General features: G+C 40.2%; 2 protein-coding genes across 3 annotated transcripts; both read right to left on the bottom strand.

Annotated features, from left to right (window-relative positions):
- Nucleotides 1-1,290: 1,290 nt before the first annotated feature.
- LOC148294177 (uncharacterized) lies at nt 1,291-1,821 on the bottom strand. Its single transcript, XM_088254848.1, has 2 exons — nt 1,741-1,821; nt 1,291-1,665 (listed from the first exon to the last, which is right to left on the bottom strand). Exons 1-2 carry the CDS (start codon nt 1,819-1,821, stop codon nt 1,291-1,293), a joined length of 456 nt encoding a protein of 151 aa, XP_088110974.1.
- Nucleotides 1,822-39,625: 37,804 nt separating this feature from the next.
- On the bottom strand, nt 39,626-69,585 carry RGD3 (ROOT GROWTH DEFECTIVE 3). Of its 2 annotated transcripts, none has more exons than XM_021961059.2 (29): nt 69,427-69,585; nt 69,045-69,287; nt 68,757-68,851; nt 64,979-65,193; nt 64,798-64,852; nt 63,884-63,965; nt 62,080-62,399; nt 60,802-60,910; nt 60,032-60,641; nt 59,749-59,881; nt 59,569-59,637; nt 54,148-54,359; nt 52,416-52,656; nt 51,389-51,562; nt 49,569-49,994; nt 49,031-49,474; nt 48,686-48,805; nt 48,126-48,608; nt 45,881-46,419; nt 44,589-45,078; nt 44,436-44,504; nt 42,781-42,885; nt 41,949-42,176; nt 41,593-41,856; nt 41,459-41,508; nt 40,891-41,000; nt 40,733-40,815; nt 40,283-40,495; nt 39,626-40,083 (listed from the first exon to the last, which is right to left on the bottom strand). In XM_021961059.2, exons 2-29 carry the CDS (start codon nt 69,091-69,093, stop codon nt 39,916-39,918), a joined length of 6,156 nt encoding a protein of 2,051 aa, XP_021816751.1. In that variant the 5' UTR covers nt 69,094-69,287; nt 69,427-69,585; the 3' UTR covers nt 39,626-39,915. The 2 variants fall into 2 exon arrangements, with proteins under 2 accessions (XP_021816751.1, XP_021816753.1); XM_021961061.2 differs by having other exon boundaries at nt 69,045-69,140; nt 69,427-69,582.
- Between the last annotated feature and the right edge of the window lie 2,504 nt (nt 69,586-72,089).

Genomic DNA, 72,089 nt, shown 5'->3' with positions numbered 1-72,089 from the left:
CTAAACCCTCCTAAACCCTAAACCCTAAACCCTTCGGTACCGAACGCAATCATCACCGACAACGGCAAACAATTCGACTCCTCTCAGCTCCGGCACCTATGCCACCGATTCGGCATCAACTTGTTCTTCGCATCTCCAGCACATCCACAATCAAACGGCCAGGTAGAAGCCATCAATAAGATCATCAAGAAGACGCTGAAGAAGAAGCTTGGGGCGGCTAAAGGAGCATGGCCCGATCTCCTTCCGGAAGTACTATGGGCCATCAACACCTCCTACCGACGGTCGACAGGAGAAACACCATTTTCCCTTGCTTTCGGTACCGAAGCTGTCGTCCCAGTCGAGATCAACGCACCCTCGTGCCGAACGGCATCTTACAAACCAGAGCAAAACGAAGCCCTGCTCACTCTCAACCTGGACCTCATTGATGAACACCGTTCCCAGGCTCAGCTTCGGAACGCTGCCTACAAACAGAGGACCTCTCGCTACTACGACTCGCGCGTCAGACGCCGATCGTTCAAAATGGGAGACTGGGTTTTACGCAAAGTTTCTCTCGCCACCAAAGACTCGAACGACGGCACCCTTGGTCCATCCTGGGAAGGTCCTTATGAGGTCATCACTGTCTGCCGACCAGGAACTTACCGACTGCGTGGTACCGATGGTCAGACCCTCGGCCATCCTTAGAATATAGAGCACCTCAAATATTACTACAAGTAACGTGACCTTCGGTCCTCACCCTTTGTACAAGTGCTCACACCTTAGGTTGTCACCTTCGGTCGTCACCTTTGTAATCGGTTTATTTCAACACAATCCCCATTCCATACATATGGCGTTACGATACAGCAATATTATATCAACAATATTCTACATACGGCATGCACACTTACAGAATTACGGACATCAGCAAATTAAACCAAAACAAAGTTAACATAGATATAAAAGGCCACAGAAGGGCCATCTGTCTTTACAACATGTCATTCGGCATGTTTAAAAATGTTATACAACTCCAAAAATGAGGTTTGAATTAACTAAGTCTAAGAGGAGGGTGGATCGGCTTCGGTCGTTACAATATCGGCATCAGCTGACGCAGGCTCAGGACCAGTCGACGGCTCGATAGTAGACACATTGGCAGCCCTCGGCCTGGGATGACCTTCTTCCTCCCCACTGCTTGAATCGGTGTCATCAGCTTCCTCGGGCTCGGCATCTCTTGAATCGGTACAGCAGGTCATCACACTGCGGCAGTTCCTGGAGGAAGTTCATATTCAGCTTCTTATCTGCGTTGTACCGCTTGAATCAGTACAGCAGGTCATCACACTGCTCCATGACCTCTTTGTCCAGCATCAGCGTGAACTCCTCTGTGGAACGGTATTCAGCAACGGCTTTCGCCTTAGCCTCTTCCAGCTCCCTGGCATGCGACCGTTCAGCCGCATCCATGGCCACCTCCACCGCTACCTTGGCCTCGTGAGCAGCAACGACCTCCAGCTCGGTCGCCGCCAGCTTCGAGGCAAGCTCCGCAATTTTTGCCGCGTTTTCCTCGGCACGCCGATCTGCCTCCTGGAGCATCTTCCCAGCATCGGCAATCTTCGAACGGCCCTCCTCGAATTTCTTCTGGTACCGTTCGGCAGCATTCACAGCCCGCTTGACACAGAGCCACATTTTCATATCAGCCTGCAACAACAACGGACAGATTAGTACATACCGAATCAACAGATACTTGACAACAAATCAACTCTACAAACTTACTGCAGCCTGAAGCCGGAAGGCGCGTCCGGTCTGCTCACGCAACGTCTTCATCGACAGTTGCTCGATCTCAGATAATTCCATTTGGGCGCCATCGATCATGCTGTTGATGAACGGCACGGCCTTCTGAGGGCATGCAACGTTCACTGGCCCCTCCCCCTCCACCTCATCATCCGGGATGAGCACGGAAGTCCCCTCGTTCGGCCCTCTTGGTTTCTTCGGCAACGGCGTCACATCGAGGGGACCCTCGATCTGCCTCTTGCCTGTCACCTGGAGGTGGACCTCCCTCACAACCTCAGCTTCGGCCACCCTCTTCTCCCGGCGACGATCAGCCACCGTCTGCTCATCCGCCGAAGCCCCCTCAGAAGCTCCTGCTGTCTTTTTCTTCTTCGGCCTTGGGGACTGAACCTTCTTCTGCCTCGACGCCCCTTGCCCGTCCAAACGGCGCCTTGTTGCCTCACTCATTGGCCTCCCACCTGCCACTGGAAAACAAAACACACGAAGTCAGGAATGAAACGGTAGCTTTACAAAACAGACACGAAAAGACCTGCCGAACGGCATCTCTTACTCTGCCTTTTTTCTTCCTCCTCTTCCTCCTTTACTCTTCGGTCGTATTCGGCCCTACCGATCAGACCAGCCTTGAACAAGTTTTTGAAGTAGAGCAGCTCCTTAAAGAACCGATCTTCTTCGGCAATCTTCGTCCTCACCCTCTCGATTGCTTCAACCTCTCTGATCGGTGCAGAAGGCCGTTTCAAGGACACTGAAACATAAACACCCAACGGTCAAAAAAAAAAAAAAAAAAAAAATGCCGAACGGCAGATTCTACCCTACCAACTGTCTGGAAATACGTAGGAATCCTCCTCTCCACGATAACCCCCGGTGCCGATTCCCAATCACCGGAGACAATCACCCGACGCTTGCGCCAGGTCTTTTGAGAGCTCGGCACCCCAACCACAAAGTGTCCACGCTGCCCTGCCGATAGACAGTTGGACTGAACTCACCCCCCATTATCAGCACTCTTCACCCTCGTCACACTATACAGTTGGGCAAACTGTTGTCTGCCGCGCAAATCTCACGACCTGGAGTTCCGGGCCGAGGGGATGTGCGTTAACACGCGGTTTCCTGCTTTTGGGTGCGGTGCGATTGTGCGCGGGCGTGCCAGCACGGTCTACCGTGCGTCGATGTGTTGATGAATGTTGGATGGATAAGTGGTGCGCCTGTTTGAACTCGTCTTCCTAATCAAACGATTGTAGCCAAGAGAGGAACTGATCTCGGCTGTTAGGTTCACGGCCTGAACTACAAGGCCGTTGAGTGATGGTGTTGGTGGTGGGTTTTGGGCGGTGCTCCGGCGCGCTGCTCAGGGAGCGACGGTCGTGTGATATATGGGGTGAGTGAACGAACAACAAGGATGGTGCTCCGGCGCCTTGAAAATCAAGGGTCGTATGATATATTGATGAATGGATTTTCCTTACAATCTAACACTACTCCTAGGAAAGCAAGTAAAGATATTGAAAGTGCATTACAGGAAAAAATAAGTTGCTCCGTGGGAGGCTTTGTTTTGGTGTTGAACCATTTGAATGTAGCTCGAGCCTTGTATTTATAGGAAGAGTCCCTGGATGAGTAATCGAGGCTGAATTTACGCATAGTGGAGTCTGATTAGCGCAAGTGGGTGTCCAATCGACATTTGGGATCGTGAAGTATGGTGGTGTGACCCCAGAAATCCCGGTGAATCTCGGCCGCCGCTCCTGATCGTGGGTTCTGAGCTTCTGGCCGTGGAGACGCATTTATGGCCTGGATAGCTGGTGAACCAATATCTCAGGCTGTTAGAATTTGTGAGAATATCCACGTCTAATCACTCTGATCCTCATCACCAAATCCTAACTTCAGTCACTTTCCACCTTCCCTCATGCATTAAATGCTTCTTTGTGGCCAATGGGTTTGCTGCATTAAACAGGCACTACTTCATTAAATGAAGCCTGGGACCCTGCTGTCACGTGATGATTTGCCTTTAATGCCTTAGCCGCGATTTTGTTCGGCCTCGGCCTCGGTCTGCGCTTGAGGCCGAGATGATCATGCCTTAGCATTTCTTCTTTTGTCTTTAGGAAGGCGAAGTACCCTGGCGAAACACTGCGTTTCAGTTTTTACGAACTAGTGTCAGGGCCGAGAGAAGGGGCTCCTTCGGCCAGCCTATGGCCGTGATTTATCAGGCACAAACAACTATTCGTAGCTCGGCTCCCCCTCACCAGCCAAGCTGAACGCCGTGATCGTCCCGAGCAATGTAATCCAAAAGTTTGAATTATACTGCCCTGGTGCATACCCGATCGCAGCCAAAATCTTCTGCACCGAATGTCTCAACGGTAGCCGAAGCCCATGCTTAAACATGTTGGTGAAGAAGACTACGCCCTTGTCATTGTCACTGAGCGACTCTAAGGGCCCCGAAATTCGCATCCCTACCGATTCCGGAATATTGAACTCCGCCCGAATCTTCGCCAACTCAGCCTCAGTCAGTGTGTTCGGCTCTAAGTCATCTACTCCGAACAAAGGTTCTGTGGGCTTCGCCATCGGAATCCGTTGCCTCCCCCTGACAACCCTCAACACCCGTTCCCCTGGGGCGGCAACGGACACGCCACCCCCATCGGCCTCACGACCCGAAGTCGAAGGCTCACCATCTTCAGGCACTCTCGTCGAAGTGCCCCCAGCCTCGGCACGCACCCTTGCCCCCTCCACTATCTCACAACTTGAAGAGCTCCCAGAATCGGTACTCTCACTCCCCTGGGACGAACTCCCCAAGGACGATTCGTCCTCATAGGCCCTCGGACTACGCCTACCCTCGGATTCGATATCTGACATCTACAAACACAAATGACGGGAAACTAAGTGCTATGCTAGAATCAAAATCCTATTCTACCTCCTAAACACTTATGTTCATGCTCATTCATGCTCGTTCATACATTGTTCAAACAAAAAATCAACAAATTCAACACTTTGAGTCATAAAAATGCAACAACACGGCAACATACCTTGTTTGCACGGTGGTTCAAGATCGCCGGAAATCGCCTCCGCCTAGTTCACGCTCGCCGGAAATCGCCTGCTCAGCCTCACACGGTCGTAGAAAATCGCTTCTCACAAGCTCTGATCGCTCTCAAAAATTCCAAGTATTCGAACTCTCTGTTGGCACTAAAACTGAACAGATAGAGATGAGTGCAACTTACAAGTGGTGAGGACGATCTAGCATCGGGAAGCGAAGCGACACATCGGGATACGAAACGACGCGACCCTTCACAGCCATGCCGACACGTGTCACGCATGCACAGGAGAACCCAAGCGTTGTCAGTTGAAACGTTTCCAATCCTCAGCGACACTTCAACTTCCCGAACGTTGCACCCCTAGCCACCTTCAAGCACAACTCCATTAGCGAACGGCAGGCGCACATTGATGAGTTCTCACTCACCTCTCGTGCCGAACGGCAGGCGCACATTGATGAGTTCTCACTCACCTCTCGTGCCGAACGGCAGGCGCACATTGATGAGTTTCCACTCACCTCTCGTGCCGAACGGCAGGTGTTCCTAAACCTTGCCCTACACTATCCTCTTAGGCCATTCAGTACCGAATGCCATCTCTTTTCCAAGCTCACCCGCTCGGGCACTTGGGGGACTACATGCCACCATCGGCAACAATGAGACCATCGAATCCGGATCAGAATGCCGAAGACAGATTCAAGTCCCCAACCGAGAAAGCTTCTCAATCGGTATCCCTTACCGATTCTGCAGAATCAACCTCGAAGCACCCGCCCGAAATATCTAAGGACCCGTGTCAACCTCATAGGGCCCTCCCACGAGTCCCACATCAAAATTAAGTACTAAGAGCATACGAAATGCCCTCTACAAATAGGCCCCTCCACTACAATACAGGGTAAGACTTTTCAGCTTGATTTTTATACTTTTATATGGTCAACAGCAAGAGCTCTTAGAAACAAACTTACTTTGGCATCGGAGGGTCTTAGGCTGGTTCCACACCGGTTCCATAGACCTCACGAGTCTCAACTCTCTTCTATTCATGATCTGCATCCAAGGACAAGAAGAATCTGCATCTATCATTCAATCGATCTGCTAGATCGTCCTCACCACTTGTAAGTTGCACTCATCTCTATCTGTTCAATTTTAGTGCCAACAGATACAAAAGATCTGCATAAACAAAACTTAACCGGTTCAGCTATACCACTCCGTACAGTGAGCTAAGGTTGGCTGATACAAGCGCAAGGAGTGGTCAATTTGATTTGAAAAAATACCACAATTCAAATTAGAGATTGAAGATTCCAGAGGATGGAAAAGATCTGCTGAGAGTTAAATGAATCGAACTGAACCGGTCCAGGTATTCCAGTCTGTGTAATGCGCTAGGGTTTGCTGATTCAAGGGCAACGAGTTGTCAATTTGATAGGAAAAAAATAAGAGAATTCAAATTCGAGATTGAGGATTCAAAAGGGCAGAAAAGATATGTTAAAATGAAACTGAATCGGTTCAGCTAACCTTGTCCGTACAGTGAGCTAGGGTTGGCTGATAGAAGTGCTAGGAATGGTCAATTTGATGGGAAAAAAATTTGGGAATTCAAATTAGAGATTGAGGATTCAAAAGGGCAAAAAAGATCTGTGAAAATAAAACTGAACCGTTTCAGCTAACCCTGTTCGTACAATGAGCTAGGGTTGGCTGATACAAACCCTAGGGGTGGTCAATTTGATGGGAAAAAAAATATGGGAACTGAAATTAGAGATTGAGGATTCAAAAGAATAAAAAAGATCTGTAAAAACAAAACAGAACCAAGTCAGCTAACCCAGTCCGTACAGTGTGCCAGGGTTGGCTGATAGATGTGCTAGGAGTGGTCAATTTGACGGGAAAAAATATGGGAATTCGAATCAGAGATTGAGGATTCAAAAGGGCAAAAAAGATCTGTAAACATAAAACTAAACCGGTTCAGTTATACCACTCGGTACAATGAGCTAAGGTTGGCTGATACAAGCGCTAGGATTGGTCAATTTGTTTGGAAAAAGTACCATAATTCAAATTAGAGATTGAAGATTCCAGACGATGGAAAAGATCTGCTGAAACAAAAATGAATCGAACTGAACCGGTCCAGATATTCCAGTCTGTGTAATGCGCTAGGGTTGGTTGATTCAAGGGCCACGAGTTGTCAATTTGATAGGAAAAAAAATGAGAATTCAAATTACAGATTGAGGATTCAAAAGGGCAGACAAGATCTGTAAAAATGAAACTGAATCGGTTCAGCTAACCTTGTCCGTACAGTGAGCTTCGGTTGGCTAAAAGAAGTGCTAGGAGTGGTCAATTTAATAGGAATTCAAATCAGAGATTGAGGATTCAAAAGGATACAAAAGATCTAAAAAAATAAAACTGAACCGCTTCAGCTACACCACTCGGTACAGCGAGCTAGGGTTGGCTGATGCAAGTGCTAGGAGTGGTCAATTTGATGGGAAAAAATACGAGAATTCAAATTAGAGATTGAAGATTCCAGAGGATGGAAAAGATCTGCTGAAACATAAATGAATCGAACTAAACCGGTCGGGATATTCCAGTCTGTGTAATGCGCTAGGGTTGGCTGATTCAAGGGCTACGAGTGGCCAATTTGATAGGAAAAAAATGAGAGAATTCAAATTAGAGATTGAGGATTCAAAAGGGTAGACAAGATCTGTAAAAATGAAACTGAACCGGTTCAGCTAACCTTGTCCGTACAGTGAGCTAGGGTTGGCTGATAAAATTGCTAGGAGTTGTAAACTTGATGGGAAAAAATGTGGGAATTCAAATGAGAGATTAAGGATTCAAAAGGGCAAAAAAGATCTGTAAAAATAAATCTGAACCGTTTCAGCTAACCCTGTCCGTGCAATGAGCTAGGGTTGGCTGATACAAACCCTAGGGGTCGTCAATTTGATGGGACAAAATATGGGAACTCAAATTAGAGATTGAGTATTCAAAAGAATAGAAAAGATCTATAAAAAAAAAAAAACTGAACCTGTTCAGCTAACCCAGTCCGAACAGTAAGCTAGGGTTGGTTAATACAAACCCTAGTGTTTGTGCCTGATAAATCACGGCCATGAGCAGGCCGAAGAAGCCCTTTATCTCGGCCCTGGCACTTGTTTGCAGAGGCTGAAACGCAGCGTTTCGCCAGGGTACTTCGCCTTCTTAAAAATAAAAGAAGGAAATGCTAAGGCACGATCATCTCGGCCTCAAGAATAGACCGAGGCCGAGGCCGAACAAATTTGCGGCCAAGGCATTAAAGGCAAATCATCACGTGACAGCAGGGTCTCAGGCTTCATTTAATAAAGTAATGCCTGTTTAATGCAGCAAAACCCATTGGCCACAAAGTAGCATTTAATGCATGAGGGAAGGTGGGAAGTGACTGAAGTCAGGATTTGGTGATGAAGATCAGAGTGATTAGACGTGGACATTCTCACAAAGATTCTGACAGCTTGAGATGTTGGTTCACCAGCTATCCAGGCAATAAATGCGTCTCCACGGCCAGAGGTTCAAAACCCACGATTGAGCGCGGCGGCCGAGATTCACCAGGATTTCTGGGGTCTCATCACCATACTTCACGATCCCAAATGTCGATTGGATTGCCCACTTGCGCTAATCAGACTCCACTATGCGTAAATTCAGCCTCGATTATTCATCCAGGGACTCTTCCTATAAATACAAGACTCGAGCTACTTTCAAAGGGTTCAAACACCAAAACAAGCCTCCCACGGAGCAACTTATTTTCTTCTGTAATGCACTTTCAATATCTTTACTTGCTTTCCTAGGAGTAGTGTTAGGTTGTAAGCAGAATCCATTCATCAATATATCATACGACCCTTGATTTTCAAGGCGCCGGAGCACCATCTCTGTTTGTTCGCTCACTCACCCCATATATCACACGACCGTCGCTCCCTGAGCAGCGCGCCGGAGCGCCGCCCAAAACCCACCACCAACACCATCACTCAACGGCCTTGTAGTTCAAGCCGTGAACCTAACAGCCGAGACCAGTTCCTCTCTCGGCTACAATCGTTTAACCAAGAAGACAGATCAAACAGGCGCACCATTCACCCATCCAACGCTCACCAAAACATCAACGCACGGTAAACCGTGCTGGCACGCCCGCGTACAACCGCACCGCACCCAAAAGCAGGAAACCCCGTGTTAACGTACGTCCCCTCGGCCCGGAACTCTAGGCCGTGAGATTTGCGCGGCAGACACCTAGGAGTTGTCAATTTGATGGGGAAAAAGACGGGAATTCAAATTAGACGTTGAGGATTCAAAAGGATACAAAAGATCCGCAAAAACAAAACTGAACCGGTTCAGCTATACCACTCGGTACAGTGAGCTAGAGTTGGCTAATACAAGTGCTAGGAGTGGTCAATTTGATGGGGAAAAATACGAAAATTCAAATTAGAGATTGAAGATTCCATAGGATGGAAAAGATCTGCTGAAACATAAATGAATCGAACGGAACCGGTCCAGATATTCCAGTCTGTGTAATGAGCTAGGGTAGGGTGATTCAAGGGCTACGAGTGGTCAATTTGATAGGAAAAAATAAGAGAATTCAAATTAGAGATTGAGTATTCAAAAGGGTAGAAAAGATCTGTAAAAATGAAACTGAACCAGTTCAGCTAACCTTGTCTGTACGGTGAGCTAGGGTTGGCTGATAGAAGTGCTAGGAGTGGTCAATTTGGTGGGAAAAAATATGGGAATTTAAATTAGAGATTGAGGATTCAAAAGGATACAAAAGATCTACAAAAATAACATTGAACCGGTTCAGCTATACCACTCGGTACAGTGAGCTAGGGTTGGCTGATGCAGGTGCTAGGAGTGGTCAATTTGATGGGAAAAAATATGAGAATTCAAATTAGAGATTGAAGATTCCAGAGGATGCAAAAGATCTGCTGAAACATAAATAAATTGAACTGAACCGATCCAGATATTCCAGTCTGTGTAATGCGCTAGGGTTGGCTGATTCATGGGCCACTGGTGGTAAATTTGATAGGAAAAAAATAAGAGAATTCAAATTAGAGATTGAGGATTTAAAAGGGTAGAAAAGATCTGTGAAAATTAAACTGAACCGGTTCAGCTAACCTTGTCCATACAGTGAGCTAGGGTTGGCTGATAGAAGTGCTAGGAGTGGTCAATTTGATGGGAAAAAATATGGGAATTCAAATCAAAGGTTGTGGACTCAAAATACAAAAAGATCTGCAAAAATAACACTGAACCGGTTCAGCTATACCACTCGGTACAGTGAGTTAGGGTTGGCTGATGCAAGTGCTAGGAGTGGTCAATTTGATGGGAAAAAAATACTAGAATTCAAATTAGAGATTGAAGATTCCAGAGGATGGAAAACATTTGCTGAAACATAAATGAGTCGAACTGAATCGGTCCGGATATTCCAGTCTGTGTAATGCGCTAGGGTTGGCTAATTCAAGGGCTACGAGTGATCAATTTGATAGGAAAAAATAAGAGAACTGAAATTAGAGATAGAGGATTCAAATGGGTAGAGAAAATTTGTAAAAATGAAACTGAACCGGTTCAGCTAACCTTTTCCGTACAGTGAGCTAGGGTTGGCTGATAGAAGTGCTAGGAGTGGTAAATTTGATGGGAAAAAATATGGGAATACAAATTAGAGATTGAGGATTCGAAAGGGCAAAAAAGATCTATAAAAATAAAACTGAACCGTTTCAGCTAACCCTGTCCGTACAATGAGCTAGGGTTGGCTGATACAAACCATAGGGGTGGTCAACTTGATGGGAAAAAATATGGGAACTCAAATTAGAGATTGAGGATTCAAAAGAATAGAAAAGATCTGTAAAAACAAAACAGAACCTGTTCAGCTAACCCAGTTCGAACAGTAAGCTAGGGTTGGCTGATACAAACCCTAGGAGTTGTCAATTTGATGGGAAAAAAGATGGGAATTCAAATTAGACATTGGGGATTCAAAAGGATAGAAAAGATCTGCAAAAACAAAACTGAACCGATTCAGCTATACCAGTCGGTACAGTGAGCTTGGGTTGGCTGATACAAGTGCTAGGTGTGGTCAATTTGATGGGAAAAAATATGGGAATTCAAATTAGAGATTGAAGATTCTAGAGGATGGAAAAGATTTGCTGAAACATAAATGAATCGAACTGAACCGTTCCAGATATTCCAGTCTGTGTAATGCGTTGGGGTTGGCTGATTCAAGGGCTACGAATGGTCAATTTGATAGGAAAAAATAAGAGAATTCAAATTAGAGATTGAGGATTCAAAAGGGTAGAAAAGATCTGTGAAAATGAAGCTGAACCGGTTTAGCTAACCTTGTCCGTGCAATGAGCTAGGGTTGGCTGGTAGAAGTGCTAGGAATGGTCAATTTGATGGGAAAAAATATGGGAATCCAAATCAGAGATTGAGGATTCAAAAGGATGCAAAAGATCTGCAAAAATAACACTGAACTGGATCAGCTATACCACTCAGTACAGTGAGCTAGGGTTGGCTGACGCAAGTGCTAGGAGTGGTCAATTTGATGGGAAAAAATACGAGAATTCAAATTTGAGATTGAAGATTCCAGAGGATGGAAAAGATCTGCTGAAACATAAATGAATCAAACTGAACCGGTCAAGATATTCCAGTCTGTGTAATGCACTAGGGTTGGCTGATTCAAGGGCTACGAGTGGTCAATTTGATAGGAAAATATAAGAGAATTCAAATTAGAGATTGAGGATTCAAAAGGGTAGAGAAGATCTGTAAAAATGAAACTGAACCGGTTCAGCTAACTTTTTCCGTACAGTGAGCTAGGGTTGGCTGATAAAAGTGCTAGGAGTGGTAAATTTGATGGGAAAAAATATGGGAATTCAATTTAGAGATTGAGGATTCAAAAGGTTAAAAAAGATCTATAAAAATGAAACTGAACCGTTTCAGCTAACCCTGTCCGTACAATGAGCTAGGGTTGGCTAATAAAAACCCTGGGGGTGGTCAACTTGATGGGAAAAAATATGGGAACTCAAATTAGAGATTGATGATTCAAAAGAATAGAAAAGATCTGTAAAAACAAAACTGAACCTGTTCAGCTAACCCAGTCCGAACAGTAAGCTAGGGTTGGCTGATACAAACCATAGGAGTTGTCAATTTGATGGGAAAAAAACGGGAATTCAAATTAGAAATTGAGGATTCAAAAGGATAGAAAAGATCTGCAAAAAGAAACTGAACCGGTTCAGCTAACCTTGTCCGTACAATGAGCTAGGGTTGGCCGATACAAACCATAGGGGTGGTCAATTTGATGGGAAAAAGTATGGGAACTCAAATTAGAGATTGAGGATTCCAAAGAATAGAAAAGATCCGTAAAAACAAAAATGAAGCTGTTCAGCTAACCCAGTCCGAACAGTAAGCTAGTGTTGGCTGATACAAAACCTAAGAGTGGTCAATTTGATGGGAAAAAAGACGGGAAATCAAATTAGACATTGGGGATTCGAAAGGATACAAAAGATCTGCAAAAACAAAACTGAACCGGTTCAGCTATACCACTCGGTACAGTGAGCTAGGCTTGGCTGATGCAAGTGCTAGAAGTGGTCAATTTGAAGGGAAAAAATACGGGAATTCAAATTAGAGATTGAAGATTCTAGAGGATGGAAAAGATTTGCTGAAACACAAATGAATCGAATTGAACCGGTCCAGATATTCCTGTCTGTGTAATGCACTAGGGTTGGCTGATTCAAGGGCTACGAGTGGTCAATTTGATAGGAAAAAATAAGAGAATTCAAATTAGAGATAGAGGATTCAAAAGGGTAGAGAAAATCTGTAAAAATGAAACTGAACCGGTTCAGCTAACCTTTTCCGTACAGTGAGCTAGGGTTGGCTGATAGAAGTGCTAGGAGTGGTAAATTTGATGGGAAAAAATATGGGAATTCAAATTAGAGAGTGAGGATTCAAAAGGGCAAAAAAGATCTATAAAAATAGAACTGAACCATTTCAGCAAACCCTGTCCGTACAATGGGCTAGGGTTGGCGGATACAAACCCTAGGGCTGGTCAACTTGATGGGAAAAAATAAGGGAACTCAAATTAGAGATTGAGGATTCAAAAGAATAGAAAAGATCCGTAGAAACAAAACTGAACCTGTTCAGCTAACCCAGTCCGAACAGTAAGCTAGGGTTGGCTGATACAAAACCTAAGAGTGGTCAATTTGATGGGAAAAAAGACGGGAATTCAAATTAGACATTGGGGATTCGAAAGGATACAAAAGATCTGCAAAAACAAAACTGAACCGGTTCAGCTATTCCACTCGGTACAGTGAGCTAGGGTTGGCTGATACAGGTGCTAGGAGTGGTCAATTTGATGGGAAAATATTTGAGAATTCAAATTAGAGATTGAAGATTCTAGAGGATGGAAAAGATTTGCTGAAACACAAATGAATCGAACTGAACCGGTCCAGGTATTCCAGTGTGTGTAATGCGCTAGGGTTGGCTGATTCAAGGGCTACGAGTGGTCAATTTGATAGGAAAAAATAAGAGAATTGAAATTAGAGATATAGGATTCAAAAGGGTAGATAAAATCTGTAAAAATGAAACTGAACCGGTTCAGCTAACCTTTTCCGTACAATGAGCTAGGGTTGGCTGATAGAAGTGCTAGGAGTAGTAAATTTGATGGGAAAAAATATGGGAATTCAAATTAGAGATTGAGGATTCAAAAGGGCAAAAAAGATCTATAAAAATAGAACGGAACCGTTTCAGCAAACCCTGTCTGTACAATGAGCTAGGGTTGGCTGATACAAACCCTAGGGGTGGTCAACTTGATGGGAAAAAATATGGGAACTCAAATTAGAGATTGAGGATTCAAAAGAATAGAAAAGATCTGTAGAAACAAAACTGAACCTGTTCAGCTAACCTAGTCCGAACAGTAAGCTAGGGTTGGCTGATACAAACCCTAGGATTTGTCAATTTGATGGAAGAAAAGACGGGAATTCAAATTAGACTTTGAGGATTCAAAAGGATAGAAAAGCTCTGCAAATACAAAACTGTACCGGTTCAGCTATACCACTCGGTACAATGAGCTAGGGTTGGCTGATAGAAGTGCTAGGAGGGGTCAATTTGATGGGAAAAAATATTGGACTTCAAATTAGAGATTGAGGATTCAAAAGGGCAAAAAATATCTGTAAATATAAAACTGAACCGTTTCAGCTAACCCTGTCCGTAGAATGAGCTAGGGTTGGCTGACACAAACCCTAGGGGTGGTCAATTTGATGTGAAAAAAGATGGGAACTCAAATTAGAGATTGAGGATTCAAAAGAATAGAAAAGATCTGTAAAAACAAAACTGAACGTGTTCAGCTAACCCAGTCTGGACAGTAAGCTAGGGTTGGCTGATACAAACCCTAGGGGTGGTCAATTTGATGGGAAAAAACTTGGGAACTCAAATTAGAGATTGAGGATTCAAAAGAATAAAAAAGATCTGTCAAAACTAAACTAAACCTATTCAACTAACCCAGTCCATAAAGTGAGCTAGGGTTGGCTGATACAAACCCTAGGAGTGGTCAATTTGTTGGGAAAAAATATGGGAATTCGAATCAGAGATTGAGGATTCAAAAGGGCAAAAAAAGATTTGTAAAAATAAAACTGAACCAGTTCGGCTATACCACTCGGTACAGTGTGCTAGGGTTGGCTGTTATAAGTGCTAGGAGTGGTCAATTTGATTGGAAAAAATACGAGAATTCAAATTAGAGTGTGAAGATTCCAGAGGATGGAAAAGATCTGCTGAAACATAAATGAATCGAACTGAACCGGTCCAGATATTCCAATCTGTGTAATGCGCTAGGGTTGGGTGATTTAATGGCTACGAGTGGTCAATTTGATAGGAAAAAAATAAGAGAATTCAAATTAGAGATTGAGGATTCAAAAGGGCAGAAAAGATCTGTAAAAATGAAAATGAATCAGTTCAGCTAACCTTGTCCGTACAGTGAGCTAGGGTTGGCCGATAAAAGTGCTAGGAGTGGTCAATTTGATGGGAAAAAATATTGGAATTCAAATCAGAGATTGATGATTCAAAAGGATACAAAAGATCTGCAAAAATAAAACTGAACCGGTTCAGCTATACCACTCGGTACAGTGAGCTAGGGTTGGCTGATGCAAGTGCTAGGAGTGGTCAATTTGATTTGAAAAAATACGAGAATTCAAATTACAGATTGATGATTCCATAGGATGGAAAAGATCTGCTGAAACATAAATGAATCGAACTGAACCGGTGCAGATATTCCAGTCTGTGTAATGCGCTAGGGTTGGCTGATTCTAGGGCTACGAGTGGTCAATTTGATAGGAAAAAATAAGAGAATTCAAATTAGAGATTGAGGATTCAAAAGGGTAGAAAAGATCTGTAAAAATGAAACTGAACCGGTTCAGCTAACCTTGTCCGTAAAGTGAGCTAGGGTTGGCTGATACAAACCCTTAGGGTGGTCAATTTGATGGTAAAAAATATGGGAACTCAAATTAGAGATTGAGGATTCAAAAGAATAGAAAAGATCCGTACAAACAAAACTGAACCTGTTCAGCAAACCTTGTCCGAACAGTAAGCTAGTGTTGGCTGATACAAACCCTAGGAGTGGTCAATTTGATGGGAAAAAAGACGGGAATCCAAATTAGATATTGAGGATTCAAGTGGATACAGAAGATCTGCAAAAACAAAACCAAACCGGTTCAGCTATACCACTCAGTACAGTGAGCTAGGGTTGGATGATACAAGTGCTAGGAGTGGTCAATTTGATGGGAAAAAATACGAGAATTCAAATTATAGATTAAAGATTCCAGAGGATGGAAAAGATCTGCTGAAACAGAAATGAATCGAACTGAATCGGTCCAGATATTCCAGTCTGTGCAATGCACTAGGGTTGGCTGATTCAAGGGCTACGAGTGGTCAATTTGATAGGAAAAAATAAGAGAATTCAAATTAGAGATTGAGGATTCAAAAGGGTAGAAAAGATCTGTAAAAATGAAACTGAACCGGTTCAGCTAACCTTGTCCGTACAGTGATCTAGGGTTGGCTGATAGAAGTGCTTGGAGTGGTAAATTTGATGGGAAAAAATATGGGAATTCAAATTAGAGATTGAGGATTAAAAAGGGCAAAAAAGATCTGTAAAAATAAAACTGAACCGTTTCAGCTAACCCTGTCCGTACAATGAGCTAGGGTTGGCTAATACAAACCCTAGGGGTGGTCAATTTGATGGGAAAAAATATGGGAACTCAAATTAGAGATTGAGGATTCAAAAGAATAGAAAAAATCTGTAAAAATAAAACTAAACCGGTTCAAGTAACTATGTTCGTACAGTGAGCTAGAGTTGGCTGATACAAGTGCTATGAGTGGTCAATTTGATGGGAAAAAATATGAGAATTCAAATTTGAGATTGAGGATTGAAGGGGATTGAAAAGATCTGCTAAAACATCAAGGAATCGAACAGAACAAGTTCAGCAATACCAATCTATATCGTGAGCTAGGGTTGGCTGAGGTAACGGCTTGGTGTGGGCAATTTCGTGGGAAAAAATATGAGAATTCAAGTTAGAGATTGAGGATATAATGGGTCGGAAAAGATCTGCTAAAACATAAAGGAATCGAACTGAACCGGTTCAGCAATGCTAGTTTGTACAATGAGCTAGGGTTGGTTGATTCAAAGGCTAGGAGTGGTCAATTTGATGGGAAAAAATTTAAGAATTCAAAGTAGAGATTGAGGATTCAATGCGATGGAAAAGTTCTCCTAAAAGATAAAACAATCGAGCTAAACCGGCTCAGCAATACCAGTCTGTACAATGTGCTAGGGTTGGCTGATTCAAGGGCTATGAGTGGTCAATTTGATTGGAAAAAAATATGAGAATTCAAGTTAGAGGTGGAGGATATAATGGGATGGAAAAGATCTGCTAAGGCATAAATGAAAAGAACTGAACCGGTTCAACTGTACCTGTCTGTTTCATGTTCTAGGGTTGGCTGATTCAATGGATAGGAGTATTTAATTTGATTGTAAAAGATACGAAAATTCAAATTAGAGATTGAGGATTCAAGGGGATGGAAAGAATTTGCTAAAACATAATTGAATCGAACTAAACCTGTTTAGCAATACCTGTCTGTACAATGAACTAAGGTTGGCTGATTTAAAGGCTAGGAGTGGTCAATTTGATGGGAAGAAATATAAGAATTCAAATTAAAGATTTTAGATTCAAGGGGATGGAAAAGGTCTGCTAAAACATAAATGAAACGAATTGAACTGGTTCAGCTATGCTAGTCTGTTTCGTGAGCTAGGGTTAGCTGATTCGAAGGCCAGGAGTGGTCAATTTTATTGGAAAAAATATGATTATTCAAATTAGAAATTGAGAATTCAGGGGGATGGAAAAGATCTCCTCAAACATAAAGGAATCAAACTGAACCAGTTCAGCAATACTGGTCTGTACAAAGAGCTAGGGTTAGCTGATTCTAAGGTTAGGAGTGGTGAATTTGATGGGAAAAAATATGAGAATTCAAATTAGAGATTGAGGATTCAATGCGACGGAAAAGATCTCCAAAAACATAAAGGAATTCAACTGAACCGGTTCAGCAATACCAGTCTATACAATGAGCTAGGGTTGGCTGATTCAAAGGCTAGGAATTGCTCAATTTGATGGGAAAAAAATATGAGAATTCAAATTAGAGATTGAGGATTCAATGGGACGGAAAAGATCTCCTAAAACATAAGGGAATCGAACTGAACCAGTTCAGCAATACCAGTATGTACAAAAAGCTAGGCTTGGCTGATTCGAAGGCTAGGACTGGTCAATTTGATAGGGAAAAATTGAGAATTCAAGCTAGAGATTGAGGATTCAATTGGATGTAAAAGATCTACTAAAATATAAATGAATCGAACTGAACCGGTTCAGCAATACCAGTCTATTCCGTGAGCTTCGTTCGGCTTATTCGAAAGCTAGGAGTGGTCAATTTGATGGGAAAATATATTAGAATTCAAATTAGAGATTGAGGATTCAAGGGGATGGAAAAGATCTCCTCAAACATAAAGGAATCAAACTGAAACGGTTCAGCAATACTAGTCTGTACAACGAGCTAGGGTTGGCTAATTCAAAGGCTAGGAGTGGTCAATTTGATGGGAAAAAATATGAGAATTCAAGTTAGAAATTAGAGATTCAAGGGGATGGAAAAGGTCTCCTAAAACATAAATGAAACAAATTGAACCAGTTCAGCAATACCAGTCTGTTTCGTGTGCTAGGGTTGGCTTATTCGAAGGATAGGAGATGTCAATTTGATGGGAAAAAATGTGAGAATTCAAATTAGAGATTGAAGATTCAAGGGGATGGAAAAGATCTCCTCAAACATAAATGAATCGAACTGAACCGGTTAAGCAATACCAGTCTGTACAATGGGCGAGGGTTGGCTGATTCACAGGCAATGTGTTGTGAATTTGATGGGAAAAAATATGAGAATTCAAATTAGAGATTGAGGATTCAATGGGATGGAAAAAATCTCCTAAAACATAAAGGAACCACTGAACTGGTTCAATAATACCATTCTGTACAATGAGCTCGAGTTGGCTAATTCAAAGGCTAGGAATGGTCAATTTGATGGGAAAAAAATATGAGAACTCATGTTAGAGATTGAGGATTCAATGGGATGAAAAAGATCTGCTCAAAAATAAAGGAATCGAACTTAACCAGTTCAGCAATACCAGTTCGTTTCGTGCGCTAGGGTTGGCCTATTCGAAGGCTAGGAGTGGTCAATTTGATGGGAAAAAATATGGGAATTCAAATTAGGGATTGAGGATTCGAGGGGACATAAAAGATCTTCTAAAACATAAACGAATCGAATTGAATCAGTTTAGCAATACCAGTATATACCGTGAGCAAGGGTTGGCTGAGGCAAAGGCCAGAAGTGTTCAATTTGATGGGAAAAAGTATGAGAATTCAAATTAGAGATTGGGGATTTAAGAGGATAGAAAATATCTGCTAAAGCATAAATGAAAAGAACTGAACCGGTTCAACTGTACCAGTCTGTTTCAAAAGGTAGGGTTGGCTGATTCAATGGCTAGCAGTATTTAATTTAATGGTAAAAGATATGAGAATTCAAATCAGAGAATGAGGATTCAAGGGGATGGAAAAGATCTGCTAAAACATTAGGGAATCGAACTGAACCAGTTCAGCAATACCAGTACGTACCGTGGGCTAGGGTTGGCTAAAGCAAAGGCTAGAAGTGGTCAATTTGATGGGAAAAAAATATGAGAATTCAAATTAGAGACTGAGGATATGAGGGGACAGAAAAGATCTGCTAAAGCATAAACGAATCGAACAGAATCGGTTTAGCAATACCAATCTGTATCGTGAGCTAGGGTTGGCTGAGGCAAAGGTTTGGTGTGGTCCATTTGATGGGTAAAAATATGAGAATTCAAATTAGAGATTTGGGATTCAAGGGGATGGAAAAGATTTGCTAAAACATAAATGAAACGAACAAAATCGGTTCGGCAATACCTGTTGGTACAATGAACTAAGGTTGGTTGATTCAAAGGCTATGACTGGTCAATTTGATGGAAAGAAATATGAGAATTCAAATTAGAGATTGGGGATTAAAAGGGATAGAAAAGATCTTCTAAAACATATACGAAAAGAACTGAACTAATTCATCAATACCGTTCCATATGAGAATTCAACGGCTAAGAATAGTCAATTTGATGGGAACAAATATGAGAATTCAAATTATTGATTGAGGATTCAATGGGATGGAAAAGATCTACTAAAACATAAAGGAATCGAACTGAACCGGTTCAACAATGAGATTGAGAATTCAACGGCTGATAACGGCCCGGTCTTTGCTTCGGCCGAAACCCTGGAATACGCTGAGAGTATGGGAATCAAATTGGTTCATTCGACGCCTTACTACCCCAGTCCAACGGACAGGGCGAGGCAAGCAATAGGGTGATCAAGGGCATCCTTGAAAAGATGATTAGAGAAAAACCTAGGGCTTGGCACGACTTGATTCCTGAAACTCTTTGGGCTTACCGAACCTCAAAACGCTCGGCTACCGGCACGTCTCCCTACGCCTTAACCTACGGCCATGATGCTATCGTTCTAATGGAGTTAAAGGTTCGATCCCTTCGTGTTATCGAGTGGCCTAGGCAAGATAAGAAGGACTATGCGCAAGCCATGACCCGGGAGTTGGAAGATCTAGAGCAAGCAAGGCTTGATGCATACAATCTAATGCAAGCTTAGAAGAAAATCGCAGCGAGGGCTTATAACAAAAGAGTTAAGCAAAAGACCTTTGCCGAAGGTGACCTCCTGTGGCGTGCTGTGCTTCCTATTGGAACTAAGGATCCGCGATTCGGCAAGTTTTTTCCGAATTGGGAAGGACCGTTTATCATTGAACGAATTCTTGGCCGAGGAGCGTTTCAGTTAAAAGATGGGGACGGGGAGCGTCACAACTTGCCAATTAACAGCTAATACGTAAAGAAGTACACCCCATCGTTATGGGAGATGGCCAAGATTGAGGTATAAAGGTTGCAGTAAACGAACGAACTGGATGACGGATTGATAAGAATGAAAAGAAGGGCGTACATTCAATCATTCGAGAGGGAAATTTGTACTTCATTAAAAAGGGTTCATGTTTACAAGAAACGGCCAGTTACGGCCGATTAAAAATATACATGTATATAGAAAGTTGCATATGCTAAATCTATGTACAGGCACCTAGATCCCCACACTAAACATCCCCCCAGATCAGGCAGGTGATCCTTGATGGGCATATTTTATATTATATATTTAGCCCCATTCTTAATATATTTTGGTTAATATTTTGGAAGAATTTTGATACTTTGAATTGTATTCTCAATATAGGACTTTCGACTTTCTCTGGAGCAAAACATAATCAAATGGATGAATTTTGGAGTAATTCCAGTTGGAGGATGTTCGTGAGTCACTTGGCTTGATCGTATCAAAATTTCAGACTTTTCTACCAAGCGGTTATTTTCTGGCGATAAAATAAAGGAGCAGTGTGCAGTGCTGGAAAGTGACGTGTTGGGCTTTTATGGCGTTTTTGGAGCCCGAGATGACCTCTGATGGATTCGTGGCCTTCTGGAGAAGTGTTCAGAACGTTTTTATCTTTAAAATGAGCTGTATTGGGCCGGATTTGGATCAGATTTAAGGCCAAAACGTGGCTGGGCAGATTGGGGGCAGATTCTCCTAGTCCAATTTGGATTTTATGTCATGTCATTATTTTATTTTATTTAGTTTCCTTGTGGGGATAGAAAAGCAGGTTCTTGGCAGCTAGGTTTTAGGGAGTATTTAAGTTCTATTTCACAGAATTTTGGAACTTCTCTTTTGGCTTTTGAACGCGACTTTTGCTAGGGTTTTGAAAGAACTTCTACTTCAAAGTGTTTTCGATCTTTATTATTTGAATGAAGAACTTGATTATTTTTATTATGAACATGCGTAACTAACGCTCTTTTGCTAGGGTGAGGCCACGAGCCTTAGCAAGAATATGTAGTTTCTGTCCAATTTGCTTATGATTATATGCATGCAGGTTTTCGAATTATTCATCACTGGGTTAAACTATCTAAGTGTCTTGATGCTTGATCACCATTAGGATGTTTAGAAAAGTAATTTGATGCAGTTTTGGTCGGAGGTCGGTCCCTGAAATTGACGAAGGCTTCTTGTGATTAATATGTGCAAGTTCACTTAGGATGAATACCACGTCTTAAGGGTTGCATGGTTTTTCAAAAGGTTTCACAGAACTTAATGAGTCATGTATGTTTAGATTTGATCTGAATACCACAGACGGATTGCATGTGTGATATACGCTCTATGTTGGGGGTCCAAGTAGGCATATATTAGGAATACCTAACCTTCGAAATATGCATGTATAGGTCATAAGTAATTGGGAGAACTATATAGAATTGTTAAGGTGACGGCGGATCCCTAGTGCTTTCTTAATTTGATTTCTAAAAACACAACTGTTTCTCTTGCCCTTAGCTTTAAGTTTGCATATTGCCTTATTTTTATTAGTTAAATTCGTTTTAAGTTAAGGTCTTAAAATCAAACATCTCAACTTTCTCTTTTACAATAATTAATTAGAATTTGGTTGCTACAAGTTATTTAATAATCCCTGCGGAGAACGACCTTGCGAGAATCATTTATACTACAATAACCTTGTCATTCTTGCAAGTTTTGTAGGAGTTTTAACCCTGTTTGCGCAGGTACTGAAAAGCCTATCAATCCTTCTCCAGGCAATGTCCCCGCTATCCATGTCCGCCAGCCACCTTGCCCTGATCAGCTTTCTCTCGGCCAGCGCCTTCTTCTTCTCGGCCGCCGCCTTCAAGAGCTGCTTGGCCGAAGACTTCAGTTCGGCGCAAGTCGCAATCGCGTGACCTCGGCGCCTGAGGATGAGTTCACGACGAGCTTGGAGCTCGACAATCTGGGCCTCAACCTGCGCAAGCTCTTCATTTTCTCGTTGGACAATAAGATCGTTTTCCATTAATTGAGCCATAGCAGGTTGAGTCTATTGCTTTATCTCCGCCAATTCTTGTTCAAGCGAGCACCCCTTAGTCATCCTCATCCTGGCTTCGGCAAACCGGCTGATCATCTCCTAGCCCTTGGCCAAACAAACTTGCAGCTCGTCTAGTTGAGCCGAATCCAGTAGATCGAGAGCCATGGTTGTGTCGAGACAAGACCTAAACTCCCCGAAAGTTTCTGCGTTGGTCATATGATTGACCCCCATATGCAGAAAATCTCGAAGACGCTCGATGACGGCCTTAGAGTCCTTGAACAAAGGGGCTGAGGCCGAGCTACCTCCTTCCTCATGGAGACTAGCGTACAGCTCGGCGAAGTCATCTGAGGAAGCGGGCTCCTGAGAAAGTAAAATCATTAAGTGTAAAGCGGCCAAAAGTGAGTGAAAAGAAAGAACAATAAAAGAGGTACTCACTTCAGCGATCGGCGACACAGTAGAGGCCTCAACCACCACGGACTCAGTTACAACCGCTGAATCTTGAGTCAAAGGCATTTGCGACGCAGACACGACGATCGAGGTGGCCTGTGGTGGGCTCGGTATAATAGCGGTCGTGGCCTCGATTACCGCAAGCTTGGCCCTGACCGTCGATTCTTAGGACAGGGGTATTTGTGGCATGGACACGACGGCCGAAGCAACTGGCGGGCTCTGTGTCATGAGGGTGTCTACCGCGCAGATCTCACGGCCTGGGTTTCCGGGCCAAGGGGATATGCGTTGACACGCGGCTTCCTGCTTTTGGGTGCGGTGCGTTTGTGCGCGGGCGTGCCAGCACGGTCTACCGTGCTTTGAGATGGTTGATGTGGATAGAATAGTTAAGTGGTGCGCCTGTTTGGACTCGTCTTCTAATCAAACGATTGTAGCCGAGAGAGGAACTAATCTCGGCTGTTAGGTTCACGGCCTGAGCTACAAGGCCGTTCAGTGATGGTGTTTGTGGGTTTTGGGCGGTGCTCCGGCACGCTGCTCAGGGAGCGACGGTCGTATGATATATGGGGTGAATGATCGAATAACAAGGATGATGCTCCGGCGCCTTGAAAATCAAGGGTCGTATGATATATTGATGAATGAATTTTCCTTACAGTCTAACACTACTCCTAGGAAAACAAGTAAAGATATTGAAAGTGCATTACAGGAAAATATAAGTTGCTCCGTGGGAGGCTTTGTGTAAGGTTCTTATTTGAACCAATATTGTATTTTGGCTCTTCTCTTAAACCAACAAACCCATGTAATATTAATTAGATTCTAGGTTAGAATCAGTGTGGGTTGAAGGGCTACCATGTCTCCTCGTTGCAGTTCAAAGGTAAAAACATTTGCATTGTTCACATGGATTAATCCATATTCACTTGGATTGATCCAACGTACATTCTGCGTCAGTGTATTAATACTTTCTATGAAAGTATTAATCCATTCTGCGTCAGTGTTTACAGCTTTGTCAGATTCCTTTATTGCATTGATATTTCTTATCTGACCAAAGCATGGGGTTTATTATATTTATCATTGACTATCTTTACAAAATTTTAAACCCATTCTTTCTAAAGACTTCTTGTTTTTATATTTTATATTTGTTGAAAGTTGTCTTTTCTTTGCATGCCTTATCTTGTGAGAATGTCACTTTATGTCTTGCATGTGTGTTGCCGTTCACTCCTTTCCTTGAGCATCTTCTTGCTATATTTAATTCATCTTGCTTTAGACATTGGCATGTGAATTGAATATTTTATTCAACACTCATGTGAGAAAACATTCTCTTAGTAGAAAGTGCGGCCACTTGCTCCAAGCTATCAAAACCTATGGCCTACTTTCTTTAGTCTTCTTTCCAAAAAGCTGACCAACATGTGAGAGTAATTCACTTACTCTCAAACGGTTTTGTTCTTGTAAGTTTCAAGCAATTCATTTGTTTATTAGCTTTAAACCCATACCTCTTGATTGTTGTCTTCTTGTCTACCTCCTTCTCCAAGGGATGGGTTATAAACTCCTTTTAATTCCACACTTCAGACCTTGAATCAAGGCACGGCTCCTTGGGTTTAGTAAACAGACAAAACATGGCTTTTGTTGATTCATTTGCTGGCTGTGTCTTGCACGGCTCCTTGGCTGAATTGCTTAGGACATTATCCTTGTGGTTTGAGCAGTCCTCTTTCATGGGGTGCTTCTAATTATTGAGTTTCCTCCTTTCTTGAAACTTGTCTTCCACATGGGCTGCTTCTCTCTTTTATTCCCAACGGTTACATGAGCTTGGTTTAACTTTGTTTAATCTTTCCTTGTGCTCATTGTATGGGTAGTTTACTTTTAACCGTTTGTTTTTATCATTGGGCAGTCCACCGTGTGTTGTTCTTATTCCATCCTTGTCTTGTTCAATTAGTCTATATATTCTATCTCTCTTGGACGGAGAAGACAGGACTTGTGTTTGAAACGGTTTTTGCTTCTCATTTCTTATCCTTGAAAAACCATTTCTAAGTTCCTCAAGAACCACTCATGCTAGTCATGTGAAAACAGAAAATCTGCATCTTTGATGCAGAACCGGTTCTATGTTTTTGAAACATTTTATATTTGCTATTGAGCATTCAAAAACTATTTTATTGTCTCAGCCATTGTTAATTACTTGAGAGTATGAGTATGATTGCATACACATTAATTTCCTCCAAGTACATTCACATTGATTTCGGTTGAGTTTATTGTTTCATTGTTGTTATGTTGATTTAAACTATATGCTTCAAGTTCATTACTTCTAGTTTAATCATCACAACACTTAGGGTTTCATTTGTCTAGCTCAATCATACTTTGTGATTGAGATAGATGAATATGTGAAACCATAACTCACTTCATACATATGCAACTTGAGCTTGGTGCTCTTGAGAGGATGTGCTGCTAAGATATAAAGGAATTGGTGCTTGCTGTAAGGGTGATTGAAGCTGCCTATAGGTGATAGATTGAGCTATGTCTTCCTTCTTTTCCTTGTATTTCTTAATGAGCATAGTGGATCTCTCCTGGCTTGGTGCCCCCAGTTTTTCCCCTTGTTGGGTTTCTGGGTCAACAAATCCTTGTGTATGTTTATATTCATGTTGTCATTGTTGTACTTGCTGCATTCTGTTCAAATGACTTCAGCACACTAACGTGGATCAATACGCGTTGTACTGTATTGATCCAAAATCACAAGGGTTGCTGTTTGTATTAATACGTGGTGTTGTCTGTATCAATCCAAGTTCATGTAGTCAGTTCCTTTAACTCACTGCATATGCTAAGTAATTGAACACCATGGTTGTGCATGTGTTTACGTTTCCGCTTATTCATTCTTAGCTGGGCTTAAAATTTAATTTGGTAGGTCTTTGACCTCTAGCCTACTTCACCCCCCCTCTGTAGGCTTTTAGAGCCTAGGGCCTGGTTTTACACTTTGGTTTGGTGTTTGAACCTTTTGAAAGTAGTCTTGAGCCTTGTATTTATAGGAAGAGTTCCTGGATGAGTAATCGAGGCTGAAATCCTGCATACTGGAGTCTGATTAGAGCAAGTGGGTAGTCCAATCGACATTTGGGATCATGAAGTATGGTGGTGTGACCCCATAAATCCTGGTGAATCTCGGTCGCCGCCCTGATCGTGGGTTCTGCGCCTCTGGCCGTGGAGACGCATTTATTGCTCTGCTGGCTGGTGACCTAATCTCTCAAGCTGCAAGAATTCTTGTGAGAATGTCCACGTCTAATCACTCTGTTTCCTGTCGCCAAACCCTGGCTTCAGTCACTTCCCACCTTCCCTCATGCATTAAATGCTTATTCGTGGCCAGTGGGTTTGCTGCAATAAACAGAGGCATTACTTCATTAAATGAAGCATGGGACCCTGCTATCACGTGATGATTTGATTCTGATATCTCTGGCCGTGATTTTGCTCGGCCTCGGCCTCGGCTTACAATCGAGGCCGAGATGATCATGCCTTGGAAACTTTTTCGTCGTTTTCAGGAAGGCAAAACACCTTGGCGAAACGTTGCGCTTTAGCTTCTCGAGGAAGTGCTTGGGCCGAGAAAAGGGGCTCCTTCGGCCAGTTCATGGCCGTGATTTATTAGGCACAAACAGAGGGTCGTGGACAACGGCAAAGATGGTCTGGGTGGCTGAAGGCGAAGTTCGTTCGTTAGCTAAGGACGTGCAGCGAAATCTAAAGAGAGACCAACTTGTTATGATAAAGAACAAACACTTACCGAACGAATCATGATACCACTCGGACGACGGAGGACGACCGGGGGCAACTTGATTGGGGTTGTAGCGGCCGAGGTAGGCACGGTTGTCGTGACCAGTGGATACCTCACCGAGGCAACCGGTAGTGGTTCTGTAACGGCTGCCTCAGTGTCTAGTGCCTCCGCAGTGACAACTTCAGCGTTTGGCGCCACACCCTAAGAATAGAACCAAATTATCAGTATGTGTTAAAAGGATGTGGCCTGAAGCAAATAAGAAGAAATAAGGGCATTCACTTACTGTCGCAGGTGGGGCTTCCTCCTCCTCTTCCCCTTCTGAGAGAACAAGGAGGAGCCTTGTCCTCGGCGGCTCCACGACTTCCCCTTCAGCCGTGGCGTCTGTGACCTGCGCTTCTTCACTTACGTCAGCCGCGTCTTCTGCCACCCCCGCTTCACAAGCAGCCTCGGTGTCCCTGACCTCTCTACCCCTCTTGCGGCCTTAAGCTATAAAAACAAACAGACGATTAGGCATGGGTCAGAAATATCGAAAAAAAGCACGAGAGGTCAAGTGCTTACCGTCAGCAACGCTCGGTCGAACTGGCAGAGGAGATGGCACGGTCCTGAGCGCCAAGGTCCTTGGCGTTGTCACCGAAGCCGTTGCCCTTGAGGTTGGGATCGTGGTTGAGGCCGCGGCGGGTGCCTTCTTTCCCCTGCTGGTCTTAAGGGGGAGGGGGTCCCAATCTACATTCTTCAAGGCCACCCTCACAGCCTCTTCAACTAGCCGAACGAACTTGGCTGAGAAATAGTTCCCATACCAAGCCCTCCCATCCTCATCTACCACTTTGAAATGTCTCCACGGCATCATAGTGAGAAAGGTGATCCCCATCTGGAGCTGAAAAGTTATACCAGTCACGCCGTGATTTTGACCGACGTCGGCCCTCCAAGACAAGAGTCGGTTGTTGACAATGGGTGAAGTAGGACTGTCTGGATTAGACCAAACTGCCTCGCCACATGGTTCGGCAGATAAACCTCGGCCCCAACCTTGGAGAGACCACAGTGAAGGTCGCGCGCGACCAAGAAGGAGCCCCAGATCTCCTTCAAGTCGTTCTCCGTCTCGCCATCAGGAACTATGGAAAAGTCGTGCACTAAGAACAGAGGAAAGGGTCGAGTGAGGCACGCGCGAAATTGCTACCTAGTCCTCTCAGTCAAATCATAGAAAAATTTGAAGCAGAAGGCCGTTGTGTTATGCTTTCTGGGGGACTGGGCGAATGCATTGGCCAGAGGCTCGGTATCAACAATTGTATCGTCCCCCTCAACTCTAGGAAGTAAGCCTGAAGCCAGAACTGGAAGGCCCAGAGCGGACCGCCGTGCTTCAGCTTCATCCCGTCAGTGACGACGTCGTGAAGCGTCCTATAGATATGGCCGAGGAAGAACGGGCCAAGTGCCAGTCTGTCGCCTTGCGCAAGGTAATCGGCCAAGTGGGCGAACTCCAAAGTCACCTTGTTCGCCTGCTTGCAAAACACAAACTTGCAGAGCCAGTATAGCAAGAACACGGCGTGCTCAACTTCCGCCGAGGGGGGGATGGAGTCATTGTCGGCTGCATAGATCTCAGGGCGTGGGGTTCCGGGCCGAGGGGATGTGCGTTCACACGTGGCTTCCTGCTTTTGGATACGGTGCGGTTGTGCGCGGGCGTGCCAGCACGGTCTACCGTGCGTCGAGATGTTGATGTGGATAGAATGGTCAAGTGGTGTGCCTGTTTGAACTCGTCTTCTAATCAAACGATTGTAGCCGAGAGAGGAACTGATCTCGGCTGCAAGGTTCACGGCCTGAGCTACAAGGCCGTTTAAGGGTGGTGCTGATGGTGGGTTTTGGGCGGTGCTCCAGCGCGCTGCTCAGTGAGCGGCGGTCGTATGATATATGGCGTGAATGAATGAGTAACAGAGATGGTGCTCCGGGGCCTTGAAAATCAAGGGTCGTATGATATATTGATGAATGGATTTTCCTTACAAACTAACACTACTCCTAGGAAAGCAAGTAAAGATATTGAAAGTGTATTACAGGAAAATATAATTTGCTCCGTGGGAGGCTTTTGTTTGGTGTTTGAACCCTGTGAATGTAGCTTGAGCCTTATATTTATAGGAAGAGTTCTTGGAGGAGTAATCGAGGCTAAAAATCTGCATGGTGGAGCCTGATTAGAGCAAGTGGGTAGTCCAATCGACATTTGGGATCGTGAAGTATGGTGGTGTGACCCCATAAATCCCGGTGAATCTCGGTCGCCGCCCTGATCGTGGGTTCTGCGCTTCTGGCCGTGGAGACGCATTTATTGTTTCTGATTGTTGGTGACCCAATCTCTCAAACTGCAAGAATTCTTGTGAGAATGTCTGCGTCTAATCACTCTGATTCCTGTCACCAAACCCTGACTTCAATCACTTCCCACCTTCCCTCGTGCATTAAATGCTTATTCGTGGTCAGTGGGTTTGCTACCATAAACAGAGGCATTGCTTCATTAAATGAAGCGTGGGACCCTACTGCCACTTGATGATCTGACCTTAGTGCCTTTGGCCGTGATTTTGTTCGGCTTCGGCTTCGGCCTATAATCAAAGCCGAGATGATCATGCCTTCACAACTTTTCCTTTGCTTTTTTAGAAAGGCCAGACATCTTGGCGAAACGCCGCGTTTTAGCCTCACGAGCAAGTGTTAGGGTCGAGAAAAGGAGCTCCCTCGGTCAGTTCTTGGCCGTGATTTATTAGGCACAAACAGTCATCCTCGGTGCTATCCTCCACGCCGAAGTTGTTGTAGAAGCTGGAGTAATTGAGCATGGTTTTTGCCTTGGCCCCGGCAAGTTTTACGACCGTAGGCCAGGCGGCCTTAAAACTCTCTTCGGCCTCAGGAGCAATCAATGCGGCTTTCACCTCCACACCAAGAGGAGATAGACCAAACGGGGTGGCCATATCGAGAACGGTCGGCGTCATCATGCCAAACCTAAGATTCATTGTGTTTGTGGCCGAAGACCAGAACCTCAAAGCCCCAGCTAGAAGCGACCGGTCCATGATGAGTGGCCGATCAAACAATTTTATCAAGTGGTAGATGCCTTGATCTTTCCACTATTGGCCGAAGAAGTGTTCCATCCTCGGCAGCCATTTCTCTGTCTGCCGCGCAAATCTCACGGCCTGGAGTTCCGGGCCGAGGGGACGTGCGTTAACACCGGGTTTCTTGCTTTTGGGTGCGGTGCGGTTGTGCGCGGGCATGCCAGCACGGTTTACCGTGCGTTGATGTTTTGGTGAGCGTTGGATGAGTGAATGGTGCGCCTGTTTGATCTGTCTTCTTGGTCAAACGATTGTAGCCGAGAGAGGAACTGGTCTCGGCTGTTAGGTTCACGGCCTGAACTACAAGGCTGTTGAGTGATGGTGTTGGTGGTGGGTTTTGGGCGGTGCTCCGGCGCGCTGCTCAGGGAGCGACGGTCGTATGATATATGGGGTGAGTGAACGAACAAACAGAGATGGTGCTCCGGCGCCTTGAAAATCAAGGGTCGTATGATATATTGATGAATGGATTCTGCTTACAACCTAACACTACTCCTAGGAAAGCAAGTAAAGATATTGAAAGTGCATTACAGAAGAAAATAAGTTGCTCCGTGGGAGGCTTGTTTTGGTGTTTGAACCCTTTGAATGTAGCTTGAGTCTTGTATTTATAGGAAGAGTCCCTGGATGAGTAATCGAGGCTGAATTTACGCATAGTGGAGTCTGATTAGCGCAAGTGGGCAATCCAATCGACATTTGGGATCGTGAAGTATGGTGATGAGACCCCAGAAATCCTGGTGAATCTCGGCCGCCGCGTTTAATCGTGGGTTCTGAACCTCTGGCCGTGGAGACGCATTTATTGCCTGGATAGCTGGTGAACCAACATCTCAAGCTGTCAGAATCTTCGTGAGAATGTCCACGTCTAATCACTCTGATCTTCATCACCAAATCCTGACTTCAGTCACTTCCCACATTCCCTCATGCATTAAATGCTACTTTGTGGCCAATGGGTTTGCTGCATTAAACACGCACTACTTCATTAAATGAAGCCTGGGACCCTGCTGTCACGTGATGATTTGCCTTTAATGCCTTGGCCGCAAATTTGTTCGGCCTCGGCCTCGGCCTATGCTTGAGGCCGAGATGATCATGTCTTAGCATTTCCTTCTTTTATTTTCAAGAAGGCGAAGTACCCTGGCGAAACGCTGCGTTTCAGCCTCTGCAAACAAGTGTCAGGGCCGAGATAAAGGGTTCCTTCGGCCTGCTCATGGCCGTGATTTATCAGGCACAAACATTCTCCCAGTCTAGGGTCGAGGTCGGCCATTGTGGCTGAGGTCGAGTGCCATTCCAATCTTGGTAATCCCCCTTGTCAAAGGCCGAGAGATCCACCAAATTGTCTTTAAGGTGGACTGCCAGCCTCTCTGGCATGCCATCCTCCAGATAAGGGCCGAGGATACCAGAATTGGTGACGGTGCCGTCGTCGTCAAGCCAAGGCACGACAATGTTGGGCTGAACCGAACCTTGGATTTCTCGGTAGATGTCTTCGAATTCAGTTTGGAAGGTTTGGGACTAAGCTTCAACAGATGAAGAAGTGCTGGAAGCCATGAGCCGATTGAAGTTGGGTGTTTGAAAGGAAAGTTGGGAAGAAATGATGAACACGAAGAACACCGAGAAACTAGAGACCCAGAAATCGGCTAAGAGCTCGTGACTTTTTAGGGAAAGTGGAAGAAACGACTAGAATCGTTGTTACAAACGAAGAATCACTAAGCAGAAAGAGATAAGTTTTGAGACTCGAGTTCAAGGAATTTCTGGAAATTTGAGGAAGAGTTTTGACAGAGCTTGGGCATCTGAAGATTTTAAAAGCGTAAGGAAGAATGAAGAAGGCTGGGTATTTATATTGGCGCTCGAATTTGAAGCGAACAGGCGTGGCTCTCTCAAAAGACGTAACGGTTTGACAGCACACTCGAGCACGCGGTGATGTGTCAAAAGCCTAGAGTCCGTCGTTTCAGTTGATGAAACGAAACGACGGCTCACATGAATCAAGGCAATGATGACTCAAACGACGTGCTTGCACATTTAAAGCACCAACTGTCAAGGTCACTTCAAAGGAATGCAAAGGGTCCATCCCCTGAGATCCATTCGGCCTTTACCTCAAACCATGACCGAAGAATCCGGGAATGTGGGGGCAATGTTCGTGCCTAATAAATCTCGGTCGATAAGGCCGACCAAAGGGGCTTCCTCTCGGCCACGACACCTGCCAAAAGTCGAACGCGGCAAGTTGTTATTCATTTTTCTCGCAGGACAAGGGTGAGCTGAGAAGGGCGAAACCATCACGGCCTCGGTGAGCTTGAGCAAAGAAAATGACAACCCTTCAAATGCACGGCAAGAATAGGAAAGTCAAGTCGCCACGTGGCATCAAGGCCCCATGCTTCATTTAATGAAGTAACGCCCCTTACTGCAGCAGAGAACCCACGATCCACGTAAGAGCATTTAATGTGCGAGGGAAGAGGGGAAGTGTTTGAAGTCAAGGTATGGTGAGGAAAATCAGGGTGATTAGGTGCAAAAATCTTGTGACTTGTGAGATTAAGTCACCAACCATCGATCCAGAGTATTAAATGCTCCTCCAAGGCCCAAGACGCAGAACCCACAATTAGGGCGACGGCCGGGATTTATGGGGGTCACACCACCATATTTCATGTTCCCAAATATCGACTCGACTACCTACTATCTCTGATCAACCTCATCATGCAGATTTTCAGCCTTACTATCCTCTCAGGACCTCTCCTATAAATACTGGGCTCCAACCACGTTTAAAGGGTTCAACACCAAACACAAGCCTCCAACGGAGCAGATTATATTTTCTTGTCTTTTACCTTCTGTCATTTATCTTCTTGTAATGCATTTTCAATACTTTCACTTGTTTTCTTAGGAGTAGTGATAGCTTGTAGGAAAATTCATACATCAATATATTATACGACCCTTGGTTTTCAAAGCGCCGGAGCACCATCCTTGTTGTTTTTCTTTCGTTCATCCCATATATCATACGACCGTTGCAATCCAGCGACGCGCCGGAGCACCACCCAAAAATTCACCAGTTACGCCATCATATAAACGGCCTTGTAGTTCAGGCCGTGAACCTGACGGCCGAGATCAGTTCCTCTCTCGGCCACAATCGCTCTGATTAGAAGTTAAACTCAAACAAGCGCGCAACTCATCCATCCATCCACTCTCATCATCCTCAAATGCACGGTAGACCGTGCTGGCACGCCCACGCACAATCGCACAGCACCAAAGAAGGACGACCCGTGTTGGCACAACCCCCCTCGGCCCGGAGCACCAGGGCGTGAGATTTGTGAATAGCCAACAACTATTCCTTGGTGGGAAGCATAAATGGAGAAGATGAAGGAAGAGGACTTGGAAGTTTGGAAATGGTTGGTGCAGAGACCACCCAATAATTGGACTAGATCTCATTTTCATCCAAGGTATAAGTGTGATCTTCTGTTGAACAACCTTTGTAAGAGCTTTAATGCAGCTATAATTGATGCCAGAGATAATTCCATTTTGACATGTTTGGAAAGTATTCAAATGTATGTGATGCTTAGGATGGCTAATCGAAGGGCTGCTTGTGGTAAATGGAAACACCATGTTGGCCCAAGGATATTCAAAATAATTGAGAAGAACAAGATGGGAGCTTCTCAATGCATTCCTAGATTGGCTGGGGAGAAAATGTATCAAGTTAGTCACATGTATGGTGGGGAGTTTGTTGTAGATCTTACAGCAATGTCTTGCAGTTGTAGGAGATGGGATTTATGTGGCATACCCTGTGCACATGCTATTTCAGCTATATTCCACAGAGATGAAAACCATGTTGAATATGTACATGAGTGTTTTAAGCCAGAGACATACATGAGGTCATATGAACCAATAGTTCACCCAATCCCTTCTATGGATCAGTGGGTTAAGGGTGGCTTGCCTCCAATTAGACCTCCATTTCATAAGCGTCAACCAAGAAGACCCAAGAGAGTGAGGACAAAGGAGGCTGCTAAGGTTCAAGTACCAGCCCCAAACCCACCAAACCCTTTGCCTCCAGGTTACACTGCTCCAGCAGCAAAATTTAGAAGACTCTTCATTAAAATTAGATGTGGAGCATGTGGAAAAGAAGGCCACAATCGAAGAGGATGTGGAAGACAGGTTGTTTGATTCTTTGGGTTTTGTAATGCATTTTAATTATTTGGGTTGTGGTCAGTTGTGGTTGTGATTTTGTATAGCTGTGCTTGTATGTTGTGCAGGTTAAGGAAGCCCAAAATGGGAATGTTGGCCAAATTGAAGTTCAAGCAGCTGACAATGGAAATGCATGCCAAAATGATATTGCCCTAGCCCAAACTAATGCTGCCCCGGCCCAAACTGACACTGCCCCAGTCCAAAAAAAAGCTGCCCCAACCCAAATTCAAGTTAATAGGGGCAGAGGAAGAGGCAGAGGAAGAGGAAGAGGCTTATGGAATCCAGCTGCAAGGATGTCATCTTCACAACCAGTTAGTTGCCTATTATTCTTGCCCAACTCAGATTTTTTATATTTGCCTATATAGTAATATATGTTGTTTGTGGTTTTTATCTTATGTGGTAAGTGATATCAGTCAAGGAAGGGCCCATCTACTAATAACATACTCACAACAAGTGCCCTTGCAACCATCATCCTCTTCACTTACTCAACAAACCACACCCCATAGAGGAAGATTCAAACACAGTGTCAAAAGAGGAGGACAGGTATAGACTGTGAAGACATATTTTGTGGACTTTTAAGACCTATTTTTGGACTCTTATTTACTTACTATGTGGATGTGTAGTTTGGGTGAACAATTATAGACTCAAGTATGCTATTTGGTAATGTTATTTTGAAGGCTCTTTTGCCTATTCTATGTAATGTTCATGTGTATTTTGGATTGTACGTAATGTGCAGTTGGTGAATGTTAATTGGTAATTGAAGCCTTTTGGATTGTATGTAATGTGCCCCTGTTCATTTGGTATACACTGCCAATTCAGCACAAAATCAGGTTATATAGCAAAACATCTAATACACTGCCAAAGAGGCACAAAATAACCTTATGCCCAGGTTTCTGCCCATTTCTATACTACCAATTCTTGCCCATTTCTACACTATGCCCATGCCATCAAAAGCTGTTCAAGAGTATATACAACATTATACTCATTTCCTGCCATTTCTACACTACCAAATCATCCATATTGATGAACAATATCACAATCATAAAACACAACAGAACAACAACCCAAAACCACCTTTGTCTTTGTCGATAACTCAAAATTTCCCCTTCTAGTACAACAACTTGTTGACCCATTCCCGGATTCTGTTTTTCAAAATCTTGATTTCTTCTTCCTCTTCTCTCAGTTTTTGCTCTAATTTATTCTTCTCTTCTTCTATCAATCTGAAATTCTCCGCGTTGCTCTCAATTCGTCCTCCATTCCTCTTAGTCTTCTAAGTAACCCAGACAAGATTTCCTTTCCTCGTGGGCATGTTTCATTCTCCACCCAGGCGAAAAAATGCAACCCCCTCTTACTGTTCTGCAATTCAAACAAAACAAAACACCAATTTCAGACCCAACAAAACACCAATTCATTCTCCAACCATGCGAAAAAACGAAACACCAATTACTGTTCTGCAATTCAAACAAAAACTTACCCGATTATTGCAATATGCCTCAAATCTTCTTCCAGGATTCAGATCTGTCCATAAAGTCCGGCGTTTGATTTCTGACCCACACTCGCAGTAACGACGGCTGCAATTTGAATATGTCAAACTCTCTGGCATTTTTCCTTCCCTCACAACCCCTTCTCAGTTATTCAGTTCTTCATTTGGTGGTCGAAGCGAAGGGTTTAAGGCAAGTGTTCATATTCGAAGGAGAGTCTTCATACTCGAAACGACGCTTTTACCCTTCATTTTGATGAATAATTTGACAGAGTTGGACGGCAGGACCTAATTGCAACTGATTGTCTATTTAAAGGATTTCATTGCCTCAAAAATTAGTTCACAAACCCAATTTTAACTGGGGCCATAGTTCAAGGACATCTACAGTAATTAACCCTTAAAAAAACCAACGGCGGGTTCTACATTGGCTATTTTAAATGAGTTCAAGAGCTAATCGGCAAATGAAATAATTCAGAGGTAAGTTCAAAAAGGATCATAATTCAGGGGGTAAGTATTGTTGAACATGTTTAGTTTTTTCATTTACGTTTTATCAGATCTTTTATGTCGCCTTGAATCCTCAATCTTTAATTTGAATTCTCAAAATTTTCACATCGAATTGACCACTCCTAGCCTTTGCCTAAGCCAACCCTAGCTCACGGTACAGTGTACAATGCAAGTATAATTGAACAGGTTCAGTTTTTTTCATTTACGTTTTAGTAGATCTTTTGTGTCCCCTTGAATCCTCAATCTCCAATTTGAATTCTGATATTTTTAAACATCAAATTGACAACTCCTAGCCTTTGCCTTGGCCAACCCTAGCTCATAGTACAGACTGGTATTGTTGACCAAGTTCAGTTTTTTTCATTTTAGTTTTAGCAAATTTTTTGTGTCCTTCTGAATCCTCAATCTCCAATTTGTATTATCATATTTTTTTTAATATCAAATTGACCACTCCAAGCCTTTGCCACAGCCAACCCTAACTCACTATAAAGAGTATAGGTAAGTATTGTTGAACAGGTTCAGTTTTTTTCATTTGCGTTTTAGCAAATCTTTCGTGTCCTCTTGAATCCTCAATCTCTAATTTGAATTCTCAAACTTTTTCACATCAAATTGACCACTCCTAGCCTTTGCCTAAGCCAACCCTAGCTCACGGTATAAAGTACAGGCAAGTATTGTTGAACATGTTCAATTTTTTTCATTTACGTTTTAGCAGATCTTTTGTATCCCCTTCAATCCTCAATCTCCAATTTGGATTCTCATATTTTTTTACATCAAATTGACCATTACTAGCCTTTGCCTCAGCCAACCCTAGCTCATGGTACAGAGTACATGCAAGTATTGTTGAACAGGTTCAGTTTTTTTCATTTACGTTTTAACATATCTTTTATGTCCCCTTTAATCCTCAATCTCCAATTTGGATTCTCATATTTTTTTTTACATCAAATTGACCATTACTAGCCTTTGCCTCAGCCAACCCTAGTTCATGGTACAGAGTACATGCAAGTATCGTTGAACAGGTTCAGTTTTTTTCATTTACGTTTTAACTGATCTTTTATGTCCCCTTCAATCCTCAATCTCCAATTTGGATTCTCATATTTTTTTTACATCAAATTGACCACTACTAGCCTTTGCCTCAGCCAACCCCAGCACAAGGTATAGACTGGTACTGTTGAAAAAGTGCAGTTTTTTCGTTTATGTTTTGGCGGCTCTTTTGTGTCCCCTTGAATCCTCAATATCTCATTTGTATTCGCATAGTTTTTAACATAAAAATTGACCACTCCTAGCTTTTGGCTTAGCCAACCCAAGCTCACGGTACAGACTGGTATTGTTTAATAAGTTCAGTTTTTTTCATTTTTGTTTTAACAGATTTTGTGTCCCCTTGAATCCTCATTCTCTAATTTACATTATCATATTTTTTAACATCAAATTGACCACTCCTAGCCTTTACCTCAACCAACCCTAGCTCACGATAAGGAGTATATGCAAGTATTGTTGAACATGTTCAGTTTTTTTCATTTACGTTTTAGCAGATCTTTTGTGTCCCCTTGTATCCTCAATCTTTAATTTGAATTCTCAAAATTTTCACATCAAATTGACCACTCCTAGCCTTTGCCTATGCCAACCTCAGCTCACATTACAGAGTATAGGCAAGTATTGTTGAACATGTTCTTTTTTTTTTCATTTACGTTTTAGCAAATCTTTTGTTTCCCCTTGAATCCTTAATCTCCAATTTGAATTCTAATACTTTTAAACATGAAATTGACAACTCCTAGCCTTTGCATTAGCAAACCCTAGCTAATGGTACAGATTGGTATTGTTGAACAAGTTCAGTTTTTTTCATTTTTGTTTTAGAAGATTTTTTGTATCCTCCTGAATCCTCATTCTCCAATTTGTATTATCATAATTTTTAACACCATATTGACCACTCCTAGCCTTTGCCTCAGCCAACCCTAACTCACACTAAAGAGTATAGGCAAGTATTGTTGAACATGTTTAGTTTTTTCATTTACGTTTTAGCAGATCTTTTGTGTCCCCTTCAATCCTCAATCTCTAATTTGAATTCTCAAAAAATTTCACATCAAATTAACCACTCCTAGCTTTTGCCTAAGCCAACCCTAGCTCACAGTACAGAGTATAGGCAAGTATTGTTGAACAAGTTCAGCTTTTTTTATTTACGTTTCAACAGATCTTTTGTGTCCCCTTAAATCCTCAATCTGCAATTTGAATTCTAATTTTTTTTAAGAATAAATTCACAACTCCAAGCATTTGCCGTAGCCAACCCTAGCTCACGGTACAGACTGGTATTGTTGAAGAAGTTCAATTTTTTCATTTTTGTTTTAGCAAATTTTTTGTGTCCTCCTGAATCCTCAATCTCCAATTTTCATTATCATATTTTTTTAACATCAAATTGACCACTCCTAGCCTTTGCCTCAGCCAACCCTAACTCACGATAAAGAGTATAGGCAAGTATTGTTGAACAGGTTTAGTTTTTTTCATTTACGTTTTAGCAAATCTTTTGTGTCCCCTTGAATCCTCAATCTCTAATTTGAATTCTTAAACTTTTTCACATGAAATTGACCACTCCTAGCCTTTGCCTAGGCCAACCCTAGCTCACGGTACAGAGTACAGGCAAGTATTGTTGAACAGGTTCAGTTTTTTGCATTTACGTTTTTGCAGATCTTTTATGTCCCCTTCAATCCTCAATCTCCAATTTGGATTCTCATTTTTTTTACATCAAATTGACCACTACTAGCCTTTGCCTTAGCCAACCCTAGCACAAGGTACAGACTGGTATTGTTGAAAAAGTGCAGTTTTTTCGTTTATGTTTTGGCGGATCTTTTGTGTCCCCTTGAATCCTCAATATCTAATTTGTATTCTCATAGTTTTTAACATAAAAATTGACCACTCCTAGCTTTTGGCTTAGCCAACCCGAGCTCACGATACAGACTGGTATTGTTTAACAAGTTCAGTTTTTTTCATTTTTGTTTTAACATATTTTCTGTATCCCCTTGAATCCTCAATCTCTAATTTACATTATCATATTTTTTTTAACATCAAATTGACCACTCCTAGCCTTTGCCTCAACCAACCCTAACTCATGATAAAGAGTATAGGCAAGTATTGTTGAATATGTTCAGTTTTTTCAATTACGTTTTAGCAAATCTTTTGTGTCACCTTGAATCCTCAATCTTTAATTTGAATTCTCAAAATTTTCACATCAAATTGACCACTCCTAGCCTTTGCCTAAGCCAACCCTAGCTCACGGTACAGGGTACATGCAAGTATAATTGAACAGGTTCAGTTTTTTTCATTTACGTTTTAGCAGATCTTTTGTGTTCCCTTAAATCCTCAATCTCCAATTTGAATTCTAATATTTTTAAACATCAAATTGACACACAAACAGGGTTGAAACCTTAATTCAATCCACACACAAATGGAATGTTTACTAATCCATAATTGGATTAGGAGGAATTGAATTGAGGAGAGTTAGATTCTGTTTTCCTATTGAAGTTGTTTGCTAAACCAAATGGAATTAGAAGAGGAGCGATACTAATTCCTTACAAATTGTTTACTAAATTCACATGAATTGGAATAGAAACCAAATTGCTTATTAAAATGCCCTTCTTGTTGGGTTAAAATAGATAGCAAAATTGAAATTTTAAAAATTGTGTGAAGAAATATGATCAGCACAAAGAAACCCCTGAAAACAATGAAACCCTAAAACATCGAAAACCCCTGCAAATATTGAAACCGTAGAAACACCAAAAACCCTGAAAACACAAAAACCCTAAAACCCTAATTCTGTTTTCTACATCTCTCTTTCCATCGGAGCGAACTTTGTTCCACACGTCTTGATTGAATAAGATCTCAATTTCTGGAAATGTTTTTTCCACACGTTAAATGTCATGTTAAGGTGGTCTCCCCAATGGCTAATATTGGCTAGCATTATTGCTTTATATACCGAGCCATTTTCATCTAACATGAGGTGGATAATATCAATGCAAAATACTTCCAGATAATGGCCAACTTAAATAAAGCTGATTGTATTTACAATATCCGGCATATACAATTCTCTTTCCCTCCAAAACTTTTTTTGGTCTTTTGACACCAATAACCATTAACCCTGACGCCAGGCTCACTCCTGGAACCACTCAATCAACTCTTGCCCCAAAGCTCCTGAAAATACGAAGGATATGGGCGAACCAACCAAAGGGGAAGGGGTCGGTAGAGCTATAATGTCAAAATTTGGGTCCCGACTTGCTTCAGAAATATACACTGTACAGAGTGGAAAGCTGGGCATCAGCCGTCAAGCTTTGCCAAGAACTGGCTGAGATTGTATTCTTCGGTATATTGTGATTGATCCCACAGCTCCTCCAGCCCACCAAGAATTGCTTTTAGCCCCTTTCCTGTGCCTGGTAACTTCATATCTCCATCAAATTGTCCATCTGGATGCTTAGACACAGTTCCCTTGAAAACAAATAAATATTTAAAACTTGTCATTGACATCCAAACCAAAAATGAAACAAAGAAAGAAAAACCAACTGGAAGAACAAACAAAGAAAAATTTGATTAATGATGAAGAGAAACAAAGAAAGATATTTATCCATATAAGAAAAGAGATCAACATTGGCATAAACAGGCAGAAGATAGGACCAGCCAGCAATACCTTTTTAGATGTTTCTGCAGTTGCAAATAGATCAAGCAATTGGTCTGTATTCATTGTTTTCATACTAGCATTTTCAGCATTAATGACTGCATTAGCTACTGAAAGCTTAAACTTTTGCAAGCTCATAACTTTCTCTTCGAGGGTGCCACGCATAATCAGACGATGGACATTGACAACTTTTTTCTGACCTAATCTGTGTGCTCTGTCCATTGCCTGCAAGTAAACAACAGTAAGATGCTCAATTTTTTCTTTACAGTGACCTCTAAAGCAGAGGTTGCAGCATCTTAACAGAAACTCAAAACAATAATGAGCAACTAGGGAGCTTCCTGCAAATCATCTCAGATTTATTCCTCAACAGTAGACTTGAATGTGACAGATGGCATGTGTATCCAATTTCAAGAGAGGAAAATTTGTACTCCTTAGAGGATAAAGATGGCATAAGATGGTCACCTGATGATCCCGCATTGGGTTCCAGTCGTGCTCCATGAAAATGAGAGTATCTGCAGATGTCAAGTTCAAGCCCAGCCCACCAACTGCAAAAAGTGATTAAGTTTTAATATGGTGATAATAGTCAATCTACTTCACATGCAAAAAGAGAGAATTCCAACCATGGGTTGTGAGCAGCAGAACATCGATTGTAGGATCCGAATTGAAAGCCTTAACAATATCAAAACGTTTTTCAGGTTCAACTGACCCATCCAGCCGCAAGTAGGTAACACTGCTTTCAAGCAACATGTAAGAAAATTAGACCAGTTAATGTTGAAAAAAACATTGTGTGAATTGTAAGAAACTGTATCAGTTCCTATGTGAAGAAAATTGCACAAGTTCACTAAACTAGAGGATGATTCTTTTATGCCCACAATACCAAATTACTTGTTTGTCACGTGTACTTGGCCATTAATTTCTGGAATATTAATTTGCAAATTTTCATATCACACATCAAAACAAATAACCAGATTTCCATTCGAAACAGTTGAAGTCATTTAATAATGTTACTGATCAACAAAATTGTGGGTCAACATTGTCACCTAAACCTAACATTAGAATACATTTCCACTGCAAAACAGTCTTAATAATGTCAGCAGAACTAATTCGTAGAGAAAATAACAAAGGTGTGTGTGACACTAACATAGCAACCTATTTGCAACCTGTATAATATAGGTTTAGGAGACCAACCTCTTCATATGACTATGAAACAAGTCTCTTTCAATTAAGTCCAGAAATGCCTGCATGAGATGCCATTGTACATTATAGGCCATAAATTAGGGCTAAATGTAAAAGAGAATTAGTCAAATATAAATGAGCATTACTTTATGTTGAGCAAAAATCAAGACTCTGTGCTGCCCCACACTTATGGAACCCTCAGAACTAGAGGCATCGACGCCTATTCCACATTCTTCAAGGATCTCCTGAAGTGCAACTAGTTTGGGAGAGTGGTATGGCTTATGCAATTCCGAAATTGTGTCAGAGCCTCCAGGTAATAGCTCTGACAAAAGGCATGCAATGGAATCTGGAACTTTTTCCCCAAGAACAAGCAATGGATGACTACAGAGTTTAAGCAAGTACTGAAGTGCCTGAAAGACCAGATGACATTCATTATATGATTGGAACTGACTGATAAAAAATAAAAAATAGAATCACATACAAGAATAAATAACAAAATTACCTGAAACACATGAGAAGATGCTCTGGGTGAATCACTGCGTCCTCCTGTATCTGCTGACTCGTTTAGTTTTACCATACTTGAGATCTCTTGTCTCACATGTGAACCAGAAAACTGTTCATACAATTTTAATTGTACAGGGCTCAGGTCACAGAACCTGTCCTGAATAATTTTCTCGGGAAGATCAGACAAGACTTCATCTTTTGTTCGACGGAGGAGGAAAGGCATGACCTATTTGATAGAAGATGCTTTAGTTAGAAGAACACAACCATCTCTGCCTAAACTCTTGTTACTTAAGCAAAAGAGTAAATACCATACTAGGCACACTTCACCAGAAAAGAATGTCAGAGAACAATAGTTTGCTCTTTTCTAAAGTTCCAGTACTTGGAAAGCACAATTAAAAAGAATTAAAAAAATCATATGTTCTCATAATAGTTTGGCTTCATCACTAAATTTGGGAAACAGTTTCCAGCGATATGGCATGGTCAGCTACCAAGGGGATCATCTAACCACTGACAAAGGGTTGGCCAATTATAAGCATGGTGGGTGCAAGAGGGGTCAGTCGATGGCCATTAGGCTACCATTGACCATTTCGAAGGATAAGTAGATAAATTAAGGTGGTTGGTATGGTGAACCGCATACTCTTGTTCCAGAAGACTACCCTCCACTGCCAAAGAAACCAAGCCATTTTTCCACCTCATACTGGGTAATTTTTTTATATAGCAAATAAGGTATTTTCCATTAAATACTCTCCTGTGTCGAAGCACACACCAAATAGCACAATTTCTTTTCAAGATAAAGAAATGAGGATGGTATAAAGAAACTATTAATCCACCTGCTTGTGCAATGCCTCCATAGCAAGTGCTCCTGCTTCAGCATCCTTGGCAGAGCACTTAGGATCTCTGGCTGCCAGCAGTGGTTTTCCATAAGTGGCTTGGAACTGTCCAAAGTCATGAAATCAACAATTTATTTAATTGACAGTTGATCAGGCAAAAGTGTACAACAGTATTACATACAAAATTTACATACATCTCACATCGTAAAGAGATTAGCAAGTCAAGAAGGAGAAATAAAAATAACTTAAACTACTTGATTCACACGACTGACAATGGAAATTTTCCATAGATGTAGTTGATTATGAATACTCTCTTCTTTCAATTGGTATCATCTCTTGTGATCTTCAGTTTTGGATAACTTTGGAAATTTCATTTTAAACTCTCTTTTTGCATCCAAATAGATTTGATAAAAAGGTCTTGGCTTGTTCACTGTATTCTGGACCATCTCTACATTGTTCAAACCAAAATTTAGTCTTATCAGGTTATGGACTTGTGATGCAATGCAAGTCAGGGAAAATAACCACAAATCTAACATATACTTAAAACTCAGGGCTACAGCGTGTAGAGTGTAGACATACGGACTTGTTTAGCATTTTCAAAATACTAACAATTTGGTCATAAATATTTCTTCGATGTAACTTTTTAATCATCATCACAATCAGTAAATTATGATTTAAGATATATCAATAACAATAATGACCACCCCCATCATCAAGGCCACTAAATTTAGTTAGTTGAGGCATATCAATTCAATCAAGTGCATGAAAAGAGACTTGAAGTGCCCTTTTTTCATCTAACATGTCAAAATTGTGTTCAAAACAGACATTACATCCATCACATTTATGGGATTCTTAGCACATACGGTAAAAAAGAGCAATGTAAACCATGCATGCACACGATCTTCACTATATAATTCACATAGAAAAATCAACAATAAGCAAGGGAGGAATAAATGCAATGGTTGTTTGCAAAGTCATTTGGCACTGCATAATTCGGCTGCATGATCATGACTTGAGATTTATACAGTACTCAGGGCTGTCATAAAGGGTAGTCGGTTGGGGAACTAGGCTCCCAATTTTTAGCTTCCAAAAGGTCCCAAACTTAGGTTTAATACTATGTTAACCTAGACCAAATATAATAATTTTCACATAACCCTGAATAAGGATCCCCACTCAGGCCAAAACAATCCAATTTTTTGGACTAAATCCATCACCCAATACCCAATAATCTTGTATGACAGAAAGCGATTCAACTTAAACAACATCCAGAAAATTATCCAAATGCTGGTTCAGCTATGAGCAGGAAAATTTTAAAAAGTTCAATAAATCCCCTCCTGCTGAAAATACATTTCCAAAATATCCTATTCCCTAATCTCTTCTAGCTGGATTTTACTAAACTATGAAGCAACAAGAACAAATCTAATCTTTTAGACATCTGGGTACCTATAAGAAAAGCATTTCAGGTGAAATGCATGCAGTGTCACATTTCGATTGTGCCTCTAGCCTGAAACCTCAAGGCCCATGTATTTTCACAATTTTGTTTTCTATGTTTTCTTCTATAAGATATTGTTCTCTGCAAGATATTCTTGACCAGATATATAGATCCAAGAAACAGGACAAAATGAATAGAATTTAACTGAATAAGATGTACACACCTGTCTATCTGTTCCAAGAAACCCGGGCATTAGGAAATCAAAAAGGGACCACAAATCCATGATGTTATTCTGCAACAAAGGGTAGGTCACTTTCAGGAAAAATGGACAATTGCCAAGTTTTCAGGTAATTTCATACATCTGTGAGTCACCAACCTGGATTGGTGTTCCACTCAATATCAAACGATGCTGGGCTTTCAGTTGCTTCACTGCAATTGTAATTTTTGACTTCGCATTCTTGATTATGTGTCCTTCGTCTAAGATACAATAGTTCCAGAGAAGCTTTCCAAGATAGTCAATATCTTTGCGGACCACATCATATGATGTTACTATCACATTATGCTTTTCAAAATGTTCTCGAAGAGAAAAGCGCTCTTGAGCAGAACCAACATATTGGAGAGTGGATATCACCAAAACATCAATGTACTTCTCTATCTCATAGGCCCAGTGTCCAACAAGTGTTGACGGACAAATAATTAAAGATGGTGGGAGATTGCTGTCATTTAAAGTGCGATGCTCAACTATATCAGAAGCCACAATAGCCGATGCTTGAAGTGTCTTACCAAGCCCCATATCATCACATAAAATTCCATGAAGCTTGAAACATTTTAAAAAGGCCAGCCAATTTATACCTTCCTGTTGATACCTATAGCCAACAATAACAGTTAAGAACCAGAGTGTTGATTAAGTAAAAAGGAAAACCAATTTATATGTTTCTGTTTATGCTTATAACCGACAAAAACAGTTAAGAACCGGAATGTTGATTCAGTAAACTGACAATCTGGGTTGTCAGACTACACATACTAGAGGGGGTGAGAAATAACCAGGAAATAAACAACATGTTACAAACAAGTGAATGAAAAAATTATAATGACAAAGACTATCTCAACCCATAAGATAATGCACTCATTTTTTTGTCCAGATTAGGTAAATACTTGGATAACCAATAGAATTAAATCTGACTATCTAAACTACTTTGTTACATCTTTTACAACATAATGAGCCACCGAGGCAATTAATAAACATCTAAGATAGAAAATAGGTTGCTTCCATAGTCCATACCCCAAACTTCCCATCCAACAAAACAAATAAAAGAACACTATTCACCAGCATACACAGCCCCCAGCGCACCAAAAACCCTAACCCTAGGGTTGAGAACAGTAGGATATATATACATATAATGAGATTTAATTAAATTAAGCTTTTTGTTTTACCAAACAGTTCTTAACTAATTCTACCACTAAGATATATAATCATTTTTAACTTTTTCTCACTTTCGCAAAAGGGATTAAAATTTAGCTACCATCATGAATAAACTAAGTAGAAACATATTTAAGATCACCCTAATGTCAAATTAGACTTGTAGCCTTAGTTGTTTTAAACAAAATTATAAGCCTAGTTTAACAGTCTTGGCTACAACTTCAGTCCAGGTTCAGTGTTTTAGCTACCTCCTCAGTGTCACTTTCAGTTCGGTAGAAAGCTTGTAATCATCAATATGTGAGTTGTCAAGTAGTTGCTCCAGAAATTTTGCATCCTCTGTACTTCGAGAGAAACCTTCACTTAGTCCAACAGGTGGAGGGAGGCCCCGTGCCAATGGAAGAAGAGGAACAAGGGCAGCAAAACTATGAGTCACACTCTGTCTGACTGACTGATCACAATCACTCATACACCTTAGAAGAGGAACAACTAACAAAGGAGCATATGGAACCAGCTCGACACCCAAACCCTGAACAAGCAAACTAATAAGCATGCCTGCACCTTGTCTGGCATTAACAGATGTCGCATCCCCTAACATGGGTATGGCATTTTCAATTACAGCTCCCATCACATGCATTGACATTGACTTGGCCATTGAAGTGATGCATCTAGACGAAGCCAATCTAACAGCAACATGAGAATGGCGAACACACTTAAAGATGTATGGAAGGAGGGTGAATAGTTTTGATTTCAGATCTTCATTTAGCATAGGAGCAATAGAACGTACTACCTGCAAACCGGATTTGACATAAACAATGAGTCAAAAATAAAGTTTCGCAACAGTAGGTCCACAAATTTTGAGGGTCTACCATATGTAATAAAATATATATGTTCCAATCTCATATTCCAAAGCAGTGGCTATGAGCTAATTTAAATTTAAGTAAAACTAGAAAGGTCAAACAAGGAAAAAAGTCGAAAAAAAAAGGTCCTTAACTGATACATATAAACTGTTATGGACAAAATAAATCTTTAGCAGCTAATGCACAGAGTGCACCAGATAGCTACACAAATAACATGAACAAAATATATTTTTGATAAGATGGGCCTTTTTTCGGTCTTTGTCCGAAGACAACATGATTGGATAAGTTCCATTTTTTACCTCTTTTTTTTTTTGAAAAGACACTATTATTCAAAAAAGAGTAGGGCAACCAAATCACAAGGTGGCTAAGGGGGCCACCCTACAAAAAAAAGAGGTGAAACCTCTACTCTACAAAACAGCCGCTTCCCAGTCTAGATGGAGAAGCTGAAAGCCAATCTCCCTAAACTCAGTTGTAACAGAAACCCAAAGAGAGGTCCAGACACGGATACGATCCCAAAGCTGCTCAACCTCGTCCCCACCCACATCCTCAAAAATTCTCCTATTCCTTTCCCCCCAAATTACCCATAAAGTTGCTAACAAGGCACAATTTCCTAACACTGAGCCCTTCCTTTTGCCACCAAAAAAGTTCAGTCTGGCTTCAAGCAACGCACCGCATGTTGTGTAGCTACCCCACGCTAGCCCGGCCACCTTAAACAAATTAGACCATAGAGATGAGGCGATAGGGCAAAGCAAAAACAGGTGATCCCCGGTTTCACAGTCATTTTTGCACAGTAAGCACCAGTTGGGGGAAAAATACCAGCCAGGCCTTTTACCTTTTACCTTATGCCAAATAAGCAGTTTAATGAACAGAATCTTATCACTTAAGCATTTAAGAGATTGGGTTGAGAATTTTTAACCAGGACTTATGACACAAAGATCGAGGACCAAATCATTCCCAAATATTGTTCTATTCAGAAAAGCAACCTTGTTAGTATACCCCAAGAGGATAAAATCATGATTTTGAGGATTGAGAGCAGCTCTACCAATTTTTCATGTTGAGTAACGATGGATGTGCTTCTTAGATTTCATCTTATTCTTCTCTTCTAGCTCTCTGATCTTATTCTATTGCATTACATATTTCAAAACCAAATTGAAACCACAACCTAGTCCCTTAGATCCTAGCACTCCCAAAACAAGCCATAAGAAATACCCACACTACCTTCTATTGTTTTAGACTATATCCAAAGAGTAAGAATTGTTAGAGCTTTAAGTTTCCAGTTCACAGATCCAGGACATCTCACTTCATGACTGCTTTTTCTTTTCAAGATCACCCATAAGCCCAAATATACTCACCACAGAGACTTGTTGCAATTATTTTCCCATAATTCTACAACCTGACTGGCCATGGACTCCTGATACTGTATTAATGATCTCGTATCCCATCACTAAAGTGTCAAGAGAGAAAAAAGTTCTCAAAATAATTTTGAACATAGTACAGTGAATTTGCATATGCATAACACCTTTAGATAAATAATGATACCAGGACACTATCGTACGCAAAAATATGAGTACTGAATGCAGTATCACAATATTTAATATCAAGTACAACAACTAACAAAATCAAGGATGATAAGAACCTGGATATTGTTTATCAGGATCTGGGGATCGTTCACAGATTCCATAGCTTGTGTAATTTTCTTTTCATCTGCAGGACTAAGGGACTCAATACTACTAGGCTTAAGAACTTCAGTGAGGCAATCCCACAGTTTAGGAAGCTTATCAAATAATGAAGCACCAAACTTCTCACAGAGATGCCTCAACGCAAGTTCAGATCCTCGTCTGCTAATAAAGCCCTCAACCTTTGACCGGTCTTCACTACCAGCCAGCACATGAGCCTTTGATTTCTGCTTAACAGTATTTCTCCCAAAGGAGAGAAGATCTTGATCATCAATAATATCTATGGAACAGATGACTGTAGCTTGGGGAGTTTCACTAGGATCCAAGCATGTCAAATTACATATATTCTTAATTAACTTATCATTTGGGCTAGGCCTACGTGATATACAATGAGATATAAGCTCTGCAAGTGCCTCAGCTGCCTTCTCTTGCAGTATTTCCTCCTTCCAAAGGAATTTAAGATATATTAGATTAAATGAGCATATTAATAATTTAGAAAGCATTATATCTAGGAGATTACCTGTTCTCTTTTGATGGCAGCCATCAAAGGCAAAATAATGGGATTTAGTCGTGCAGGAAGCTCTGACATCCAAACAACCGAAGCAGCAACAAGGGAAGACACAGTAACATGCAGATTGCTCTGCAAATTGTTCCATAAAGTAACAGTGAACAAAATGTCACCTCTAAAATATAATTTAAGAATTTGGGAAAATCTATAATAAAAAAAAACCTTCAATAAAGATGAAAATAGGTCAAATACTGTTCCAAGAATTCTCTATAAATACAGATGAATATTTTTGCATTGCATAGCATATCAAGCACTTAAAACAGCACATCAAACAATCTTCAATTATCCCAGACATACCTGAACACATTTTAAATATCCTGAAGTTGTCAGAAGTTGTTGTTTTGCTGACTCTATGCCATCAACAACGTGCCTTTCCACAGAATCATTCCCCGCAACATCATTACATAACATTGGAAGTTTCGATGCAAAATTAATTGCACTGTCCACGCTCAAGCTTTCCAAGTTAATTTTACTAGTAGACAAAAAACTCTGAAACATACCAGACGATTGAATAGCTTTTAACAACTGACTAGCCTCACAACGCATCTTACAATAAGTTCTTGAAAGCTCGGCATAAGGAAGGAGTGAATCTTTTGTAGGGAAGGCAGGATCAGAGCATGCTAACAAATCCAACATCCCGTTTTTCAGATGGTGTGGAAAACCTGGCATAACCCCAACATTTTCAAACATACCCACACTTTTAATCTCTTTGAACCAAGAAATAAGAACCATAGCTGCTACCTGATAGAATATGAAGACTGATTAGATTTAAGTTAAACTTTACCAAGAGAGAAGGGGAGGATGGTGGAAAGTTGCAGTTAAAATCAAATGGTACCTGCCGCTGGACACCAGATAAAGAGGTAAGGGCATTAGTCAGTGGATCAATTGCATACTGCATTGAGCCTTCTTGCAATCTAGACGCGAAGACTCCCAATGCTGCTGCTGTAACCACTCGGGTATGAGTTACAGACAACTCGACATCTGCACCAACAACTATCTGAACATTATTGGTTGAAGCATCTCCAGCTTTTTCCTCTGGAATTGACGCCTTTGCAGACTCCAACCCAATGTTTCTACAAGACTCATTTTCTAGCTTCACAGCTCTCATTTTAGCAGCTGCTTTAAAATGACTCTTTCGAGGGAGAGCAACAGGCCAAAACATTTTTGTAGAATCTAATGCTGACCCATACGAAGTAGTTGCAAGTTCTATCCAAGAGGACATATAAGACCTTGCAGCAATTTCCAAGTCCCCTACTGGACACTGGTATAATCAAAGAAGAGAGAGAGAGAGAGAGAGAGAGAGAGAGAGAGAGAGAGAAGAGAAACAGTGAGACCAGGCGTAATATTTGACAAATAAGCATCAGTCAAATGCTATCAAAAGCATGAGAATAAAGTGATTTTTTATGTGCCCAAAAGCAAGAAACGCCAAGCAAGAGCTAGGGCTCAAGAGAAATAAGCTAAGACTGAAGCAGGTACAAGAACTTATCCATCACCTTTTTAACAAATATCAGAGGCATGTAGTTGTATTTTATTGTGGTGTAAGATAACAATTTTTCAAGGTTTTCGTTTTTCTTACCAGGTCGACCCCGAAGCCATAGTGTCTCAAAAAAATTTATTAATTTGTTTTCTATGATATTAGCAACTAGTTTTAAAGAATATAAAATTACTGCACAGTTCAGGAATTATGATCAGATTGAAATAAGTTGCACCATTATTAACATTCTATAGGTTTACCAGGAAGCTATAACAATAATAATTATCCCTAGATTCCCAGCTACAAAAGGAACGTGAGCAGCAGAAGAATAAGCATCTACTTCGGGAAGAAATCGAAAAATCTCTTGGGAATCCTACAATATCCATTTGTGCTTTTTTCTTTGGGTTCTCCTTCTGGAAATCCCAGCTATTCTTAGCATGACATTGAGGAATCTCGTTGATATATTACTCAAGCTTTAAAATCAGGTTGGTTGAAAATCCTCCCAGAAGTAACGATTTACTGATAAGAAGAGGTTGCATATCTATCTCTAATTTTAAAAGACCATATGAATAAGATGCACTCATTACACTTCGAACTTCTACCACTGAATTTCACCTTCTCAGACTTCCAAAGAACTTAGGAACACATTTAAACACATTCGATGAGAATCCATATCTTTGGCCAACACAAAATTCAAAACATTGATAGTTCTTACGACCTTTCTGAATGTCTGGTCAACCTATGGATAGTTATTATGAATTTACATTCATAGTTTAGTTCGTGAAATTTTTATTTATTGAAGAAAAAAATTTAAAATAATAAGAATAGATCTGTACAGGGGGAGGACGAAACAATACAGAGAACTAAAAGATAATAACACAGAAGTATCCTAACCAAAATTAACAGTGTTAATAAGAATAAATCTGTATAAAGGGGGTAAATGCTTTCCGTCTTAGTAATTAAACCCGTTAAAATGATGCTAGTGACAGAGATACATCAAGTGTATGGATGCAAGGTGTCTCTATAACATATATGTGAGTGAAACACAGACACTATGTGAGAGAAAATTACATTTTCTTATCCTTTGAACCTTTGGAGACAGAAAAACACAACAAGAAGCAGATAAATAAAGAATAAAAAAGCAAAAAATGAAAGCTCTTAATTATCACTAAATAAATAACCTGAACAAGGAGCCTCCAAACTCTCTCTGAACGTTTCAAAATTTCATCATTTGATTCAAGCAGCAAATTCTGGAAAACAATCCTTAGGGTATCGCCCAAAATAAAAGAAGGCCAAAATGAAGTACTTGATTGCTCAGAGATGCTCCTTTTGTATCCTGCTTCAAGCAGTCGCTCCTGCAAATGAAAATATTAGAGAGAATTAACTGTAAGTATACATACTACAAACACTAAAAAACAAACATATACTTACACATGCACAAACATATACTTATACACGCAAGTGCAAACACATACTTACCCCCACACACGCACGTGAATATATCTATAAGCATGCTTATGTACATCTGAACCATGATCAATTGCCCATTTTATAAAAGTCGCCCACAAATTAGTGCACATAAAATAATTACTGTCTTTAACACAGTAAAATCAAGATATAACAAAAAATAGGTGGTAATGGTGAAAACACATACTTGTGGGGGGGCAACTGGAATGCAACTGGTATTCCTATTGATGTTAATGTTAACCATGTCCATGACTTGGGTATCAGTCTGAAACTAAAGTGAGTCACATTATGGTTAATGCATCCAATCAGCTAGATAAAATCAGCTTCACATTATTTGTAAGGGCTGTGTTGTTGTCCAGTGAACAACAACTAATGGTCACAATGTTGTGTGGACACCAGGAAATCTGGTTTCTTTAATAGTGTTAACACTTGCAAGGCCAATAGGGGTACCCTTTCTAAAGAGTGGTGGGTGAAACTGGCTTGGTTTATACATTGCCTCATAAGCATGCTTTCATAACTTTGCTGGCAACCAACACAGGATTAGCAGATTTTCCATTCCAGGCTTTTTGATTTGCTGATCTAAATGGTAACCTAGATTCATCCTTTAATTTTACTTTTGTATAGGAAACAAAAATCATTGTATTGACAAAAGACATACTTCAAAGTCATTAATATTCCTTTAAAAAATACAAATGGTAGGCAATTATACAAACACCACAAAGAGAGCCAAGAGTAGCTTACCAAAGTGAGGATAGCTGAATAACGGACAGATGTGATACTATGCCTCATAAAGGGCCACAACCGTGGTGCCAATGTAGATAACATAAAAGGATTATCCTGCAAACTTATACCTTCTCCAGTATCATCAATGCTACCCAGTTCATTTAAATCAAACTCAAGGTTCTCTTTCAAAGTCAATGCCTCAAAAATCTTAGGAATCATCTCTTCTTGGGAATATATTTCAGCCAACAGATTCATTACACTGCAAAAAGAAACATCCATGATTTATCTACAGACTTTGATGCATATACAAACAAGAAAGGACACACTACATTCCAGTCATACTCCCCCCAAATCAAGACGAATTACACCAATATATCTTCTTTTTTACATCAAACAAACTTTTATCTATATCATACCATATAATTTAATGCATTGATTAGTACATAAGCATTCCACCTGCAACCAATACCAATACAAAGCAGCCAATAGAAAGTAGCCTTAGAGTAAAGAAACAAGTAGCATACAACCAGCATCACTCTAAACATATATAATCACAATGTCTAAGCGTTCACGAAGATATCGAAGGAGAAACAAGGAGCTACAACCAGCATCACTCTAAACATATATAATCACAATATCTCTAAAGCGACTTCACCAAGATATTGAAGGAGAAGCTAAGAACCTAATTTCTTTTTTATTAGGAAACGAAAATGCATTAAGAAGATAGGAAAACTACAACACAATGGGCAAGATGTCCACATGAACAAAGAAACTACAGAATTCTAAAAATGACACTAACAACCTGAAAAGACAACAGAGAACCAGAAAAGAAACAAAAAACAATAATAAACAGCTGCATTACAATTTGCAAAAATTGTAGAGAAAGAAATATCCTTAAACCAAGAAGAGATTGAAGCCCAAAGAGATGCCCAAAAGCAAACCCTCTCCCACAAATTATGCATCTCCTCACCCCTCATTGTCAAATGTATTCCCCTACCCCAAAATTACCCAAAAAATAGCCATCACTGAACATCTTCCAGAACCATGCCATTCTTCCTTCAATCAAGAACCTTATGCCTCTTGCCAAATAAACCCACACACTCAGCTGGGATAACCCAAAACATATTGGCCTCCCTGAACAGCTGTAATCAGAGAGAGAGCAATCGCGCATTGCAGGAATGAATGGTTCACACTCTGCTTCATCTCTGCCACAGCATGACATTAAGGAAGAAGCAAGCAGAAGGTCTCCTCCTCTAAACCATATCACAAGTATCAACCTTCCCAGAAGCTAAGAACCTAATCCTATATCACAGTAAATCCACTTCCTCTTCCATGTCCCACGAATTAGCAACCAAGTGAAAAATATGTACCTATTTGGCATTCCAAACTTAAAATCAAATTAAACAGCACGGATGCAAGCATTTCGTTCAGACGTGTATCTGCTACTCGTGAATGACACAATGCATAACATTAATATGCGCAACAATGCAGCAACACCATGTAAAATAGCTGAACAACTAATTCGAAAACATATGTATTTAGGTTATATATTCCTCAAAAAAATTGAAAATAACCCCCAGGTTTGCTGAAGTGACAGTGCAGTTATTTTCTTTTCTTGTTTATTTCTCTGTGTAACACATATATTAGCTTATTGCACTCATTACCTTAAAAAGATTGATGCTGCAATCAATAGCAAAAGAGACTGACAAGAAGTAACGAGTCTCACATATCAACTAGCAAATAAAAATACCTGCTAGTGGATGGACTTAAATCATCCAAATCAAGTAATATATCCCAAAGCAGCATCACTATAGAATGCAAAGTTTGACCATTTAAAGCAACAATAGCAGCTGCTGTAGGTATTAAGGCATCTGCAGCTACTGCTCGAACATCATCATCGGGGTCCTCCAGGCCAGCTTTACATGCAGGCAGGATCCGGTCAAGCAAGTTATGAAGCATCTCCTGGTGCCATGAAAAGAAACATGGAAACAATAAAATGTAACCGACGAAAATCGTAGTCATGCAAGAAGCAACCAGCAAAACAAAGAGAGAAAGATTGATCACAAGTAGTGTAAGACACGCATAGCTCATTAGCTGTTATACGTCCATTAATGATCCTCCTACAATCAAGGACGAAAATATCGGACCATACACCGATATATCAGCCAATATGTAGGATTTTCAAAGTGTCGACGCCGATACTGGGGGGTAAACCCATTTCTTCCCCCATGTCAACGATATTTCCCAATATTTTACACTAGTACCGACATTTCCTGATATCAGCAAAAAAAACCCAAAAAATTTCATGATTTTTGAAAGTAATAGATGGAAGAAAATGCAAATTCAAACCAAAAAAAAAATCTCTAGTTAAGTCAAATACAAACCAAATTAAACCTGGGTACATGACTTGGTACGACTATTATATGGATGTAGATGGTTGTTCCTCATCATTGGACCTCATAGTAGATCTTCATTTATCAACTATGCAATTATGCATAAATTATCCATCTTGTTCAATAATTTGGGGGAGAGCGTGAATCATTTTCTTATCTTGCTCTTTTCTTTCATCTTCAAGGAAATGGGAAGAAAGCCAAGGTTTTATGGGGTTGTATCGTATTGGCGGTCATCTGGGTGGTTTGGCTGGAACTAAATAGATTGATATTTTAGGACCATACTTGTCGCGAAATGGAGAAGCTATGGGAGAAAGTTTGATTGTGCTCCTCACTATGGGCTTCGACTTCTACATACTTTATAGATATGTCCTTTAGGAATATTTGGCTGGATTGGAATGCAGCCATCCACTAGCTTTCCAGTCAAAGTTTGTTTTAAGTTTTGTTCTTTTGCTATAAGTTTTTCATTTTCTTGGTCTAACTTCTATTTCGCTGTTTAGACTTCTTTTGTGGCCATCTTGGCCACCTTGTTTTTTTATCGTCTTTTTGCAATAAAATTCTGTTTCCTTTTCAAATAAAACACGAAACTATGAAATTTTATTACACAAAAGAAGCTGCACAGCACCGTAGATAAGCAATCCACCATGAGAATATAAGAGAAAACAATAACTCATGTTACAACTAGTTTAACAAACCAAAATGACGCAGGAGCATCTACAAAGCTCTCTAAGATTACTTAGCCCCGTCAGTCAATTGGGCTAGGGTTCTATTTACTTTAAATTATTAGTTACTTCTTTTGTTTTCCTATTCTTACTAGGATTTGGTTTAATTTCCTGTTCAGGTTTTTAATTTCCTATGTCAATTAGGTTTTCTGTATTCTAGTATAAATAGGCTAGCTAGAGACTCTTGTATGGAGTTTTTGTTGATGAATATAATTTCAGACTTTAGTCTACAGAGTTTCTATTGGAATTTTGCCCTAGAACTCAATTATCTTCGTTCCAACTTCAATTCTACTGCTTTATCCTTCTATTCTCTGTATTTTGGGTATGTTTGGGTCGCTGGACAGCAGCTTATAGCCGCTGCCCTGCATCACAAAACAATTCAAGACACTACAGCTTTCCAGTCTAAACAATGTCAGAAATAAAAGTGTTCCTAAAATCAGGAGAAACAGATGCCCAAAGTGCCACCCAATACTTGACCTTCTCCCGCACCTCCTCCACTTCCATCCCCCTAACATCTTTAAAAATCCTTTGGTTTCTTTCCAACCAAATAACCCAAATAATAGTCATCACCATACAGCCCCATAATACTTTAGCCTTCTTTCCACCACCCAATACTTTAAATTTCCCACCCAGCAAAGAAAAGCAGTCTTTTAGTGCAAGTGCCACCCAACTAACATTAATCTCATTAAATAAAGAACATTTACAGCTAAACCGGCAGGATAAGAAGACATAATCCAGTCTCCCCTTCACTCTTGCACAAAATACACCAATGCGGGCACAAAAAAGATCATGGTGTTATTTATTTAAGGCTTATTTACAGCAGTGCCCCCTGAAACTATGGTCAAATCTCACTTTGCCCTGAAAGTCCAAGTGACCCACTTTACCCCCTTGACCCAAGTTTGTTGTATCACTTTGCCCCCTACCGTTAACTCCATCCAAAAGTCTGTTAATGTGGCGTGGGTATTTAAGCTATTTCGTATATGTGGGTTATTTACCCACCTAGGTGATGTGGCAAAGTGGACCCGACCTCCAGTATGGACCAAAAAAACAAATAAAAACAATTGTACAATACAAAATTTAAAAACATTAACAAACAAAAAAAAACCTACCTAGATCCAAGATGGGGCTTGGCAAGCAAAGGATAATTGTTGGTATCTGACGGAATCCCTTGTCCACCAAATGGGGTTTAATTGTTGTAGCTGGGAAAGCTTTTGTGCACTAACTGGTATTTAGTTTGTGTTTACTTTCTCAGTATTTTATTTCTTTTGAGATCTTTCGATCTTGGCTCTATAAGGCTCCTTTTGTCCCCTTTTGTTGGGCTTAATGAAGCATCCTTTTTACTTAAAAAACCAAGAAGATCCAACTCTCCCCAACAACAATGCCGCAGTCGCAAAATACAGAGCTCTAGAGTCACCAATTTTCAAAATCAGCAGAAGAAGCCACCACAAGAGGCTGAAATGTCTGTTCCATTGTGCCTCAAATCTGAAGAACCAGAAAGTTTGAAGCTTCATATGGAAGTTGTGGAGTATTATTAATCTCCAAGTCCAAATCCAAGGTCAACAGAGAAGGAAAAGAGTAGGAGGAGGAGGAGGAGCAAGAGAAGTGTGCAGCAGCAGCAAAGACATGTGAAGGGGGTGATCTTCTGGGTCTTGGTCGTCCTCTAATTGGATGATTGAGGGAAATTGTGCGTATAATCAGAGGTTTGGATGCTGGAGGTGGGGTCCACTTTGCCACATCACCCAAATTGGTGGCAAATAACTCATGTGTACTAAATGACTAAAATACCCCTGCCACGTCATCAACTTTAACAAACTTTTGGATGTAGTTAACAGTAAGGGGCAAAATGGAACGGCAAGCTTGGGTCAAAGAGGTAAAGTGGGTCACTTGGACTCTCAGGGGGCAAAGTGAGACGACCATAGTTTCAAGGGGCACTACAATAAATACGACTTTATTTAATCATATTAAGGTTTGGATGGTGAAAAACAGGCTAGAGTAAAATGAGATTGCATGGTGATGTGTACTATTTGGGCTATTTTCTCATAAAGAAACAAGCGGATCTTTAAAGATACTAGGGAGATGGAAGTGGAGGGGGTGTAGGAGACGGTCAAGTATTGGGCAGCACTTTAGGCTTCTATCTATCCTGCTTAAAATTTAGATTGGAAAGCTGTGGTGTCTTGAATAATTTTGTAGTGTTAAATTAGATGTAGCTTGTTGAATTATTGTTCTTGTTTCATCTACCCAGGTGGATTACTGGTCAAAAATATATATATTAGTATTTTTTTAAATATAAAAAATATAAAAAATTTGAAGAGAAAATAAAGAAGTAAAAAACAAAATGAACAAGGAGTCAATCGGAATCAAAGACCTAAAGATACAACCCTAAAAACACCCAAACTCCCATGAAGGAACAGATTACTTGGTCTAAAATGGCTGACAAGTCCAAACGGGTTAAACTAAAAGGAACACCCTTAAAGTCCTTGAGAAGGAAGCCCAAAGAGAAGCCAGAAATCTACCCTTCAAGTTCCTTGAATTCTATCTTTCCTTAAAAACCACCCAAATTACTGCTAAGATAACATCGTTCCTTGAAGGAAGCAGCTCTCTTCTTAGCTCTCCTACCGAGAAAGAACTCGGACAGAAAAGAGTAGATCCTTGGAACCACCCAACCCAATATTAGTTCAGCCTTTTTTCGACCACCGAATACTTTAAACCTAAAATATATGGGGTGGTATGATGATACAGATTATTTGGGTCTTTCTACTGCAGCCATGTCCAGCCTGAAACATGAAACTTGTCTACATTTCATAAGTACATGAAAGTACAAAAACTATATTCCTACTAATGACAAGCAAGGATTGAAATATCGGCCGATATATTGATATTTTCAACTGTCGACACCGATACTAGGGGGTAAGGCCATATCTTCCCCTGTATCGACGATATATCCCCGATAAGTGCGATATCCCCGATATTTTGCCGATATCCCCGATATTTCCCGATACCCATAACAGAACCCAAAAAAAATTCATAATTTTTTAAGGCAATTGAAGCAAATTAGAACCCAAAAATAGCTAATCCTTGCCCAGAACCCTATAATTTATTAATATGAAGAATCTATGTACAGTCCACTGCCCACATACCTCCAATCCATATGAAGAGGACATGGCGATCTGTTTTGGATCTATGAGCATAGGAACTAGACCTAGTACTAACTCAAATGAATCTTATAATAGCTATAGTTATGTCATGTCTGATTATAGTGGAACTAGTTATGGAGCTCAAGATTATGAAACAGATTATGGGTCTACTAGTTTGGTTAATCCTAACTATCCCATATATGGGAGGACATTAGGGAGCTCAAGAGAGACGTATGTGCACCATGTTCAAACATGGCTTACAAAGTTGTTCCTCATTGTTTCAACCTCATAGGAGCTCTTCATTTATGTAGATGGACACTTATCTAAATTGTAATCCAATGTTTAAACAAACTATGGATTTATGCATGGCTTATTCATTCTAATCAACATTTTATTTTCAAACTTTTCATTAACGCGCATTACATACCACTTATATTTCATCATATGTATATCTTATGATTAGTAAATTTTGAGTTTTATTTGTTCAATACATTCATTGATAATGTAAATAACATCTATGAAAGTTTACACCAAAATTATGTGTTTCAATGCCTATATCTATTATTTTTGTTGATTTTTTTCCCGATACCCAAAACAATAACGATATATCCCCCGAAATATCCGTAAATTGGAGGCCAGAAATTATCTGCACGGCCGATATTTTAATCCTTGATGACAAAGCATCGACAAGTTTGAAGAAAAGAAATGTCCAAGCATCCAAGTATCACTTAATACCTCAACTTTTAAATACCAGAAGTTCACAGAGCCCCACAAAAACTACAAATACGAGGAAAAGAAAGAATAGCTCAGGTTGAAGGATCAACCAAAACATGCATTCTTTTTCAATATGATGTCCAAAAAACGCATGATATTCTAGCAGAACCCGAATTATCTCAAAATACTACAAAGAGAAACAAATGCTTACCCGCCGCACAGCAACAAGATACTTAATACCCAATAGGCTTCCATGACGAATCTCCCATTCTGGTCTACACTGAACAAATAGGAATATCAGAAGCATAAAAACAACAACATTGATAATAATAACCAAGAACAACAAGTATACAGGCCTAAAAGCATGGCAATGGCATTGCAGGACATTTACCTGCATCTTCAGCAAGATATTCAATGTTTCATGAACTAATGCGGGATGCATGTATTTGAACACAACACCCAATGCTTGTGCACAGGTTTCACGTACTGGGGCAACTACCTGATCAGAGACATAATCTCCAAAACTGCAATTATACATAATCGCAAGTAATTTATGTTATTATGCAAGAATACATAGATCTTCATGCTAACAGCCACATGATTTAGAATTAAACAAATGAATTATGCCCAAGTTAATTTTCAAAGAAAAAATGCATGCTTGATAAAAACCATACCGGTCTAGCGACAATACACACAAGAAACGAATTGCACAATCTTGAAGAAATTCGCAATTTTTAAGCCATGAATGCCTAGCCAGTTTAACCAAGTTCAACATATCACTATTTTCAGTGAGGCTTTTCAGCACATCCAATTTCTGAAAGGATCCCTTATTGTCTGAGTGACCCTTTAGCTCAGTTGTCTCGGCTGGTTGCTCATGTGGATGCGGCATAGCATTGAGAAAACACTTGGGATCAACCTTAACAGAGGTCACATGAAGTTGACCATTCACCTGCCCAGAAGGCGACCTACACCCGCCATCTTCTGTCTGCATACTAATATCAAAATCCCCATCCTTGCTGGCAGAAACCACTGTATCTATAAATGGTGATGAAACATTTTCAAATTTCGGCTTTTTCAGTTTCGGTCCAGATTCATCAATTGGAACTTGCATATTCAAATCAATATCTCTCTCTCTCTTCATTGTATATGATTTGTATTTATTTTCTAACTCTGTGAAGATTGCACTGTCCAGGTTCAAGTCAGGCATAAATACTCCAGCAGAAGCACCTTGATGCGTTAAAATTTCTCTCAAAGCCATCACACTACCATGGCGTACCTCCCAAACTTGGAAAAAATAAAATAAAAACAAAACTGTAAGACATAGTTTCAATTGAAGCAATCATAATAGCATATCAAAAAAATTATGTATAAAAGAAATAGCACACCCACTTCAAGGTTACACTGTCCACCCTTAACAGGAAGAATAAAAATAACAGAAGCCAACCTGGATCGAACATATCTAGGATTAGTTGCTCAACAAAACTATGAAAAGGCCACCGCCCGTCTCCATTGTGTTCAAAGTTCTCTTCATCATGATCGAAATCCACAAATTCCTGCTAAACTAATCAACATTACAATGCAGAAACTTATACCCCAACGCAGGAGGAGGACAAAGGTAAAGAAAATAACCAAAGTAATTCTGCAACTGAACAACAATGATTAGGAAATTTAGAATATTACAAGATGCGAAACCTCTATAACAATAGCAAATGTATAACTGAATAAATCCCTATCATTATCAACCAGATGTGTATGGTAGTTTAGTATCAAATCCCAAACCAGTGTACCAATATCCTGCTAGTAGTAGCATGAAAATCCACAAGTTATAACATTTTAAGATATGAAACGAAATTATTTATCCATAGTATATAAGTATGTCATTTAAATTATTTATCTATAGTAAAACAATTAAAAATTTGGTTATCTTTCCTTCTTTTCTTTGACCCTATAACCATCCCCGGCATGATCCTATCTCCCCTAAACAAGTAAGGTTTAGTTCTAAATCAAAAAAATAAAATGATAATTCAAGCTTACTTCAAATTCATATTACTTATATTTTTATTAAGAAAAAACATCTAAAATGAACCCCAAAAAAAAAATCCCGCAAACAATGGTTTCTCTTCATGTATTTCACATTAATGTAATTCGTTACTTGAGAAAATAAAAAAATTAAAACCGCAAAAAATTAAGTTCTAATCAAGAGTTGGTACATGTTTTCACATTAAGAGTTGATGTTTTATTACCTGATGTTCATTTTAGAAGTAATTTATGACTTGATGTTTTCACATTAAGTTCTTTCAGTCAAGACTGGATTCCACTTTCATAATTAACTCTTGATTAGAACTTTCAATTTTTTTACTGAAATTAAAACATATACCAACTACCATAAATTTGAAATATTTCTTTCTATTTTATGAACAAGCCTGAGCTTCAGAAAGAGCAACCTTATCATCAAAATCACATGCAAAATTTATCCAACAATAACCGCTTTTCCCTCAATTGCCCTACACTCAAAGCTTCCTCCCAGGAACGTTTTTTAATACTCTCTTACAAAATAAATACCACTGAGCAGAACAATACGATAACAAAGATTACATCAGAAGCTTCAAAACATTTTATTACTACCAAGTGAGATGCCTCCATATGCAATAGCTTACGAATTTGACATACAACATTTGAATCAGCTAGCGCCAAAAATATTGATCAATTGGCAATCTAGTACCTTATTAGTCCCAAATGAGTCAGGACATGAGCCCTTCGGTGTTATATTTTGAGCACATGACACCTCCATATCCCCATCCTCAGACCAACCCTTTGACTGGTCTTTTGAATTGATTTTTGCTTTTCGTTTTAAAAGATTCAATTCCCTTGGACTTGGTCTTTTCGATAATACACTAGGTACCATATTTGCAACCAACTGATGGATATTATGTGATGTATAAACTCTTGGATTAATCCCATTCCCATGCGAGCTGTGCAAAATAAGGTCTTCATCTTTTATCATATCATTCACATCCATGAACTGCTCACATATATCCAGACCTGTACAAGACACAGTGAGATTTCTATTAAAACCTTGCGATCGAAATGCAATTCAAGACAGCATAATCAACAGTAAAATGTACACACTAACTACATTCCGAATATATAAAAAAATACACACACTAACTACATAATTCGGTATTTCAATAAGCTCTTCCACCCTTGCTCCAGCATGGCATGGATTAGTAAAATAGTGATCTAACATATCAGATTTTTGGCTTCAGGCACTTGTATGAGTAAATAGGGATATTTCTGTTTCTACTATTCTATTAAACTGGAAGGCTGCCGTACGCTAGCTGTTTTTTAGTCTAGTATTTATTTGGGATTTGGAGTGAGATAGAGTAGGCTAGCAATGTATCTTTGGGTGGACATCTTGTCCACGGTCTTGCGCACTCTTTCAAATTCAATATGCTCTAAAAGACAAAAGGACCCTATGCTTGTTTCTCTCCAAATTAGTGTATCTTGTGAATACTGATGGACATCTCGTTCAACCCACTTGTATAATTTAATTATTAAAGAAATGTGCTCCTTATTTAAAAAAATTGAATTTTGTAACACCTCTCTACTTTGTAAAACACCACACCCTTTTTTTATAACAAACAACAATTCTATTTTTTTTTAAACCACGTATACAATTGGTGAACAAGAAATCCACCAAACATGCAACCAGAAACTTAAACTAAGACACCACTCTACCACAATAAACTTGAAATAAATATCTCTACGATACTGCTGCTTTCCAATCCAAATAGATAAAATAAAGGGAAAACTCCGTAAACTCTGATGAAGTAGATGCCCACAAGGAAGGCCAAAACTGAATCCAATCCCATAAGTAACACACAATTTATCAAAATAAACAAAAAGAAAAACTATAAACATGGACTAGCAGTCCATCAGACACCTAAAACAACAATCCATATGCCATAACCCAGTAAGCACTCATTTCAAAACTCCCTTCCCCTGCCCCCCAAATCAAGAACAATTACGCTAAACGAAATGTTCTTGAAATTTTTAGACAGGGAGGACCAAAGAGAAGCAACTATCAAGAAGTCTTAACTCTATCCCAAATTGTTCCCACACAACACTTCCAACGTTTCACTAAATATAAGTTGCACTGGGAATACAAAACACCAGATCAGACAAGCATGTCCAATCAAATGGTAGTCAAATTTATTCTCAAAATTGGAAATTTAAAGGCTTTCGAAGAACAGATTTCTCAGTTGGACAGTGTCTAGATTTTGGTTTTCACATTCAATCGCTACAGAATAAACTGGTTCAGACAACCAATCAGATTACTAGTATCAGTAGATTGAATTTCAATAATAATCTTTTCCCTCTCTCCAACAACCACATGTTGCATGTATGCTTGGAGACTGCCACCAATTACAGAACAGGGTACAAATGCACTGACCTAAGGGGGACACATTTTTTCTTTTCTTTTTGGAACAGACACAATAGAAGTATGAAAGTAAAAGATTACTAACCTAAACGACGCCGTAGTGTTTGTTTCTGTCGAGCCAATTTTTCCCTTGGGTTCTTCATATGATCATTTGCAAGATCATACTCCTGAATCCAAAAATGAATGCATCGATTACAAAGAAGAAAATTAACACTCAAAACATGAATATTTCTTTTATCAGACAAAACAAGAATAATTTACTGCACCACAAAAGCAATTAACCAAATTAGGCAATCCTTTGGCACAAACAACTTTAGCTCAAATAATACAGAGACTTAACATCTGCCATTCCGAATGGGGTATCCACAATCTTTTTTATTTTTTTTATAAGAAACACAAATATTATTTATAAATAAAAAGAAAGTGATGGGGTTCACAATTATTAAAATGTTCAGCCTTATTAGTATCAGTTAATTAAGTGGGCAGACCATTATCTTTTTCATTTAACAAAGTGAAAGACCACCTAAAAACAAAACAAAAACAAAAAAAAGGGCAACAGCAGCATAGATCCTTTCAGAAATTTAAATGTGAATAATCAATACAAAAGATTAAACGAATGTAAAAACAAAAACGGGAGAGCACTATCTCTTGTTAAATCCTTAGTAATTTTTTTTAATATTTATTGGCCCCCTCTCTTCTAATCAACTCTGTATTTTAAAAACTGCTATCTTAATAGTTTCATTATTTTTCTTAATGAAGCACAAATACATAAATAAATAGTTAACAATTACTAGACTTGTTTATTAACGGATCCTACTAGATTGATGTTCCCAATATTCTCCTTTCATGGATACCAACAAATATTAACAGAAAGAAAAATCAAGATCACTAAGTCGAACTTAAATATCAAAAACCAAAGAGGTAGCCCAAAAAATATACAATCACCTTCTTCACGTAAGTGCAATTATGTCAACGAAAATAAAATAGACACTGCATTACCTGTCCCCCTGATGCCAACAGAGCACCAAACTCCAAAACCTTGTTGAGATCAAAGCTGTAGTAGTTTTGAAAATTTTAAATTAGATAAACAACCATGCCTCCGAGAAGCCTCATCTATTCAAAAGCTCAAATCAAGAGCCACCCCAATAGGAAATCTAAAATTAATTACAATAATACCCACCTTCTAAATGACGTTCCAGCAACGTTAGAATCAAAAATCGGGAAAGCAACCATATCTTCAACAGCACCGGATATCCCAGCATCAGACATCTTTGATTCAATACTAGTAAAGAGTTCAATCAAAGAGGTATGCTTAACATTCTCAGCAATAGCCCCAACTGCACGAGCAGCAGCAACCCTCGTATCCCAGTTTTTGCTACGAAGATATTGGGAAACCTAATCTCAGAACGAACTAAAGTTAAAGACATACTTTTCTACACACAAAAAAAAGGTAGATTAACAAGTACAGAAAGGAATAGCTAAGAGACAGAAACTGACATAAAACTTAGCACAAGAAACAAACAAACCATAATTCTAGTGTCAAGAGTATCTATTGGCAAAAGCCAAATTGAAAAGGAGAAAAAGATACAACAGTTTATGTGAAATGCCTTCTTACATATTCTTTCTTTTGAGAAGAAACACAAATTTTATTACGAAGAAAAACCTGTACAGAGGTAAGTGATCAAACGAGATGCCTTACTAATTTCCCGGAATTTTTGGGAATGCTTTTTACAGAATGGCAGAAAACTTCTATCCTATAAAAATAAAAACAAGGTGACTTTATAACGAAAAGAAATAAGAACAACCATTACAACCACAGTGAGCCAGCAGCCCACCAAGACCACAACAAAAGTAAAAAAAAAACAAAACAAAAGAACCTCTAAACCTCCAAGTAATACAATTAACCAGCCTAAACCCAGAAGAACCAACAAAAAAAACCTAAGAAACAAGTTTAATTGGTAATGAATGTGTAGATAGCAGGCTTCACCCTCATATTCCAGTTCTACTTAGTAACTTGGAGTTCTATTAAAAACAAAAACAGAAACAATTTGTTAATGGGATTTGACGTGGCATACGGATAATGTGATTGAGGTTAACTTATGCCACCAAATAAGTTCTGGGGGAATGTTAGTCAACTTATGGAGAAATGGGGCCACACAAACAAATTGTTAGCCAACTGATGTCAACAATGTTGTGGGGTAATGTTATTCGGGTTAAAATAAAGCTACGATCAGCACAGGTGTTTATCAAAAACAAAATTAGCACTTGATGGAGATCAGACTTAGAATTTTGAGGTTGATTAATATGGGTCATTCCATTTTTGGTCTTTTAGGATTTCAAAGTTGTATAATGTGGAAGATTAGGGCATGTTCAGTGACGTTTTCCCAGGCCGTTTTCACTTTTCATTCTTAGAAAACACTTGGGATTTGCAATCGGTGGAGGTTGAGAAAATGCAGAAAATGCTTTCCAAAAACGGATTCAAACTTTTAGTTATAATTCTGAAACATCAAAATGTTTTCAAGAGAATATGGATTCAAAAGACAGAGCATAACCACCATCATCAAACACCACCTAACAACCACTACACGCCAATCAAACTACAACCACAACTACAGACCACCAACCAGCCACCAACCAATCGCAACACCACCCAATTGAACCCAATCAACCAGACCATCAACACCACCTGTACCAAATCATAGCACCACCACCCAATCAAAGCCACCATCAACACTACCCACAGCAAATCAAACCATCACCATCAAACCCAACCAAACCAATCTGCCCATCAAACCACCACTGACCATCGACCTGTGGAATCATAGGGAGATCAGCGAATCCAAAATGGAACAAAAGGGAGGTCGACAAATATGAGAGGCAACCAGAGAGAGTTAGAGAAGGAGAGACAGAGAGAAAGAGAGAGAGGTTCAATGAATCCGAGAGGGAACCAGAGAAGAGAAACCAGAGAAGGGGAGGGAGAGAAAAGAAACCAGAGAAGGTGAGAAAATGAGGGTGGCGAATGAAAACTGAGTTGTTTGCCGAACAGATTCTCCCATTTTAAAAACACAAATTCATTTTTTGGTCTTCACTTTTTGAAAATATTTTATGAAAACATTTTTGAAAAATGGTATTGAATGGGCCCTTAAAAGCCTGATCTTTTTCAAAAAAAAATCTCTTGAGTGATTTGTGAGAGCTCTTCGTGTGATTCCAAGAAACTGTTGTCGGAGTGAGTCCATATTTCTCTAACTCCCTTTCTTCTCCCTCTTCATACTCAGAACATTTAATTCCAAATTCCCACCACTACAAATTATAAGCTTTACTCTATTGCACCTTCATAAACCTAAACACAGTGAGCCTAAACATCCACTTGAAAGCACCAGCCATGATCTACACAATTACACTGGGACTTTATTCAAGGTCTGTGGATTTCCTCAAGGGAACCAAGAAATACTAGGCATTAACTCTCAATTGTGATTTTGAAACTTCTCTCTTTTTCGATACTGCATGATCATATCTATTATCTCTTATAATGTACACTGTTGACTTGCTGATTGGCTTGCACCTGCTTCCATGCATGCATTCTAAAATCATTCAGAATTTATTAGTATTCCTCTTAATTTAAAGTTGATTAACCCGGTTCATTAATTGTTTCATGCATTTTGTAACCCTTAAGAGCATGTGAGAGCCATACATGAAGATGTGATGTGTTATTGTAAAGGAATTCAAAATGGTTTGGACAGGTTTAAGGTTCTCTGATATTTGACATTGGCTTTGGAGGTCATGTGCAGTTTCAGCATCGTTTTGGGTTTCAAAAATTTTGTCTTTTAATACATTTATATTATTGCAGTTCATTTCTTATTATAAGGCTCTTGTTCAAGTCCAGTGATAAAAAGTTTGCTTGGAATCTGGAGAGCTAACTGAAAGTAATTTTGTTTGTGGGGCCAGCAGCTTTGAGAGAGACCATTACCATAAACTACCATACTAAGAGCATCTACAATGGGCTCCCTAAATCACCTCCTTAGACAAATTTTAGGGAGGCATTGTAAAAATGCAACTCCAACCATGCTCCCTATTCACCTCCTAAAATAAGGAGTCCTCTAGGAGCTCCTAAATCTGAGGAGAGAGAAAGGACTCCTAGTGGCTCCCTATAATTTAATGCTGCCTTATTTAATGAGTATTTCAAACCTTTTTTTAATGCTAACTATTTTTTATTTTATTTTTTAATAGAGATGGACCAATCAAAAAAGAGTTATAGCATTTATGACTCCAAATTAGGGAGTATGGTTGGAGTCGAAATTTTTTAGAGAGCTCCTAAAATAGCTTTCTTATATTTTTAGCTAAATTTTAGCTAAGAAATAGAGAGCATCATTGCGGATGCTCTAAGAAAGGAAAATCTTATTGAAGAAACTGGTGTTAAATTGTCTAATTGCAAGAAAGCTTTGGTCTTAAATATTCAGTGTGTGGCTCGATAAATTTGTTGGTTTTACAGTTTGCTGCTGGAAGGGCAGATGTGATCATCAGAAGAATAGCAATTCTTTTGTTGAAGAAACCACCAAACATTTGGCAGTATTTGAAATTACACAGAACAGATTATCTTGAAAATTTATTTGAGTGGATGGTAGCTCTTAGCAACATTTACAGTATTCTTTCCTGGATTAATGGATCTTCTCATTAACATATATCAGACCTTATCCACTTTCTGCCAGGCTTAACAGAAGAAGCGAAGCTCTAGTTAAAAAATACAGAAAAAGTTTTCATACAAATAGCCATATTTGAGTCATTATAATGCTGACTTTGAAATAAACCTCATATTCTTCATAAGCTGAGTACGAATTTGAAATTAACAGACTAAAAAGGCACATTGATTTCATTTTCAAGGCAACGAAGATGCAGGATGATAGTGTCTCAGAATAAGCATAATGTGATTGCAAGGAAACAATTGCGGAAACCAGTAATACCTTTTTTAACAGAGAGCTCAAGTCCTGAGGATGCGACTTGGCAATATCCCCTATCTGCCGAGCAGCTGTAAATCTTGTTGCTTGGGTCGAACCAGCTATTAGGGTTGGGTTAAAGAAAAACCCAATTCAAACAATCATTGGGAAATTGAGACAATGGATAAATAAATTACAGAGGAACCAAAAAGGAGGAGGGTTGGGGGCGGGGTTAGCTGATGCAAGTGGTAAATAAACTAAATGCATTCAACAGTAATTCCAAAAGTTGAGCAAAAGAAAAAGGTGGAAGGATACTGTCCAAGAGAGTGAGAAGGCGGTGGAGACGAGAGGATTGTTGCGCCATAATAGATCATCCCACCTCTTCTTTACACGGCGCCAATAATTTAAGTACTGGTATTAGTCAAATGACACCATACAGAACAAGTCATCAAACAAATACAATTCCGTGCTCCCTCCACAGCATGTACGAGACGTAGACGAATACTAGAAATATACCCTAAACTATTTCCTTCAGACACCTAAGGAGTCAAATGTATTCTGGAAAAATTGGAACAAAATCGAAAAGATTTCAGATAAAATTGAAAATTAAAGCAAGCCAAGAGGGCAATTGGGGAAGCGTTAGATCGAGCGAGTAATCAGCAGAAAAGATGGTGAAGGCACCGGCGAGACGACTTACCTGAATAAGTGCAATATCAGGCAACGTAGTGTCTCTCCTTCCTTTCTTCCTCGGTTCCTTCGTATCTTTCCCAACCGCGTTTACGGCGACTGCTATGAAATTTTATTTTATTTTCCTGTTGGCTTGGAGAGATGCTATGAATTTCCTCTTTTCTACTTTTTCTTTTTCTTCAATTGTAAGATAATTCAGTTTTGTTTTGGGCTTTAAATTTGGGACCACTCAACAATTGGGTCGGCCTGCATTGGGAATTCAGTTGTAATTGAGAATAAGCTTTCCGACTCAAGAAAAAATAAAAATTGAGTTTGAATTACACGGAGCCCCATGGGATGAGATTAGGCATAACCGAATCCGAAGATGGTGTCTCACCCAATCAAAGGTTTTTTTTTGTTCGAACACCCAACCCAACTAAAGTTTTGACGTCATTGTCAATGGAGTCTAGCTCAATAAAAAATGATTTTGACTTTCAGACTAGTGATTTTATGTTCGAATCTTCATGACACCTTAGTATTGTGTGTGAGAAATTTCCCTCCCTAATATCGCTCGTACTCAAAAATAAAATGTTTACATCATGTTTGTCTTTATTTGGACTCAACTTACTATTATATTATCTAGGCTTATTTATGTACATGCCCCCTATGTTTTCAAAGCTATCTCAGATTACCACGTGTGTTTTGAAACGTCTCAAAATACCCCCTGAACTTTTAAAAGCTGTCTCACATTACCTGTTCCGTCAAAAATAAAAGACGTTCCGTTACGTCGTTTGGGCCCCACTTCTTTTCACTCGATTAACATTGGAGAATTTGGGTTATTCAGAATTTGGGTGAGAAGAGGAAATTGGGAGAAGAAGTATGGCTAGGGTTTATGAAAATCTGAGGTGGGGTTTGATTTTGGGAGAATGTGGAGAAGAAATCACGGTTTGGTATTGGACTTTAAGGCTAGAAAGTGCGAAGATGTTGGTGCTTAGAGAATCTGGAGGTTGTCAACCCATATGTAAGTGGACCCATTCTCACTCATTTTTCTTGATTTTGGCATGTGCATTGAACTACTGCTTGAGTTTTTTGTGTTTTTTTGTATATTTTTTTACTATGTGCTGGTCCTAGTGTTGTCCTTGTGTGGTCATTGTGTGTTCCTTGTCTGGTCTTTGTGTGTTGCTGGAGTTTTTTTTGTTTTTTTGTATACTTTTTTACTCTGTGTTGGTCCTGGTGTTGTCCTTGTGTGGTCATTGTGTGGTCCTTGTTTTGTCTTTGTTAACATTGTCAGTTTGTAAAGTGAATCTTCCTCATACTTGTTACACATATAAAGATGCTGATGAGGTTGTTACATTTAAGTTTTTCCATGGAGGTAGACTAGTTAAAAATGGAAGGGACAATGAATGGTCTTATTTGGGTGGTGAACTCAATTGGTTTGATTATTGTGAGGTTGACTATATGTCCATATTAGAGCTATTTGGAATGGCTAAAGATCTGGGTATGACGATGGGTATGATGTGAGTTTTTATGGTGAAGAGTTTGGAACTGGTATACTCATTCAAATAGTATCAAATAGTACGCTTTCAGCTTGTATGAGCACAGTACCTAAAAGCAATAGCAGGTTAATAGTTTTGTACTTGAAAGTAATGAGCCTGACTTCAAGCCAAGTGGGGAATGATAGCTGTGATCCAGAATATTCTTGTTTTGAGGATGATGCTAGCAATGATCCAGACTTTGAAGACAGTGACAATGCACAGAGTGATGAAGAGATTGACTTATTGAAGAAGGATGATAAGTGGTTTGAAGGTTATGTGGATCATACTTGTACTGACAATGATCCTAATGCAGAGGAAAATGATAAGGCAGAGAGTGGAGAAGAGTCACCTACACTTACCTACCCAAGTAGCTCTTCAAGTGAAGATGAAGCAGTAGGTGAACTAAGAAGGAAGAAGAATAGAATGCCAAAAGGTGAAGATTTCAAACCTGAAATTGATATGGCAAACCCAAGTTTTAGAGTGGGTTTAAAGTTTGCAACTGCCGAGATGTTTAGAAAAGCTTTGAGACTATACTTCATTAATTGTGGAAGAGAGTATGGCATATTTCAAGAGTGATCCCAAGTGTGACATGCTTATGAACAACCTATGTGAGGCATTCAACCGTAGCATAATGGATGCCAGAGACAAGCCTGTTTTGACTATGCTAGAAAGAATTCAGTTGTATATAATGTTATTGATGACTGAAAGAAAGGTTTTGTGTGAGAAATGACATGGACAAGTTGGGCCAATAATTAGAAAGATATTAGAGAAAAACATAGGAAAATCTCAATGGTGTATTCCTAAGGCTGCTGGACATAATAGGTTTGAAGTAATGCACCATAATGGCCGCAACTTTGCTGTTGATTTGAATGCCCACTCTTGTTCATGCCATGCCTGGGATTTGAATGGAATACCATGTTTGCATGCTTGTGCTGCAATAAGTTGGTTTCATGGGAATCCATAGGACTTTTGTGATGCAGTGTACAAGAAAGAGGCTTATTTGAGAGCCTATGAACCAATGATTATGCCTATGACTAGCTAAGATTAGTGGATGAAGATTAATTTACCTCCATTACTCCCTTCAAAATACCACAAGCAACCTAGTAGGCCTAAGAAGACAAGGAAACAAGCTTTTGATGAGCCTAAACAACCTACTAAT

The sequence above is a fragment of the Prunus avium genome, chromosome 6 (assembly GCF_965620075.1).
Source record: "Prunus avium chromosome 6, drPruAviu1.hap1.1, whole genome shotgun sequence".
Classification (NCBI taxonomy): domain Eukaryota; kingdom Viridiplantae; phylum Streptophyta; class Magnoliopsida; order Rosales; family Rosaceae; genus Prunus; species Prunus avium.
This window is presented reverse-complemented; position numbering and strand designations above follow the sequence as displayed.

Excerpts from the sequence above, each read along its gene's own strand:
- RGD3 (XM_021961059.2), bottom strand. The coding sequence starts at position 69,093 with ATGGCGCAACAATCCTCTCGTCTCCACCGCCTTCTCACTCTCTTGGAC. Across the intron at positions 51,563-52,415 it reads ATTCAGCTATCCTCACTTTG|GAGCGACTGCTTGAAGCAGG; the intron begins GTAAGCTACTCT and ends TTTCATTTGCAG. Across the intron at positions 48,806-49,030 it reads GATATTTAAAATGTGTTCAG|AGCAATCTGCATGTTACTGT; the intron begins GTATGTCTGGGA and ends AACAATTTGCAG.
- LOC148294177 (XM_088254848.1), bottom strand. The coding sequence starts at position 1,821 with ATGGAATTATCTGAGATCGAGCAACTGTCGATGAAGACGTTGCGTGAG. Across the intron at positions 1,666-1,740 it reads CCTTCCGGCTTCAGGCTGCA|GCTGATATGAAAATGTGGCT; the intron begins GTAAGTTTGTAG and ends TTGTTGTTGCAG.